The following is a 61019-nucleotide window of genomic DNA, read 5'->3' as shown; positions in this document are numbered from 1 at the left end:
TCTGGAGATGATCACAGATTATTTGGGTATCAAGCTTCAGTGAGCATTATCATAGCGTATAGGATAGTCACGTGGATTGGACTAATCACGAGGTAGTTATACACGAGTAACAACCCATCAGTTTGTAAATGGGTTGGCTAGCATCCGAAACGGATCTGGGGTTCGGCAGCGGTTGATGCAGGACCCAAGAACACAGCGAGTAGTTCAATAGCTGTTCGCGAATCTGTAGACAGTACCACGGGCGAGCTGGTGGCACCGGTCTAAACCCATGGAATGAGATTGGCAGGTGAAAACGAAGAGGACTGCTGGAGTCCACAAGCTGGCATGGCCCAGTGAGATAACAGTGGCATGACACAAGGGTGAATATCAGCAGCAGTCTCAGTAGACCAGTGTGCTACTGTCACCACATGCTCTGTCAGTGTGTCGAAATATAGATAACTCGGGTGTGTTTACTGGTGGCTGATCAGATGACCGTAGAGACGTTCACCGAGTTTGGCAGTTGGCTTGCAAACGTTTCGTTCCCAGTCGAGGAGACATCGTCAGTGCGCAGTTGAGTGTGGGCCTGGCTGTGTTTATATGGTTTCTGAAGAGTGTCTAATATCCTGTCATGTTGGTTAATTGGTATATATCTTGGTTAATTGGTATATACCTTTCCTGTGGTATTATTGGCCCGATTGTGATCTGTGATGCGTTGTGGTCCGTATGTTTTTTGTCCCATCAGCTGGGTGGATGGCTGCTTTGGGGTTTTTCAGGTGCGTTTCCTATTGGTTCTTTCCCGGTCCGCGTTGCGTTGTGGTCTTTCTCCCTTCAAATTGCTTGGTTGTGATGGTGACTTTTTTCTTGGTAATTTCCTTACTTAAGCCTGATTAGCCGCTTGTACTTCCACGCTTGATGTAGGTTTTTCTTCTCGTATTGGATAATTTGGTTGCAGTTGGATGCTCAATTTGTTGAGTTGATTGTTGTCCTTTTCCAGTTTGTCGGTTCAATGGTGTTCCGGGAAAGGGAATTGAGCCCCTCAATTTTTCGTTATTTATTTTAGTCTTTCCTTCTCTGCATTGTCTAGTTCTGTAATTCTTCTGCTTGAAATGGTCGATGGACTTGGTCGATTTCGATGTGTTTTATGGGGTACCATGCTTCAATGAATTGACATCCCTTCTTTGTTATCGTCTGAGCCAATACGTAACCATTACTCCAGTCAAGTTTGTGTCCATCTTGACCTTCGTGCACGAAGATGAGTAGAAGTTGGTCGTGCATCTTGGTTGCAGGTTTGTGTCCATGTATTCTGGTTGGGCGCTTCTTTCCTGTTCGTACCACGTAGCATTTATCACAATCTCCGCACTCATTTTTGTGCATGACTTTGCTCCTCAACATTGTGTTCAGTTGTCACTTTGGGTTTGATTGTGTTCTCCGTAGGGCGCTTGCAGGTTTGTAGGATACTGTTGTGTTACAATGCAGCGCGGTCATTTCCGATATATTCCTGGTATATGGAAATGTGATCCGTTCGAGCTCTCTTTGAGCTGTTGGGCTGACCAAACTGGGCTTTCTGAGAGTCTGTCAGATGAAGTTTCTAGGTTGTGTTTGGTGATCTTGTGATGAGAACCACAGGAACGCCAGTTTTCCCATCCGTTTCTTCTCCCATTGTCAAGTCGATATCATCAAGAAGGCTGTTTATTGGTTGACTTGTTCATCGAAGGTCACTCCATTTGCTGATGACATGTGTTCCCGACATAGCGGATTCATATCTTTGGATTTATGTCCAATAGCACGAGTTGTTCCAGTTTTTGCATAACAGATTTTGCAATAAATCCAAAAATCAGGGATTCCATCATTGCTCCCAGTAGTTGTTTGTAGTACTCACCGTTAAACTCAAAATATGTGGTCAGGCACGGGCTAAGCAATTCACAGTGGTCCGCATTTTTCAGGGATCCATTGTGATTTCCCATGTCTGCTCAATAGTTCGGTGACAGTGTCCAGGTCTACTGATATGAAATGCGTGTTTACATCAAAGTAAACCATTATTTTATCCTCTTCGACACTCATGTTTATTAGTTTTTCCAAGAATTGCCCTGCGTTGTTGACTGAGTGCTGTGACCCACTGATGAGATATTTCAATCTCTTCCACAGGTCCTTCGACAAGTTATGGGTTGAAGTCCCCGGGAGTGTTATGATTGGCCGTGGTAGTGTTGGTTCTTTACACACTTTCGGAGGTCCGTAGAAGCGTGGAATGCCCGAGGACTTAGCGCTCATTCTCCAGTACTCCTCTCTTGTGATCCCTTAAGGCCATTGGTGTTTCTTCGGCTTTCTGTTGAACATGTTTGCAGGTTATTTCCTTTGGTAATTATTGACGCGGTGATTGGTAGACGTGTCGTTCAATAGAGCTTCTGCTTCGTCCGGCTGTCGTCCGGCTTGTCCATGATTATTCTCGCGCGTCCCTTGTCAGTCGGTAGAATGATGCTTGCGTCGTCATTTTAGCTTGTTCATTGCTTTTTTCTTTGCTTGACAGGGTACTGAACGCTATGTTGCGTGTAATGGCCTGGAGTGCGGTTTGGCGGAGATGTCTCTGAGTGTCTTCATAACTTCCTCTAGACTGGCTAGTTACTTTAGGTTTGCGGTGTCTTTGATGTTGAAATCGAGTCTTCCGATCAAAACATTCTGTTTTGCTTCCANGTTGAAATCGAGTCTTCCGCTCAAAACATTCTGTTTTGCTTCCATGAAGTGTCTGTTGGAGAGGTCCTCTATCTAAGTATTGTTGTTGATTTTCTCTTTTCGTATACCAACTAACCCAGTGAACTTTTCAAGTCGTTTTCTTGTTTTCGGCGCCGGATCTGACTGTTAGTTCTACTGCAATGCTGAGATATTGCGTAATTTTGTGTCACAATATCTCCAGGCAGGCTGCCTAATGTTCGCTGACTGCGCTCTCGATTATCTGCATCTGTAATCATTAGCCTGACCACTGACTTACCATTCTCTCCGGACGACATCCAAGCTTAAGGATGATTCAGTGGTTGTCGACAGGTTACGCTAAAAGGAAAGAAACATTTTCTCATACATTCATCGAAGAGGCGCAGTTGTTATCTTGTGGAGACTTGATGGAAGGCAAAAGTCTCCCATCCGTGATCTGTTTTCAGAGTACAACACCCGAATTAGTTGTCAGTGCGTCGGAACATAGGTAGCTCGGGTGTGTTTACTTGTTGTCGATCAGATGGTCGTTGCTCCACTTGCCGAGTTTGACCACTGACTTGGAAACGTTCTAAATAAACAAAACGAAAAATTGAGGGGCTCAATTCCCTTTCCCGGAACACCATTGAACCGACAAACTGGAAAAGGACAACAATCAACTCAACAAATTGAGCATCCAACTGCAACCAAATTATCCAATACGAGAAGAAAAACCTACATCAAGCGTGGAAGTACAAGCGGCTAATCAGGTTTAAGTAAGGAAATTACCAAGAAAAAAGTCACCATCACAACCAAGCAATTTGAAGGGAGAAAGACCACAACGCAACGCGGACCGGGAAAGAACCAATAGGAAACGCACCTGAAAAACCCCAAAGCAGCCATCCACCCAGCTGATGGGACAAAAAACATACGGACCACAACGCATCACAGATCACAATCGGGCCAATAATACCACAGGAAAGGTATATACCAATTAACCAAGATATATACCAATTAACCAACATGACAGGATATTAGACACTCTTCAGAAACCATATAAACACAGCCAGGCCCACACTCAACTGCGCACTGACGATGTCTCCTCGACTGGGAACGAAACGTTTGCAAGCCAACTGCCAAACTCGGTGAACGTCTCTACGGTCATCTGATCAGCCACCAGTAAACACACCCGAGTTATCTATATTTCGACACACTGACAGAGCATGTGGTGACAGTAGCACACTGGTCTACTGAGACTGCTGCTGATATTCACCCTTGTGTCATGCCACTGTTATCTCACTGGGCCATGCCAGCTTGTGGACTCCAGCAGTCCTCTTAGTTTTCACCTGCCAATCTCATTCCATGGGTTTAGACCGGTGCCACCAACTCGGCCGTGGTACTGTCTACAGATTCGCGAACAGCTATTGAACTACTCGCTGTGTTCTTGGGTCCTGCATCAACCGCTGCCGAACCCCAGATCCGTTTCGGATGCTAGCCAACCCATTTACAAACTGATGGGTTGTTACTCGTGTATAACTACCTCGTGATTAGTCCAATCCACGTGACTATCCTATACGCTATGATAATGCTCACTGAAGCTTGATACCCAAATAATCTGTGATCATCTCCAGATCTCTTCTTATGTACTGTTAATGCAAAGTCTTCTGTTAGTGCGTAAAAAACTAACCCCTTCTCAGTAATACCCATAGGGTAATTGTGTATGACTTTTCTCTGATGCGTTTATCTGTCATTCTCGTCTATGGTTGTCCCTGCTTGGTTCATCTCTGGTTTATCTGGTCTACCGTATTCTGCTGAACGCCTGTACATCAGAGTAAATAAAGCGTGAGCGGTACATACTGTCCACGTTCTTCCTCAGGAACCCTTAGCTTTCACCTGATATACGATAGCCACCCTGGTTCTCTACATAACCCATTTTTACCGTTGTTAATAACATTGGTGTTTGCTGATATTTGATGAACCATAGTAAAACATTCTCAAACCAGTTTTTTTCGCATGATAATGAAAAATTTCTTGGCATTTGAGTTATGCGGTTTGAAAGCACTGGAAAATGTACTACATACTTAGGATGTCAGTTAACTTGTTTGCAGATAATATCCCTCTGATTGCCGTTGTTCTGCTTTTATTTAAGCCGCAACATTTACTCAGATAAAAATTTGTGCTGGCTTGGATGATGTTTACCTTAGAAAAACTAACAGAACAACTAACAAATCAACCTCTTTGAGATACCACATAAGCAAAGGGTCAGAGGAATTGCTGCGTGATGCAGTAATCATGCCTGTTCAGATCTCTTGAAATGAAGTGATAACCAAAAACAAAATGTTTGCTATCCAGAAATCAACCTCAAAATTGGGAGTGCGCACTGATTGATGTACGTAATACTATTTACGCATTCATCCAATTCAACATTACAAACGTGAGCTTCACCTTCAACATGCATTTTTGTGGTCCTCTTAATAGTTGACGCTGACACTACGACTACTACTACCATAAAAAATTATTATGCGTGAATGCTAGCCTACGTCTACTCTGAAATCTACTGCAGTTATGTGGTAGCGTGCGCACGCGCACCTCTGACTGAACGAACCAAAGCAGTGTTCTTGAAATTATTGAAATTTTATGAGCACTTCTGCACTCTCACCAGTTGGTGAATCACAATAGTAGTAGTAGTAGCAGCGGCAGCAGATCCGTGACAAGCGCAGATCGATCAGGCTGGCAGTGACAACAATCCCTCATACAGCATGTGTACATCAAGATGTGCACGTATGTGTGTGTGTGTGCAAGCACACCTCGCTGAGTCTGCAACTTAGTGCATTCAACTTTGTATAGTACTGTTGGTAGTTATTGGTATACTACTCAAGTGTAGCAATCTGCACGCACAGAAAGTGTAATGTTGTGCTGGCGTGCGGGTATGTTGGATATTCACATACATGTGAGTGCACACACACCAGACTCCGGCTCCAATCTTCTTGGTCGGTTGATCGCTTCGTTCTTGGCATTCTTCTGAATACACACCATACCTCAGGCAGTAATCATCAACCATACACTCTCATTCTCGTTTGGTGTAAACAAACACCACAATTCCGTTTATGAGTGCAGCACGCGCGCTGGATTGTTGATACTGCTCAAAATATACAAGTCAACTGAGCATTCGGGTGACCTGTGCAAATCGATTAACTATCCCACCGGGGAATGTGCCGCACTTCCACAGTGTGCTCCTCTACACTGGTATACTCTCTAATGTGACATTAGAAGGAACGCGTCGGCGTCACAATACTATTCGAACTATTCGCGGTAAGTACTGGTGTTAGTAGACCAGCTAGTTAGCCCCGTATTCGCCACGGTGAACTTTGGTCCCTCAGGAATGAAGAGGTAGACAAATCAGTTGGTGAACGACTGCATGGAGAGGAGTGCGTGATCTAATTCTAAACAGCCACCAAAAATGACTTGAAAAATTCGTGGAATTTTTTATCCACACTTACAAGGTTAAATTTTTTTGCGAAGGCATTCACGTGCCCTTGCATGTGTCTATGTTGTGGTATGTTGACTGGGCGGCGCTGGTTGCACAAGTGGGACTGTGTGCATGATTATTCCAAGCTGTGTCCCAAGGGGGATTTACGACAGTCTTGACTGGGTTGTCGAATGTATGGATGAATAACCATTGTGCTGTGTTGGAAAATGAGCGAAAATAGAGTCGTTGAGTTGCAATGCAGTACTTTTTTTAGTAAACCTAGCAACCTCTGAGCCTTCGTGGTCCATAAATTGATGAATTTTAGTGAACAAAAGTCGTTTTTTAGCACAGAGGTGAATTCCACTTTCGCGAATATAGACGGTGCTTACATCTTGTTGTTTGACTCCCAGTGCTTAACCGCTTTTGAGGATTTGGCCCTCAATATTCAACAGCCAAGTTTTTCAATTTTATTCACATTTTTATGGTTTCTTTAAGGGCACTTCCGCTTCAAGTAAAACACAGTTTTACTCTCTACAAGTATGCCGAATAACGGGACATGTCCAACTGATGACATGTGGGTTCATATCAGTGAAAGAAATTTACAGATAAACCGATTCTGTTCGTCTTTGTTAGTGGTAAAAGCTTAGACTCCTGCCCTACTTGCTATCCAGGAATGGCATAGATATACTTTGTTTATATTGCAATTCCTGCTCTTTTCTTTTACATGAGTTTTAAGTCTCATTACATATAAACCTGGCTGAGTGCAGTTATTCAAGCTGCATGTTTCCATGAAGTTAAAATCTATATGAAGCGCTGTATTCATCGATTGCTTCTAAGATAAATTTGCTTTGCCAAGTTCTCATGACTTTAGTGCAAATTGATACAAGCTAATGGACATGAGTGAAAGTGCCACGACACTCTCTCCATAAGAAGTACTTACGGGAATAGCGTGCTTCGGTCAGCCCAAACTGACTCATCCTATGAGTGCTTGGTTGACTCTACTTCGCTAGGCGTTACTGCGATTTATTTTCTTGCCTCAATCGCAGTATAGTCAGACATCGAAAACACCGTCCAACTATAAAATGAGACACTTTTTTACCAAAACGTTTTTGCTTGTTTTCTTTGTGATGCACCTATCACAAAGGTTACGGATAAAGTGTACATAGGTACACTGAAATTCTTTACCTTTTGCCCACAAATGCAAACATTTAGTGTAAGAATCTCTGAATAGTGAAATTTTGGCAAGCTGTTCAACCACTTTTGTTAGCTGAAAGATGTTCACTGTCTGTAAAGTAGTTGTTTGTTGAATTTCTTCTCGGAACACGTTTGTCAGACATTTGAACTTGAACTTACGTAAGACGTTATTGGTGGGTTGGCCCGTCTTCCTAATATGCCTGCCACAACGAACCTTCCGCGAACAATAGTCGCAGTCACGTGAGCTTTGTCACGAGCCACTAGCAAGGCGTGGTGTAAACCGGAATGAATAAGACCGTGGGCTGAGCAGCCTGGAATGTCCAGCTGACAGCCCATAAGTGTCAGTCGAGAACTTTAGGAAATGCAGACAGTATCCTGAAGACCCAGATCACTCAACCAAGGTACAGACCGCGCTAGCCAATATTAGATGAAAATCAACATGTTCTGCACAACGATGGTCACAGTCACTTTTAGCATCGCTGTAAGCTCCGGAAGACCCACTGTAATAAAGCGGGTCATTTGTGTTTTGCCACAAGAGACAGCGTAGAACGAAGCATCACACAGTAATGTAGTTCCGCATAAAAAACTAGGACATGATACAATACAATAAAACGGCATGCAAACAAAAACGTGGACATCCGCGGCAGCCCAAACCTTGGGGTTTGTGTGGTGACCTACATAGGCCTTTCCTGTTCTGAGGACTAATCCGAGCAACAGCGTACGTAGTGGTGACAATATCCCAAATGACAATTCAATGTTCATGCACTACTCCTGCTAGCCTTGGAGCTTGTTACTCAAAAAATGTCCCCAAAACTTTAATCGAGCGGAGGAGTTCAACTGGCTGTCAAGCATGCGGTCTAGCACCGATCGTCAGTGCGTCATTATTGCGTTTGAGGTCGTCCTCAATTCATCACAATGAATGTCATGTGCTTAACCCAACACAAATGCAACCAGTACTCGTCACTCAGGAGTGGTTGACGTCTCCAAACTCGTACATTTGCGGACGCTTCCCCTTTTCAAGTTTGGTATACCATTACAGACTGTAAAATCTGCATGGAATTGTAGTTGTATCCCTACCGATGGCAGCACCGCCGGTGAAGTGAGTGCTATTGTCTTCAAAGCCTGTTCTACGTTCATTCAACAACCGTCCTCAGCCATATTAGCTCTCATCAATAGCTAGACAAAATTATCCCCCGATTACCTCTGAAACCTTCAGTCCATCAGTTGCTCTGTACTTATCATATTGACCTATCGGTGTCTTAAGCAACATATGTCACCAAGCGGTCTACTGTAGGAAAAATTAACCAAACAGATGAAGTTTGTTCATATACAAGTCATACTGTTGTTAAATCGAAGTTCAGCTGAAATGTCCACTTAGGAGTCTCCTGTTGGCACCAGTGTATTTTAGAATGTGTATCGTCAGTTATGTGCAATCCGACTTACGTGCAAAACAAAAGTTTGTCTGAAAAATTTGGAAGAACTTTCGCCTTTTGAGCTTGAACAAGATCGTAACAGGACGGAGATGAAACGAGTACGTTCAACCTAATGGCCCATCCCAGAAGTATGTTTCACAATCGACAATCTCCATTTCAGTTTGGTTGTTAGAAGTGTTGAGCCGTCTTGTCGCACATTCTGTGCCAATTTATTTGGAACATATTTCAAAATCTTTTAAGAAAGACGTTGATATAGGAATTACTGCAACTGGGAGTGAACTTATTGATGACATGTGAAAGAGAATGATTCCTCAAGTCATCGCAACTGCCTCGAAACATGATCACTCGCGTATGCGGAACAGGGTGCACTAAACTGTCCTTCGAGTGTGATTGAGGTGGTTTGGTGGTTGATGTTACTTGATATGCGATCGCTTTTTAATTATATACACATCGCTGTCGTCCTTCTAACTGTGGACTATAGATTTAATGGAGGCCTTGGTCGCCTAATTGAAGTAAGGAAATTTCTGAATGGCCACTGTCTAATGGATTTCTCTTCAGCAAGTCTGCTTCACGGCTCATGAAGGATTAGAAGAAAGAGGAACTTAAACTGGGTGAATTTTCAGGTTAGTGTTAGCCGAACTACGTCGGATAAATTTGAAAAGGTCCGCGCTTTAGTTACTGACTCAGTCATCCAGGATTCAAAGAACGTCGGAGGTTGTTAGTCCGATTGCTCCGCCTGGTTCCTTTGTCCGCAAGCATGTGAACAACCGACGATACCTTGAGAGGATTGATGACAAAACGACAAAACGGTGAAAGTGGTCTAACCGCTTTGTTGGCATTCTACAGGAGGTACATAAACGTGTCGGCTGTTTAAGAAGCCTTCATTCAAGCAATGGTTGTCAGTACTGTGGAGAGATCAGTGGGCTTCACAAGACCAGGACTCTGCCAAATATCAGTCCCATACACTTAAATTTAGCCAAGCGAGCCCATCACGCACGAAAACTGTGATTCTTAAGCCATGAAAAATTTTGTCAGAATTTTCAATACCAATCGCCCAGAAGGCTGAGTTCTGAAGATTATTCGGTATCTGTCTTACCGGCAAATATTCTAGGACCAAATGATTGACACGGTGGAGATTACATGATAATCCTGAGAAACCGAAAGGTATTTGTGCGCGCTAGTAAACATATTATTGGCCAGTTTCAAGTCCCGTAGACCTAAGGAGCTGCCCAACATAGAAGCTGATTCTGAGGCACCATTCTGGAGCGAACTAGAGAGAAGATATTATCACTTTAAAAAGCTATGAAAGCTCCAACTGATTTGGAGAATATGATCACAAATTGCATTTGATAGGGACGAATTTATCTCTTTTCGGCGTAATAAGGAGCACTCAGAAAAAGAAGTTGTTAATTCTAGTTGAACTAGGGGCAAAGGGGTGAATGAGTGACTGATAATAGATATTGGATTTAAGCAAACACCTAACTATAGGTTGAACGTAGAATGTAATTTAGGGAATGGGTTTGTATGGATTTACTGCATTCTCTTTTTGACTAGAAATAAAAATCGGCCAACAACGGTTGACCGAGACACTACTCAGGTTGAGTTCATGCAGTCCGCTAATCAACTTCTCAGTTTCAGGATTTCTACCAAGTAAGCCTACAATAATTTGTTTTTGTAGATGGACGTTTTGCCATCCAGCACTCAGCAGTCTCAGGAAGTGGTGTTTTGGCACGAGTAACCCGGAGATAATTAAGAATCGCACAAATTGCCGAACACTGTTATTCAACGCTGCTATTACCCCAAAACTGAAATGTGAGACTACATTTCTGTAGATCTGATTCAGTCGGTCGCATTTTGGATAATATTGCCCACAACCTGCTTGCCGATTGAATGAAATGACCCAAGAGTGTAGTCTGCTTAACCTATTTCGCGGCAGTACTGTTTGATTACCTGAAACCCTAGACATACTTGGTTGCGGAAGGCAAATCATCCTTATGACTGGCGAGTCAGGTAGTCTGCTTAACCTATTTTGCGTCAGTAATGTTTGATTACCTGAAACCCTAGACACACTTGGTTGCGGAAAGCAAATCATCCTTAAGACTGGCGAGTCCCCTCAGGCAGAGTTAGGGTTAGGCACTGCAACATCGCGTTGCGGACGATGGGTTACGTAAGTGAAACTCAGTAAGGTACACAACGACTGTTTTTCTTTCCACATTTAGTTAGTTGGTCTAAGTTTTCAGTTAACTTACTGAAACCAGTAAACAAAAGATGATGTGAATAACTCATTTTATCACCAACTAGAAAATTACAATAAAGGCAGAATTGTCTGCTACAAAAGGCAGAGTTGCTTTCATTTGAAACATCGTAGACCATTAACATTGTTCAGGCAAAGGCCTGGTTAAATAATGATGGAATAACACAACTCGAGTCTGCGGAGATTGACCGTTTGGCGTCTCGGCAACCGCGAATGGCTATTCCACACCTGATGTTGATCACCCGCAGGAAACTTCGGTACATCACTGTTGTTTGATCCCATCATAATCCAACCAGACTCTTGTGGATCTCACATCAAATAATCGCCAAAGTATGGGCATAGAATTATTTCATATGTCGTTATCTAAATATTCCGATAAATTGTGGATTCCGTCGCCTTTTCCTGCTTACAGTGATTTGATACATAACTATGCTCTATTTTCAGGCGAACTACTACTTTCTACTCCTTTAGAACAAATAATATTCCTAAACGCTCGGTCATCAACTCGAAGGTCCTAGATTTCCGCATGCTTCCAATATGACATATGCAGATGTACATGTTTGTCCACTCACATTTACCAACCATAAACTATGATTTTAGTGTAATCATTATCCAGATGTCAGCGATAAGCCTATCAAAACAACACTGTGTCGAAACACCCTAGTACATCTGGCTGAAAAGAAAGTTTTATGTGAGTGAACATTATAATTGTTCAGACCAACTACAGTGCTGCTCTTCCTAGGAGGTTCTCATTGGGCGGCCACTTGTTGGTATAACAATCGAATCCAAATAAATCCGCTATATTTGCACTCCGAGGACATCTTTTCTATAATTTCGCCACGTTTTCACAAACCTTTTTGATTAGAATAAGACTTCTGCGAAGCTTTTCGCAATATCGACATCACTTTCGTTCCCTTCGCCAATATTGTGTAATGTTCTTCCCGGAAGTCATACTGTTGCTTAACGGCTTTCGCTGATAAATTAAAATCATCCACGGCATAAGGTCATGAAAAGATCTCAGCATGGCAAGACTAAAGTAGTTTTCATGTTTACTATATTTCTAGTCACATGATTCAAGTAGATAAGAATGATTCTCCTAATAACTTTGCGTGTAGATCAAGTGCCCAATCGCCACTCAATATTGAGTGGAACAACCCTTGAATTCCTATACATTGGGTGCTCAGAGAGATCAAAACATAAGCAGGCCTGATGCCTTAAGCTGTCAGTTGTTCGTCAGGCTTGACAAGTGCAACAAAGTGCTACGCTTAGCGAACAACAAGAGCGTCATGTCAACAACCGGAACTACCAACATACTCTTCATTCTCAAAGGTAGAATTAGGAAGCCTTACTGCAAGGATGGAAGTGGAGTCAACAATTCCTGCTAAATAGCAACCGAATTGGGGTACAACCATATTGTATACTATGAAGTGTTCACGTCTTTACTCACGAATGTTACATTCTGTGGTCCAACCAATGTCAGTGGGCACCATTTACATAGGTGTATCTAATAACAGGTATTAAAACACAGAGCATTCAACAATTTACGGTCAATCCCTTACTCAAAACAGCTTTTATTATCATGTTCCTCATTGCTTTTCGAGACTTGGAGGAGAGAATGCATGCTGAGCCACTGTATCTGGTTACCTAGTTAGTTTGACTCATGAAAGGGGCTTTTCATCACTCAGAAGATCAAACAGAGTAAGGTCTGTTATAACTAGCCTCCCGGTCGGTAGTCGTCACTCAGTTAGGCCATCCGAAGCCTTGGTAGCCACTTTTTGTCACAGTTGTCGTTTTGTTGAGGTACAATTCGAGTAACCTGTAGCATTATTTGCCTTTCTTTTAATTTACCACAGCAAATTCACCAATTTTGATTATACACTTAAACGTATAAATCTATCTTGTTCAAGTTACGCATTCATTTGCTACTGGGAGTGATTTCTTTGGTCGAACAAAATGATAATTATATGAAAGTTGTTCGCGTACACTTCTATAAACTAAAAGCTGGTGCTTTTCCGACCACACCTAAATTAACTTCTTTATTCACAATAATTGGCATATCTTACGTTCCTCAGCTTCCGTAAGATCTGTGACCGCGTACACTTCTATAAACTAAAAGCTGGTACTTTTCCAACCACGCCTAAATTAACTTCTTTATTCACAATGCTTGGCATATCTTACGTTCCTCAGCTTCCTTAAGATCTGTGATTTGTCCATCCAAAATGAAATAGAAAATGATAGACCTGAAAGAGGCGATTCATGAACTTAGTTTTCCTCACCACTGTCACAAGTAGTCTGTAATCTGTAGCGAAACTAGGAGCTTAAGCCTGGGCACCCAACATGCAATTTGAAATACTTGTGTCGACCTGTTGCTAACGTTGGCGGAGTCAACCGTTCCAAGTGTTTCTTCGCCTCAGCGTCTCGGAAACTCTAATTGTCAACTACAACACATGAGTGATGGACCAATCTTACGCCATGTTGAAATCAACAGGATCAAAGCAAAGCCTTAGCAAAGGGCATCTAAATATTCTATTTCATCACATCTAGATAGGTATCATACAGAAGATGGGCCAAATAATTCTACTTTAGTCTGATAAAAGTATTATCCTCACAACGCAGATAAAATTTAACTGGGGATTTTTTCAACCCGAATAGAATGACGAAGGGTAAACCTAAATTCAGTCAAACATTTGGGTCCATGGAAGATAACCCGAATGGAGAGTTCACATCCGGTTTATTCCAGTAGATACTTATTGGACTTCAAATATGCGCAGTGCAACCAGGATATATAGTGAGCAAAAATGGTTTAAAACGCCCTGGGTTAGTACGCTCAACAAAACAACAAAACTCAACAAACTAAAATCAAACGATTTCAATTTCGCATAACGTTTCCTGAATGACAACCAGGCTTCTCCGAAGATTTGACAAAGCTCCGCTGAATCTCGCAACAAATCTTTATTTAAAAATGAGCCAAAATGAATTGCTTAAAGCAAATCAGCTTATGTAGGGCATGTTATCGGTAGACCTAGAGGAGGAAATACATAAGTAACTCTTGAGCACTCGATATTTTGTATAATTAGGCAAGCGCTGTTTAAGGCGAAAGGCATGCATGCTAACTTTCATGGAGTTTGCCATGCTTCATCAAAACAGTTTGCTCTATTCCTAACTGTATGGCACACAACCTTAGCGGGAAACCGAATACCAATGCTTACCACAAACTAACAGTTATTGTTGTCACATAAAAGTACACATCGGTCCATTATAAGACAGTTTTACCAGGAAATATTTAGTATAGTTGGATTCCCCTTCAGCAGATGCTTGGTCAAAATTGTATTGAAAAGTCCTCTCCTTGCCAAGAATCTATTCAGAAAGACGTTGATTTTCCTAAGCAGAATGGTATAGGCTGAACTATACATAACGTCATCACACGCAGCACAGAGAGCATCCCTCTTATCTCACATATCAGTCTCAGGGGGGGGCGTCTGAAGCAGCTTGAGGGGTACGAAAAGTGATGGTCATGAAAGGAGGATTTCAGGACAGAACATTGTGATCGGCTCTGACCCAGTCAAAATTATTGATTCGGTAAATGGTACCGAATCGGTCTGCACAAAATCATCCGCAAAAAGTTCGGTAGGCGACACATCCCAAAATGCCATTCTTTGGCTTTGGAAGAATGCAGGTGAATGCCGCAAGTTCCAGACACTTGTGGACCAATCAATGGTTACATTTTCAAAGTAGCTGATTGATGGATCTCGTCAGTACCGAAGCAGTTAATGGTGTAGTCCTCAGTCCTTGGCCGAACTTCATGTGCGGATAGGAGTAAGGTATTTTGGATGTGCGTAATGGCGAGGGTTTTAAATCTGCCGAGTTCTTTATTTTTTCATTGTCTGTCTGCCAAAAAACTGAAGCCATATACCGGTAGCATTCCTGCAGAGTTCCTACCCTCTTACCTGTCATAATGCACCAGCATGAGTTGTAATAAAATTACCTTGAAAGTTCCACCCTAGTACTAAAGTCGTTCACTCTCTCAATGATCGCTTTTTGCGATGTTTACTGTGGCCTCTCCAAAAATTTCATTATTCGGTTGACCAGATCAAAATACGGCGCTGCAATAGTGAAGTCATAAATCATTCCCATATGATAAAATTCACCGTGTGAAGGAAGCGTACACCGATGGCGACGATACGTCTCAACTTTCAGTTGACCAAAACTTAGCCAAATTAAAGTATACATGAAAATGATACCGAACATAATTTCCGTCCCCTGGCTTCGACAAAGACGATTGGGATGAAGTGAATAAAGCTACGTGGAACATGCACGACGTTTTGTCCGACGTCAGTAATCCAATAGTTATTATTTCTTGGACGACCAATGAAAGTATATTAATGCTATTCGCACTGCGGAAACACAGCTGCAAAAGTGAATGTCATACCCAGTCCACCGGCAAACTAGAGTTTAATGAGTAATAGATCCCATTTGAAAATTTTACTAATGACGATTTCAGACATAATGACGTCCTGTTAGTTTTTGTCGTTGTTGCGAGAAAAAACCAATCAAGGCTCAAAATGCAGCCACTGCGCACGTTGTTCTCGATGGGATTTCATGAATAAAATATCATTGTGTCATTGGAGTCCAATCAAGGCTCAAAATGCAGCCACTGCGTACGTTGTTCTCGATGGGATTTCATGTGTCATTGGAGCATTCAGGATAATAGGGTTTCGTTGATAAGCCTTGGTATTCTGCTCAAGTGTGAACCATTCATCTAGTTTAAAGGTAGAGAGTCAGAGGTCTTTTGTAATGACCAGCTTGGAGTCAAGTTGTTTAAAGTCAGTACTTCGAGGTTACATTTTCCTGATAGAATCATGTCCTCTTGGAGTAGTCCAGATTAAAGAAGAGTCAACGACCGATCGGAGAGTGCGGGAACTCATCCAAATTAGCCTAAAATTTTGCTAAAATCAAACCAGAAGTTACGTAATAAATAAACTTGATGAGGCAGAAAAACAACATAACTAGGCCTACAACATACTGCGTCACCATGATGATGAACTGAGTGCGTGTTTTATCAATGTGTACTGTTGCGCGTTACAAAAGGACTGACATGCCCGGAACCAGTTCTCGCTTACAAACATATTCACCAGTTGAAGGTGCACTCTCACACTCAGTCAGTTCACATTCGTAATGATAGCACATGGTTTTGCATCGCTTGGTTATAAGGCAGACAAGTGGATTCTGCCAGTCGCTATCAGTGAAGAAAACGCACACGTTCAGTAAGCATTGCTTGAAAATGCATGACATTCACGTGTGTGACGCATTTCACAAAACAAGTTATCGTGGTTCATGATCGTTATGGTTTGGACAGCTGGTTAGAGCCAGCAATGTTAAGCCCCCTCCCGGCTATCTGGTTCCCTCTGGTTTACTGACGGTAGTATCACCATGGGCCTTCTGCATACCGCTTGAATTTTGACTCATGGGCAAAGTCATCATTATTCTGGAGATCTGTTTCGGATTCAAGCCAATCCTATTGTCGCTCATCCTCCCAAAGGACATCGTGAGGGGTATCCCCAAAAGATTTGTCCAAACTTCCTCAGTTTTTCTTCCGAAAGTATTTATCATTCGAGACTAACGTAAGCTGTTTCCCATTTAGTAAAAACAGCCTTTTGGCCCCTCAGCATAGATCAACGTTTCTCCACAGGAGGAAGTCCAAACTGTGCATGGCCTTTCTAGACGTGTGCAAATTTTGGCTATTCTTTTGTTAAACTGCCAGTCCATGTGAATATTATACAAACTTGTGGTTCCTCGAAGCTAGCCAGATGGCTTAACTTATCGACCGGGGCTTATTCAGAGCAAAACTTATAGTCGAAGTATGCTGACTAGCCGGCAGGAAACATGAGTGGCGTACAAAAAAATTATGGGTCAGATTATCCGATACCTGTCGTCACCGACATCTGTCTCAATACATCAAAGTCTATTTCTCCCATACCGGTGCCTATGAAATCAATAATCAAGCAGTCCAAACTTCAAAACTACTTGGGTTCGCCAAATACTTTCAAAGAAACTACCTACCGTCGATGTGAATAATACTATAGAAACGATATTGAAGTGCTTTGAACTTTTTTGGGGGTTTGGAAGATCATGGTTGATTCAGAATTTTCGGAACATTTTGGCGAGAGCCATTGTCACTACTCTAGTCCACAGCTTAATTTTTCCACCTTGTCGTGAGCTCTGTCCGACTATTCACCCGATTGAAAAGTGCTCCCACTAGGTTTAGTCTCATACGATAGGTTCAAGGTCACAGTCTGTTGACATTATCCCTTCTAAAGTACATTTGCACGCTACGGAGTGATCCGATCAGGTTCCCCGACTATCTTCTTGACATAGGTGCAATTTTCGGTCGCCCCTCCTCCTAGTACGTTTCAGTCTATATAGTATGTGATCACACATGTATGATCCGAGAAGGTCGTGATACGTGAAAGCCAAAACACTGCGATAATCTTACTGCTGTGATACAGAACCGGGTTTGTGGCTCTAAGTGAGGGAGTGTGTGAAGCCACATTCCAGTCTTCAGTTGCTTTGGGAGAGGGTTTATGAACTTCCCCCACATTATATGCAGTGTGCTACCATTCTATCAATATCCGTCATTCTTCACCTGTTCAGGTTCACTCTGCATCGCCGAGTGCTTCACTGTAAAAATAGGCGTATTTTAGCAGTGACACCTTCCTTGTTGATTGTCTTCTTGCATAGTACGTGGCTAACATGGCGCCTGTGTTGTTGTTTGCTCAACGGCTGGTCAGCTAGAAAGCTGCATCTATTTCTCAAAACGCCCTGGCTTTTCTTTGCCATTCGAAACATGTATATCAACTCCGAGAAACCTCTAAGGATTCATACCGGTATGGATACTATTGCAGCCTGGTTGTTCAGCGTTGTTGAGGGGAAAACACTGGTTTCTCTCAGCTTGTAACTTGGTTGTTCATCATACAGCATATGGCTTTCCCTCAACTAATAGGAAGTTCCATCAAAACTGCACTGACCCACCAAACCAACATTATGGAATTCGAGCCTTAAGCCTTCCCAGGCCAAAAGCCGTTCCTCGGACTACTCTACCCGAATGTGTCTTTCCATCTACGTCTATCTCTGTTGTTGTCCTTTACTGTAAGGATGTTAATCTCATAAATCCAATTTGGCGAGAGTTAACGCAGTCGGTGGTAGGACGTGGATGTACTGGTTTTCATTTTAAGAGATTCACCTTGTCAAAGAAATTGTCACAGACTACGGTTGCATGCAGCATGCGGGGCAGCAAATGTTCTTTCCGTCTGAAATTTATGTTTAAAAACGATCCTCACGGGCGTCAAGTTAGGACCATTTAATTATGTTATGATTAGTAATGTGTTACAACTGAGTACATTGATTATCTTCAATAAGCATGTTCTAGTCCGGCGCAGCGACAAGGAATGAAAGCTATTTTCCCTATCTATTCTGTCTTCCAAGTTATATTATGGGAACTCTTCCGAAGTTCCGTGAATTTGAAGGGTTTAAATCATTAATTTCTATACATTGTCATAATCCGAAAGCTAAGTTCCATATCCGCATGTGCGTATTTTCATCTTTATCCGGTAATTCATGCGACTTTGTGCGTGTCAACACGAGGAATCTCAAACGGTCTTATTTGAATAACCTTGGCACGTTTGACATATCTGTAACATGCGACAATACCTCATCCAAAGGAGGGCAGTCTGGATGAACTTTACACGAGTTTACGCCAACACATCAAGAAGCATGCTCCGTAAATGCTTAAAACATACACATAAAAGAAGGCAGCGCGCCTAGTGAGACCTTTAAGTAGTTGATAACCACGGGCTAAATGCTCGAACAGTCACAGTCTATGTGACTGAACCTTGGATAACACAGTACTGCAGGTGAAATACACTAATTTGCAAATCAATTTGGCTTTCACGAGAGACTCAACTGAATCTCTCGTTTATGATATTCTACAACTAAATGTGTTGCACACAGGTCGCCTCATGATTCAGTTGGCACGATATTCGAGATATCGCAGTATATTATCATAAAGGAAACTACTCACAAGGTTGCTGAAAACTGTTCGACAGCACACGGCCGGTTTCGCCCTTGTTCAAGTAGAACATAAGGTTGACGAAAACTCGAGGACTGCGCCTACCTGATGAGTCCCAACAAAGGCGAAACTGGTCGTGGTCTGTCGAAGAGTTTTCAGCAAACTTGTGAGAAGTCTCCTTTATGAAAAAGTACTGTAGGTGCCTTCTATCGACAAATAATTGTCTAACGTGTAGACCAATGCAGGTGGCTGAATACCAAGTCACGGTTGTAATATTCGTAATCACGGACTTTTGATTCAAAAGATAACTCTTACGAAGCGGTAAACAGAGTGAATTGACGTAATATATTGCCCATAAAGTTGTTGGAACCTCATCGACAGTTCACAACCGCCTTCGCCCTTCTCAGCTGGGCACAGCCACAGAGCTTCCGTTACCCTGAAGTTCTACTTGCTAAGAACACTTGACTTGGCCTGATGAAGCTTTTGTGTCGAAAGCGAAACGTTGCCCAAATAAAAACTTCCGATTGTTTAGCGAACTCTTCTGAAACTTTAAATTACCTTTTGGAGTGAGGCAGGCTCTACCATTACCAGCTTGAACTTCATCAGTTTACTAGAGGCTCGTCACCATGCGAACGCGGCAATCGCTTTCAGACGTGCCAGGTATCATCAAGTTGTTGACGTCTATTGGAATAATCGCTCTGGCCACCATATAGTAAATCGCGATAAGGTTTCATCACTCAGACTGGTGTTCAAAAGTGATTCGCACAGGCACCAGTGCACACGTGGTCAGCTAGTCAACTGATAGAACCACGTGACTCTCGTATGATGTGATGGTATTTTTAACAAGATACAACCTGAGTTTGGACAGTTGAGTTCCATCCTGATTCAGATTGCGTTGTATTTTGTCTTTTTAATATTGTGTCCGAGTGTGACCAAAAGCAGTCACAAAGTTACCCTCTATCGTTCCAGTTCTACCCTCCGTCGTTCTAGTTTATGGTTTCGTCCACGTATCAGTCTTTTTGAAATCATGTCCTATTGAGTGTGATTTCCGTTTTTGGTGACTGGTGATCGATGCTCTGACTCATTAAAACTCAATGTTACGGCATACATTGCACCAATATTTTCAATTTCGTCTGATGGACGTCCACTGGAACGTGATGTTGTGATAGCGCCAGGCCTTTAAAATTGTAGTTCTCGTTAAAAACTCGAGTTTATGTTTTCCAGACACCCCTGAATGGATTTTCACGTGCCTTCAGCCTTTCGCTAACCAGACACAACCAATCATTCACGTCTGAACTTGTCTTGTTCATATAGATTGGTTGTTCGCTTGACCACACACTTAATGTAGATCACAAGCTTCAAAATGAACGATGAAAACAAGACAATAACGCAGTCTAACCCCCTGTATACACTGGAAACAGATACACCATAAGTTGAAAACCTTTGGTCCTCGCTTCTATCATTCAAGCTAATTGGTTATCCCTCCAGTCTCAGCTATTATCAGGGATTTGTCATCAGTATGTTGTCCTCTCCCAGCATTGCTGAGATGGATGAACTCATTTGTGCACATCATGTGGATATCTGTCTTAACTCTTCTTGCACATAACAGTGTGGACTGTCTTCGGATACCTCATTCAACTTTCAACTAAACCACTCAATCCGCCTTGGAAATTTGTCGTTCATTATCAGCGTCGCCTGCTTTGTTAGTTAACTATTATTCCCGATATGTCACACTGGAATCACCAAGACCCTTTCGTGATCTACATTCCAACTCTCGATCATGCACACTGGGGTGGACAGAAGGGTAGTGGTGAACAGTCGTGTGGGAGAAGAGCAAATGAAAAATATGACTGACCTTTGATCAAATTCCCGGTCCCCTATTATCAAACCACATAGCCAACTCCGATACATTCAGACTGATGTGCGCTTTTTGACTGTGGGCGTTCCTTGAAAGGTTATCCGACATCAGTTATCCAATCCGAATGAGACATGTTGTCACGACCTCTTCCGGGGTTGCACTGATTAATCCCATTTGCGTCGTACTTGATTTAAAGGCTAGGACGCAATGTGAATAGCTGCATTTTGAACTTCTAACTCAAACAAATTTTTCTCATTTATTTCAGTGGTTAGTGACGGCTGTATCCCTTTCTGGAAGTAGCAGCTGTGGCTTTATCGTCAACAAGTGCTCTTCATGGAAATATTTAAACAAGAACCCGTTTATAAAAGCTCCGGATTGACCAATACAGAAACCTGCCAGCTCAAATCACATGGTCTCTCACTTCAGACCAACGAATTACCCAATTGTAAATCCGCTTTGAAGCATGAGAACGAGTTAGCTCTGAGACGTGCTGTCTACCTGAGCGATACAGAACTTGTGAACTCATCAAGGCCGGTCAGTCTGCAAATCTCCCCAACATTGTACGATACAACTAGCCTGCAAGCGCTGAAAGTCTCTCCAATGAATTTCCCTTCCGCACAAAACAACGGCAGTAATAATAACAGCGTTCAGGCGACTTCACTAACAAATGGACTATTGCAACTGCCTGTAACCACATCCAGTATGGGAGTACCCTTGAGGACTGGAAAACGACCTGCTCCTTCAACACCACCTTCTCGATTATCGGATTGTCAGTTTGGAGATGATGTCAGTAATTCAGGTTCGGATGGGGAAGGACAGGATAATTCGAGTACAGCGGACGTAGAGGGAGTGTGGTCCATGGATATAGAACAATGTTTCCAAGAAGCTTTGGCTATCTATCCTCCCTGTGGTCGCAGGAAAATCATCCTATCAGAAGAAGGCAAGATGTATGGTAAGTTGTTGTATGTGTAAGCTTTGAGTCGAGTGCAAATGCATTTCGTTTCAATTCAGATTGTGATATTCCCAAAACTACCCGGTGACTTACGATACAGCTTTTTCACGGAAGGTACAGCTTCGTGCATTAGCCAACGAAAACCATGAATCAACTACACCACCAACAGTTTCTATGCTAATTTGCTTGTTTATCCTCAGCCGTCTAAATGCATCAGTCATCTGTCCTCAGAAGGTATGGATGCATCGAAGTAATACATAGCTGTGCACAGTAGTCAGNCAAAACTTTCGTTTTCACTTGATCACAATCGCTCTGTTCAGTTGCAAAGGAGTAGCTAATTATGTGGCACTGTCGCCCTCGGTTTGACATCACACGTAACCTTTAACCGATAAGCAACAGCATTGCATTCCTCCTGCTGTTGGCTAGTTTCAAATAAAACGTGATGGACTGGTGGACGTATCTCCCCATCGCTCCGTCGTCATTCGTACCTCACTGCCCAGGATAATTTGGATGATATCAAGTGGTTTCTTATACAAGCATAGAAGGGACTGGTAATTAAACTATTTGAAAGTATAGGAGAAGCGGGTTCCTGAAAATCCTCCACTGAAGTAGTACACTTTGTTGCTTAACACAATAAGTTAGGTATCACACAGTTTGCTGTGATACAACTCAAGATAAAATCGTTTCCATCAGGAGCAAAAACGACACTGGCAAGAACAGTCACGGGAGCTCTTGCTGAGCTATTAAGCACCATCTGTAAGAATAACTGTGGATACAAGCGTAAAAATATTATAAGCCTGTTTTGAGGCAGTTCCAAGCAGCTCAGTTTCCTTCCGGTTGACCAGTTTCTGCTTTCTGGTATGTTTAACAAGTTTCCTTGTAAAACGTTTGCGAACAGAAGCTGTAACGTATCATACACTAGACTCCTTCAAATCGTTCATTTAGGTAGGCGTGCAAAGTGCCAGATAAACCGTGTTTTTGTATCGGCTAGAATTCCCAGGGAGCAGGTGACGTGTTTTTTACAGGTCGCGTCCACACCGATGTAGAATCCACCGGGATTTTTCTTTGATAGAGGGCCGTTGTATTGACCCAGACCCTGTTCGCCAATGAGTAACTTCAAAAAGTAGCAACAGATTATTTTGTCTGAACAAAGCTGCTGATGAATAAACCGCTTCGTGGTTCATTATGGCTGTTTCCCATGGAAGGGTGGAGTGGGTCCAGGAGTGTTAAATAATGAAACCAACTATTCTCAGTGATCGGCAGCATTGTCGTCAGCAATGGCAACTGCGTTTTGTACCCATTACTAAAAACCTGGCCGGCAATAAGTTTAGATTTTTTTATAAATAATACGCTATTTCGGGGCGAAGAATGCTATTCTCATCTGCAGGAAAATCAATTCTTCCAAAAAGCATTAGTTCCTCACTGATATCACTGATTAGGTGCCAACATTTTGATTGCATGCATAAGAGGCAGGTCTTGTCATTGTAAAAGGGATTTGTTGACGCTCGCCACTTTTTGGATTATTTTCAACAAGAAACGAGGGTCGACACTCCTTTTTGCTCCCAGTGTCAAGGTAGATGAATACTGTGTGATAAACAGGCACCGTGTACAATGATATACGTACAATCAATAAAATATACTGTATTGTGCTTCTAATTTAAGTAGGACAGCTTTTCTATGTATAGTTTTCTCTTATTGACCCTGTGATACAGAAATAAAAATAGGCCTATTAGAGATTTTGCTTCATGTTGTTGGTAGAAAATTAGATGAACTCAGAACTGCTATACCCACGTAGCCACGTCTTCTACCACAACCAGTTGTCTGGACTGCTCAATCTCAGAGGCTTGAATAACCTGTTCTCTCACATTCTTCATCCATGAAGTATTTTGTTCTCTAGTCAAACAATCAGTGACCCACGAGACCATGTACAGAGCTCATGACATTAAAATAAGTTGCTTTTTTTTCGTAAAAATTTGTCTACTGTGACCATCGATGGCCATCGACGGAAGCTTATAGGTTGTGCGAAAGGATCTGAAGTCTTGATGCCCCCTTTGCGCTCACAAATTTGGCGGTTCTATTTGATTTTTTTTCAAATCGCACAGTCATTTGCAGTGACTTTTGATAGTTGATCGGTCTCCCTCATCCATGCGTAACATAATGTCCGGTTTGTAGTCTAAATTCAGCGCTTGCATCGGTATGCGTGTATTAAGGGGTTATTGTCTCCTTCGAAGTTGCAGTCAAGCAATGGGTGAAAATCTTATCCGAATAACGTCAGTATAATAGTACGCACACTACGGTAGGACAGCCTCATGAAATAGAGATTTGTGTGGGTCCCAGGTGAATCAGATTCACAGTTGGATGGGTGCATAAGTCAAAACACGGTGCGGCTTGACTTTGTTTGGACACCCATTAGTACGCACAATTTTTCAGGTTTGCCACTAACGTTCTTCTACGTAAGAGATTATCGAATTCACAATATCTGTCGCATGAAGAAAACAAAACATCTTATAACACTACTTCCTAGATAACGAGTTTTGGCACAATCTTGTCATTTCGTCACTGTGATTATTTTCAGGGCGGAATGAGCTCATTGCTCGATACATCTATCAGCATACGGGGAAGATTCGCAGTCGGAAGCAAGTGTCCAGTCATATCCAAGTACTTGCTCGACGGCGTTCAAAAGAGTTGCAGGCACAGATCAAAGATCCTGACACTAAACAAAGAGCTATTATGCACCTCTCCATGCTAAGCTCTGCGCAGATAGTTTCTGCTGGTGTGCTCGGAACCAAGATGCTTCCGGTTACGACTTCCACCAACACGGGTCCAAAGACCTCCCCACCGACAAGCATGCTCACCAGCCCAACTGGGATTAGTTCAACTCGCACAACAGCGAATGGTAAGCATGAAGATCTGACCACAGACCATGATCACTTGATGGCATTCAACACGCAGTCTCGCTGTCTAACCACAACTAGCAATGTCCAACTGGATCAGATCTTCCGACAAACTAATGGGTCTTACAAGGACGCCGAACTGAAGCGGCACCTACCAACTATGTCTAACGGTATGGATCCCCAGAAGTCAGTTTCAGGTAAGCAGGTAATCAGTACTTTGATCACCGTCAGGAAAATGACAAGATGTACTTCTATGTACCCAAAAAGGTACTCCAAGGTGTGCTCCATAGTTAAAGTTGAGATTAGCCGTTCCTAACCTAACTGTTGACTCATGACAGAAGTCGAAATCCCAAAAAACAAATCCACAAAATGTATGTGTCAACTACTGACTTTGCCAGGACGTCCCCAGGAGCACTTACTCACCCTAATCTTCAGACAGATCAGACTGAGGTCAGATGCATCAGACCACACAGCGGTACATTTATAACCGAGCAGACTGGGTTGGTTTGGCGCAGGCAATTCATAAACTCGGGGACCGCGCCTACCTGATGACCCCAAGAAGAGTGAAATTGGCTGTGGGTAGTCGGAGAGTAGTATGGGTAGTGTGCTACTTCTAGAAATATTCGAATAGTGTTCACAATGAATAGACTAAAGTGCTTAATGTTTGTAAATCGCTCCTCAATAGTAAAGCAGTGTTGAGGAATTTTCCCATTGATATCCTCATATCATTGAAATGGAACTTACAGAACTTATTATCACGACGTCTGAAACTAAAAGTTATTCATATCCACAAGTGCTTAATGTTTGTAAATCGCTCCTCAGTAGTAAAGCAGTGTCGAGGAATTTTCCGATTGATATCCTCATATCATTGAAACGGAACTTACAGAACTTATTATCACGACGTTTGAAACTAAAAGTTATTCATATCCATTATCATGGTGGTAAGTGATCGTCCACAAGAAAATTCCGAAACTGCGGGAGCGACAGCGGAGTTTCTTTCGCACTTAGCACTAGTTGGAAGTTCAGACTGGCATTAACCGAGTGATGCAAATCGCGCTGGTATTTTGTCAAACGTTAACTGGCATTCGAATGTTTTTACGTGTTCTTTAGATAGGGCTTAAAAATGTCATCAGATGAGGCACATTCCTGAGAGTGAAAAAGACCTCATTCATCATTTCCCGTCCCTCGGCACAAAATGTTATTCAAGATTTATGTATTGATTCAGTGCTCCTTTCACAGTAGACCTTGTGTAGAGGCATTTTGATGACGTTGCCCCTAAGTAGGGTCAACTTCCCATATACTTCCCACCTTCGTGAGTTTTTGTATAGCTTTCCGCTCCATTGTTTAATTTTTACACGTCATTGGTCTATCAGGTCTTGCCCACCTTCTCCCAACAAACTCGGCATGCCTTGAGAACAACAACAACGATGGCTGCACGGCGATAAGGAAGGCTAACCACAATGGTCAGCTGAGTCAGCAACAGACCCCTGAAAATTTGTCAAACCCCTATGGAGCACTTTTGGCATTACGTTCAAAACATCCTCCCTTTGCAGTGAATGGAGCCAATCCGAACCACAGTACCTTTGAAAACAAGCACCAGCTGGCATTCAATCTTCAAGTGGATTCGCGTTCAGTTCAACTCTTAGACAATTACGATACAACATCCAACCCAAATAGCAATAACTCCTCCAAAATGCGGAATGAAAATCCACCTTCGTCTAACAATGGTTTCGTTTTGGTCAGCACCTCTCTAGGGCAACTATTTTGCTGCTCCCCAAGTCAGGTTGGTGTGCTTAGTGGGACAAAGTCGACCTCATCCACAACGATGCCAACTGCCACTCCTCTAGATGCACTTACATCCCATCCGGTACTATCCAATTCATCTCCCCTGTGTTCATTTCCCCCCGTGCCTCTGAGAGGAGCGTGCTCAATTGCTAATATTGGTTCTTTCAATGGCGGATCAGCAACTGCTATGGCTATGGCAGCTGCTCAGGTCGCAGCGGCCGCGGCTTATGGTAATCCAACAGGGGGTCCTGTTCCCCTTTGGCCAAAAGCAGCCCTCCTTACCCCCACCGATCTTACAATGACATCTGGAGCTCCTTTTACTTTAGGTGTTCCGGAGCATACAGATGCGCAAAAGATTCCATCTAATGTCACTTCAAATAGAGGATCAGCTGGACAAGTTTCCCCCGGACCGGTGACCATTTCTAACAGAAATTCCCTCACCAATGGTCCGACCAGAGAGGAACCTCCTGAGCATCCTTACGGATCCCTGCAGCTCTTACCACAAGATTCACCGTCAGATCGTACGAATATGAACGCCCCTAGCACTGCACACCAAGTCTTCCCCGACAGTGTTACCTACCGCGCCACAACCACCACCAGTAACATTACAAAACCACAGCTGAACAACGGTCCGCAGCTTGTCAACTTATCGGATGTGCACCCTAATTACCAGGATCTTTCAATGGCAACAATGGCCAGATTTTTGCCAAACCAGCTCAATAACCCACTGTGGACAGAACGTGCGATCACAGCGCCCAAGATGAGACTAGTTGAACTCAGTGCATTCATGTTGCAAAAGGAAACTGATACAGATTCAAATGTGAGTGTAATTCTTTTGTCTCCAGAAAACCCAGTGTTTTGTCCCATTAGTTTACGCTGTTTACAAAAGGCTAGCATAAATAATGTGCAGACGAATTAACCATCTGGCAAATTCCCAAAGTGGTTGGTGTTTTTTTTCACATTATGCAGATTCTCGTCAACGGCACATTTTCTGGCTTTCTAGCACATTGGCCTGATTTCTGATGAAATTTAGCATGCGTTGGAAACTCCAGTCATGTAGGACAAATTTTCTGGAACACCGTTTGAACTGATTACGGACTTGTAGGAATTACTTGTAGGGCGCTTTTTAGGAGCAAAAATGTTTTCTGGCATTTTGACCAAAAATGGCTTTAAAGCTTGGGAGTCTGAAGTTCAGGCTGAGTGACAGGATAAGGAGTTTAGCCTGTTGACACCCGACAAGAGCTGATTTCAACAACCTCAGAGGACCCGTTGAGGTGATTTCTCTTGTAAAACATGTAACAGATTAATTATAAAATCTGATGACGACAGAGCAGCGATGAAATTAATACAGAGCCAGGCAGGCATCATCATGGTGACTACAAGAACAGAGTGTGATTCCTCATAATAATAAAAATAACCGGAACCGCTCATACTTGAGCTTGGACACCTCATCGGCACTTAAAAGCCAGCATCAGAGCACTCTTCCCAATTGAATTCAACCATAAGTTCTCCAGGTAGCCGGCTTGCAGGTGCATCACGCACACGTCCTGATTAGAACACAGCAGTTGAGTATAGCAATTTTAATTTCGCTGCAGAACGACGGTGGATATGGCCGAATAGATTCTGAACATTACTCAGTGTATTCCAGCCTAATAAGTGTTGGTACGTCCTAATAGGAGATTGATGGGATAGGTCTGGGAGTTCTTTTTGGAATCCAGGAGACAACTATTCCCGCATTATGGAGCTTAGACCTTTATCTACCTGTTTTATTCCCCCAGTTACATCTGAATCAAAGGTACCTATATGTCGACGTCTATTGGTTGAATGTGACAACAATGTGCCGGCTGGGATGTCATGTCATCTCTACAAGAAATGTGATGTTTATTACCAAAATTCTCTCTAGGAGTCACCAAGCCGTTTCTTCATCAATGCCAACTTCAGTAGTATCATAATTGTTGTGTTGGTCTGCCATTTCCTTATTCCGTTTGAGGACAATCAATGGTTAATCGCTGCTCTTCGGTCAATACATCTAATACACAGCCAAATATACAGATTCGCCAGGTTCTTAGGGTGGTCGCAACAATCACATTACATTGAAAATTTTGTGTTTTCACTTACTGACTGATACTGCACTACAAGAATCAACAATGCACCCTTCTTCAAATTCATGATCATCTTCCAGACTCACATATTAACTTTGGTGCTGTGTACCAGAAAAAAACGCTAACCTCACAGGCTCAACAAGTTGGGGAAAGTTAAGTGTGTGATATCAACAGTGGTAGTTTCTTTTAAACTCTCAGTGATGCCGAAACCCCGAAGACAATATCTCGGCCAAGTGAACCACTAAAACTATGGACTGAGACTTAAAAGTGCGAACTGCCATCGTTGAGCCACCATCTGCATTTCAGCGATGAAGCGCTAATTTACGTTTTTATCTACCACAACCCACGAACAGCCTTCCGGTATTAATTATGACGTTCTTCACCGTAATGGCTGCAATCTGACTGGGATTGTCAGTCGGATCGCGATTGCTTCAGCCGCATAATGCCCACAAACAGCTTTCTCCATTGTCATCATCATTATCTGGCATTTCCAGCTGTCGTTTTCAAATCATGTTAACCACACAGAAGGCTACGGGCGTCATGCGCACGCATGCGTGTGTGTAAGCAACCAATCGGACAAACACCAACATACCTTAGTCCCTAGCCGGGCACTCCTTAGGTACGTTCAGTTGTGTACGCTTGTTTCACGTGTGCGCTAGTGTGCCGAACCGGTCTAGCCCCTGACGGGACTAGATGACCAGGGCTTGAAACGGCAGTCTTGGGATGGTTACTGTCCGCCGCGTTGCCCGACCTTGCATGATGATCGATCGATGGATCGACTCGCGGATTTGTGTGGCCTAATTTCGCGCCAGGTGGTGGGCAGCTGGTCACGACTGCACCCGATCCGTTCTAAACGAGGACTGGGTAAGGATGCAAGAAAATGCCCAGCTTCCCAGTCTATTTGCCAGGTTAGTTTAGGAAAGCAGACAAAAAATCAGCCAAGCCTGGTGTTATACTAGTCCAAGTTCTGAGTAGCTGACCATGTGCTGTTACCAATTTTACTCCCCTAATCGAAAATTCACTCAACTGGAAGACAAAAATTGGTGCCGGACCTTCGGCAACTTATGTAGGTTGGGTGTCTTGGATGCCTACTTACTCACGCCGTCATTGGAGTAGAGTTACGGAACAGTTTATGAACCCTGTCGTGGTGCTCCTCTGCAGTCCGCTGGTCCACCAGCATCATTGCCCTTTGGTACAACATACTGTCTATATAGTCTAAGTGTATAATCCAAGTGCTACCGGTAATTCCGAAACTGGCTTTCCTCTTTGTTAGTGTGATAGGACAAACCACGCCTGCTGAGAAGCGTCAATAAACTAATCCACTAGTCTACTAGTTCACTTTCGATACCACCTGGTTTAGCCCGTCCGTAAACTGAACAGGATTATTTTGGGAAGTACTCATGGGGGCGTACGTGTGACCTGAAAAGCACCAGAGTACAGCCTTGGTTCCATCCTTACTTTCCTAAAATTTCGACTGGCCGACTCCCGGAAGTGACTTTGTCCTTAGTTGCAACTGTATGATCACGTCTCAAGCTCAGTGAATCATCCATTTCGTTTCATTATCATCAACGTCATCAACGGCGGCACAAAATCAGTGCTCGCTTCCTCGCTGCCATATCTTTTAATTTGTAGCGCAGCTAAAATATTCAGATAAACGTTGATGCAAAGGGTGCATAAGTTATACATTTGATACATTACAGACGTGCATATTTTTTGCGGTTTGCATCACATTGCAGGAAAACTAGGATCTCTGTGACACAGTGCACTGGAAAAAGTGATTGGTATGACCATTTAGGGGGCGACAGTATAAAATTCCGTGACCCATATAGGTAGTGCGGACTCCATAAATCTTAACTCTATGCAGTAAGTTGTGAGGAATCCAGTTTATGTTATATTTGACTCACGGAACTGGTTTCGTTCTAGCGAACTTGGTGAAATAATTTCCATGTTTACATTCGCATCTGATCTTCAAACCGTCTGTCCAGTAGCCATCAAATCGATCACGAACCGCCAGCTCAGTAGAGTAAACATAAAAAACAACATGCGGATCACAGCTGATCAGTTGCCGTTGGACACAAAATGGTCGACTGGCCTGAGGCCAATGTTTTGTTACTTTTTATTGACGCTTGTCAGTGGAAAATGTGTGTTTTTGTTTTGTCGCACGTGCCAACGGTCATAATAACGCGTGCTTTGTTGATGATCGTTTGTGGCCATCTGGGATTATCGTTACACTCAACTTTGTGCGCATTTCTACGGGGTTAGGCGTATAAAAAAACTATCACGGTTACGTTTTGGGTGCTCGTCTTCATGTTGCTTCCACAAGTACGATTTAGCTGGAACAACAATTAGCCCTCATTAATCCCAAGAATGAATCTATTCATCCTAGCATACCTAATATTTCCACTCGCTGAGTTACCGGCATACATGAGGCTTGAAATACATTGCTTTTCCAAGCTGTTTGACAGACGCTGGAACTTTAAGTGGCAACTTCTGTTGAGTGTTAAACCGCCGTCCACCAGTTTGTCTCTCTCAATTGAAGTCGGACATTACTGACGAACTACATGTCAATTTTGTTGTCTTTCGTTGTTGTACACCTCGGTTTAAAGCATTCATGGAAGTAATATTTCGGAGGAACCAGACACCTGCTAATTTCTGATCGGTGAGGATGGTTTCCAAATAGTTAAGAGTCAAATCGAATTACTTGATATCGCTGGCCACAAAATACCCATTTTTATACACCGGACGCAAGTAAACCTGGAGGCCTCGCGAAAATTTGGTACGGCTCACAGTTTTTGTGGAGCAACCGTTTTTCTGAAAAATAACCTATCAAGAGGGAGGCTCAAATAGAAAAGCCTACTCTTAGAAGTAAAGGTGACAAGTTCCAATAGCGGAACGTTGTGATGGATACACGTCAGGTGCACTCTAGTGTTCTGCACCGTATTTGTGAGCAAATGTTACTGTCTGAATAAGGGATGTGCTATCAGTTTTGGTGTTGGATTAATCGAGCGAAAAGGAATCTGATTTTGGATAACTGTGATTGGCTACAGGTAAAGCATTTATAATGATTGACATTACTGAAGTACACACATCCTTGATTATTGCTGATTGCATTCCTTCTCTGCATATGACGACCCACTGCCAGAATTACTGACAACTATTTTATCCAACTCCCGACGTACCGTTGAACCGGGATCAATAAGTCCCTTTTACCTACCTCCAATCACCGAGGCAGTTAGGAAGCCAGAATCATAGGACTTCGATCCCAAGTTATGTCTATCCTTCATTTTCCTCATGGGCTAATTCACCTGATAATGTGAAAATCACCTTACTTACGCGGTACCTGATTCAGATGAATCAGCCTACTAGTTTGCCGAATATATTGGCGGATTGTGAACATAATTCACACAACATCAACCGCACTGATTCAGTGACCCAAGACATCTTCGCAATAACCTGAATGAGATTGTGGTTCATTAGTTAAGGGACCGCCCTGACTTATCACAATAAATCCTTCTGCACACGTTTTCTAAGGAAGCAGCTGACATGATTCTGCATAGCGACTGGGTCATAAAATTTAATAACCGATAATGAAGCAAAACATGTTTGTCAACAATTTTGTAAGTCTACATTATCCTAATGAAGAAATCTGATTGGGTAGTAATAGCGTCCCAGAAGTGCGAAACGAAAAGTGGTGTTTATTTGTCTACTGCGCGTGCAGCCGAATTCAAGTGGATAAACAATGATCAGTTGACGGGTGTCAAAGAGATTTCTGAGGAAGTTGATCTTTGCACTAACTTTTTCCATGATGTTTTGGAAGCAGTGTGTTACAATGGTGGAAGCTCACAGTAGGTGGAGAGCACTAGCAGAAAACTCATGTGCTGATTCATTTGCCTGTCACCTTTAAGCAACACTCCAGTTTAGTGACACTTGATTCTGTCAGTGCACACCCTCTAATAACCAAGTGCACAAACTTCTTGCGATATTTCATGTGGCGCTATCTGATTCATTGCGAAATCCGAAAAATTTTTGGGTGAAGCTCAATCTACCACCTTATCACTTTTCGATATGTTTCACCTATCTTATCCATTACTTCTCTTTAGTTATTTCAAAACTATCTCTATCGATATGCCGTCAGCGTAGAGAAGCTAACAACCAGCCAGGAGGTATAAACCCACCATTAAGTAAATAGGGCTGGAATGCGGTGGCGACATGTGACGCTGTTCACTGCGTAAGCTCCAGGACATGACGCTCTGGGTATCTTGGATGCTAAAAAAGACGAATTTTTCGAAGGTCGAGTAAAATTCATTCGCCTTCAGGTAATTTTAAAACTTCACGAACACACTGAAAATATGCAGTCTACAACAGTCGCTGGTTTTAATTGCAGTCAGTCAGTAATCCGTAACAGTAAGCGCAAAACCTAAACTAACGGAAGGTCTCTGCATTCATTCCCGTAAGAATTTCAGTAAAGGGCCTTTTCTAGTATAAGGTGGTGTGGAATTTTCCGGAACATCTGTCAACAAGATGATATACTCTGAAAAGAACCTTATGTCCCGTTAGGAATCTAAATTTTATTTGATGCCGAGTTTAAATGCCTTAAGAAGAAGGCAAGTCGTGCCGTAGGCCTTTTGGGGCCCTCGTAGGTGGACAGTGGAGCAATTTCAGATTACGACCGGGTTATATTGAGAATTTTATCGGCAACTAGACACGAAGAATGTAAGGATAAATTACAGTGTACTAACAAAGTCAACTCGCAAAATCTGGTGTCTGTTGGCCGCTTGGTTGTTCGTTGTTGTATGACATGCTCAGTTCACTAAGTGATCAGTCACCAAGTTATGACTGGAGGAAGAACTTCTCCTGTAGGTAACAATCTTCAAGCTGTGTCTATCGAATTTTACTTCACGTCGTACGGCGGTCTGTTTCTTATCATCATACTAGGAAGGAATTCATCTCATCACAAGCCCATATTCATCACTAATTAACGGCTCAATAATTTTCTCCCGCTTTTTAGCAGAATCTCAACAACGACCCATTTGAAAGTACTCGGCAGCACATTTTTGTGCATATTGGGCCTTCCAAGTCGATCTATTCCGATCCGCCTTTGGAGGAAGTGGATGCGAGTCAGATATGGGACAAGTTTCCTGAGGATAGCCTAAAAGAACTGATGGAACGTGGACCAGCCAGCACATTCTTCCTTGTCAAGTTTTGGGTAAGCGATTGTTTGCTCAGGTGCTCAAGATAGTTCCTCAGGTTGTGAGATAAGTTAGGGGGTGTCTTAAGGACTGGCACCGGAAGTTCGCTGTAATCAAACTTGGAGGAAGTAAACACGTGTAAGTTATGACTAGTGCCAGGTGGAACAGAAATGGTGGCTTATTGGAAATCGGTCTTTCACATCGACTCAGTTCGTCAATTTTGTGGAAATTCTCCCAACTTTAATGCCCTTTTGAGAAGTCGGAGTGATATGTTAGGTGGTCCATCTTCTTACGACGTGATAGTGGTGTCAGACTGTATTTCCATGTTTCGTTTTCAGGTTTTCTTTATGTATATTCCTGCTTCGAAATAGGGATATGTAGATCTTGTAAATGAAAATCTGGTCGCGAAATCTGGCTATACCCTTGCAGAATTTAGCCCCTTGAAAGTGAGCTCTTGAGTAACACCACTAAATAGCTTATCGCCTCTCTGCCATAGTGCATTCTGCACAAATGGTCTCCAGGAATGGGTACTCTTGTTCATTCCTTAGTGGTTCTACTTGTAAACCATTTGCAAGAGATTCACTGCTTCGTGGCGCAAATAAACCTCAGCACGTGCATTCAGCTGGTTTCCTCTTGATCAGTGATATCTGGACTGATATTCATACAAGCCCCGATAACTAATCTGAAGTAAATCCCATAGGCTGGAAATTTACTTAACAATAGACCTCATTTTGACTTATGATGGATTTGGATAAACCAGACTGCGGCCTGTTCAACAAACCTTACCTCATACTACCGTATTGTATGTGGAGGTAACCTCAAATCCATGTTCCCCTACTGTTTGAAATGTGTGAAACGTTACTTCATCAGCACACTTCATTGGAGCTTACTACTGCTGGCAGGTGCGTAGGCTCCTTGAATATGGAAAGCTCACAACTGACGGAAGATATTTGTAGACGGTGACCCAGATTTGTTGCCAGATTCTGGCACACAGAGAATGCGTCCCATATGGTCGTTGATTTTGAGGCGGATTTGATGGCTCATTTTGGGTAGTGCACGTTCTGGACTTCCTGAGTTTTCAGCTGGGAAAACGGACCTCGGCTTTTTTCAGGTTAGATATCCAGATATCTGTAGTAATTTGCAGGAGGTATCTTCCGAGAGATGTATCTATTATTCAGTTACAAGCGTAGTTAAGCAGGACCAGATCTAAGATGTTCTCTACCGTAGCCTGGCATGACGGCCGATGGTCAAGCTTGACGAGCAAATAAAAAACAACATGACCATCAACCAAGTCAGAATTTCAACATGTTTGGACATAGTTGCATGAATCTTTATTATACTGCGGAATTGTGGCCTTGGTTGAAAGGGAGACACCAGGTGTTCACTAGTCCAACCAACCTGATACCTCGTAAAAAACTAGCTAGTGATATATATTCGCTCTGATCAGGAAAGACGTAGTCAGAGTTCTAGCTAGTTAGGGATAAGAGAGCTTCTGCCTCCACTGGAATCACTCGCTTTTGATGTACACTATTTAAAATCTGACAGTCTACTAACAGCAATCTGAAGTTGGTTTCACTTCGTGTCTTAGTGCCATAAATTCTTGAACGCTTACTGGCTGTAAACAATGTACCCAACGGGCAGTAAGCAGCTCAAGAAATCAATTGAAACAAACCACAGAGATGGTTGCATTCGCGAGCAATCAGCTGCCTTACAACCGTCAGCGGTCGGTCGTTTGTGATCCAAAAACTGGAATACTTTCAACGGAGTGCCGAAGACAGGTTAGCAGTCGTAAATGATTGCCACTCCGTGTTGTTTCAGCAAGATTATGGGGCCTTGTTCATTCCATATTTTGTGTGCCAGCCGCCAATATTTTGAGCAGTCCATATTTTCCGTTCACTATCATCATTCAGTCAGTGGTGAAAACAAATGAATGCGGACTCATTGTGTGCTGTTATTTCAAGACAACTAATTTAGTTGTGTTATGAGTGAATTTAGATCTATGGAGAGCTTCGAGTAAATTTTGTCCACTGTGATTTGCTTCCGTTCAGCGGTGCAGCTAGAATCCTTTGTGATACGTAGTTAATGATTTGGCCCCCTTGTTAAAACTACCATTAGTTTGTACCTGATCTTCTTACTCGTATCGCTATCCACAATTAGCCGTACAGCTGCAAAACCCCACAGCCTTGCATTTCATACAGTTTACGGCCTAATCCACGTTTGGTCAAAAAGGTCATGACCTGAATGCCCTAACCGGAACCAAATTTAGGCCTTTCAAACGAGGGTGGTGCGGACGAATCAGTTCGGCAGAGATTATATCATTTGAGTTAAATCGCACTCGATACTTACAGCGTATTTTTACTGGTTCGCAGGTCAGCATAATCGCGCGACAGTGCAACAGATGTGCAGCAGTCGCTGTAGCCAACTCATCTTATAATATGACTTATACCGAAGAGTTTAGGAGGACCTTCAATGACTAGCCATTCATAACTAAGCTGTCTCTGAGCATTTTCTAAAGCTACAGTCGAGTCAGAAAGTTTGATATTTCACTAGGCTGAATGAGCGCTTTTTGTTTGGCTATGTAACCGTTTGAAATTTGATTTTCCTACCTCAAGGTACTAGTAGGCCGCGATCGCTCATTTAAATATAGCATGAAAGGACAGGTAAAACGTTACGTTATTTATAGAACCGAAATTTGTCATGGAAGTCTAAAATGTACAACACCAAGGTTGCTAATATTTATGCAAAAATATACTTAGTTATTTAAGGAGGATGATTTCTCTGTAACTGAAAGCTTAGATGAAGAATGTCGCTAAAAGCAATAAGCCACTGGAAATCTTAGTTAGGTAATGCCCTCGGACCGCCAGCTGCTTTTAGTGCTCTGAAGGAGGACATAGTCACAAAGGCTAGCCAGTGCAGCGCCTTACGATCGTGGGTGTGATCGCGCACTGCTGATGGGCTCTAATAGGAGTGAATCTCGAGTCCACTGCTTCCCCTTGTTGATGTAAACTCACTGGAATAAGTACATCGGAACAGGGGAGGATGTGAATTTTACAAATCTCGAAAACATCCACAACCAAATAATTAACTGGATTAGTCGGAATATCAGAGGAAGATCATGCTTGATGCGCTTGTAAAAAATATGATTTCCAGGGTCAAGGAACCACCGTTCACGTTCCCCACTGTATATCAACATCTACCTTAAATTAGCTAACACAGCAAGTCAATAAAAAAATACATTGATGTCATTGATAACAAAGTCCTATTCGTGGTTACTGCTCTGTTACGTTCTAATAGTAAAAACTTTGTTGCTTTGCTCGGGTAATCTCACATTACCGAATAGGCTTGCAACTCCTTGTTTACGTGTCTATCTGCTTACCCACAGGTATCTCACTTCGAGGACAATAAGTGGCAAACCACGTCCATGATTGCCTAGTGTTAGTGGATAATTTTTTGCTTTCACTGTTGTGTTAGACTGTTGTGATTTGATGTTGTCATTCACCTTGTTACATTGTTGTAGCCATTCACAAATTATCACACCTTCTTCCGACTTCGTATTTCCGTCTCGCTGACTATATCTAACTGATTTTCCTTCGTCTTTCATTCTCAGGCGGACGTTGATGTTCAAGTGGAACCGGAGTCCACATTTGCTGTTTCTGCCGTGTGAGTGATTTGATGTGAATAATAATTGACTTTCAGTTTCCACTATGTAAAAGCCCGGTCTTGTGGTTCAAGTTCATTTACATCAATTTGATTTCCGACCACTGTATATCCTTTATATTCTGCGCAATTTGAAGTACAGCCGGCGACTTTTCGATGCGGAGAACTTGAGTTTGACTACGTATAAGATCTAAATCCATCCAGGCTACAGGATGTTGTTGGCACAGCAGTTTAAAAACCCTTCATATGTGCCCAGCGTTTTATCACCTCTCGATTGTTGCCGATCTTTTGCGATGCTCCTAATAGAAATAAATGGGAATTTCCTTCATAGTCTAATGAATTTAGAGACCACCAGCCTTTAATGTGCGTGACTTTTCTACCACATTCCAATAGACAAACATAATAGTTAGAATTTAGCGTAAATGCATTTTTGCGTTTTCGGTACACGCTTTGGTCAACACGTTAACATGGGTCAGATTTCACTGTTTAACGAACCGTAGATGTCTGTATGGGTGACCAGGTTTAGCAGTCGTGTGAGACCAATGTATTTGTGCCGCTTCTGAATTGAGATGTGCAATGAAATCAACCCATCACATTGCACAGTTTTCCGTGGAGCACTCACCACTGTGAGATAAGTTACATACTGCCATATACCTCAAAAGAAACGAAAAAATCAATGTACAATGGAGTGGTTCACTACATCCCGGATGAAATCAATTTGCGCAGATGCAGACTAAATGTCCCCACGGTTAAAAAAGCAACTAACGGTCAACTCTGGTCACGAAAAGGTCATGCTAGATGAAACAGAATCACAAATACAGAAATGATAGCATTTGGCAGGATTCTGGCATCAAAGTTCAACGTTCTATCAAAAAGCCGCTGTGATGTTGATCCAAGGGCTAAGAAACATTAAATATATTCACAATGATTATTTGTTTTATCCGCTGTCCAGATTCATCGACTCATGATCAGTTTGCACCCGTGTATTTTCACTTTCTCCACTTTGTTCTGTGGAGTGCATTTCTTAAAATATTGTGTACTTTCTGGAGCGGCGACTGAATAGCCTCCAATCAAAACCAATATATGCTGTCCCCCTGATGACTCCTGTAATCGTCACATCCTTCCAAGGAGGGATCACGAAGACTTTGCTTCCAGTGATCTTATTCTGGATGGAAGCAGCCCAATTTTATCAAGTTTTATTAAGTGAGGCCAATGATCTATATCTCCTACGATTTTGATAAAAGAGGGTTCGAATTTCCTTTGCATGTTATTTCAGTTTCGATGGCATTGAAGACGTTCCACTCAGTCTGTCCACCAAAGTCTGTTCCTTCGGAAAGCAAGTCGTGGAAAAAATTGAGGTCAGTGAATGAAATGAGCTGGTGCTTTGCCCATACCTATCCCGATCTTGATGGGTTAGCCCTATTATCAACAACAATCGGCAGCGTCTGGCTATTCTTTATCACTTCCCAGTAAATCGAATGCTGAATGTAGATAAATTAGGAAAATAACAAAATCTACCCAACAATATAAAGTTCATTTTATGGTTCCAAATGGGTTCCTTTAGGTTATCGATTTCTCCGAAGGTTTAAAGGAGCACATTTTCATGCTTCAGCATACGCATCATGAAAAATTATGGAGGTTCACCTCTCTGACCCCGGTAAGGTCACCTATCAGTGTCAAGGAGATCAAGCGTCCCCCTTAAATCAGTTTGTGGAGCGTCTGTCCAGTGGACTGGAGGTCATTGTCTCCATCGAGAAATGTGTTTAATTTCATGCTTCGTGTGGTTTCGCCATAAGCAAACTGCGAGCCTTCAATCAGTCAACGACAGTACTCACCAAATTTATTTGATGCTTAACTTCCACCGTGCTGAATATGTTTGGTACTCGAGAAGTTCACGTCAACTGATATCCGAAACCCTCGGATGCAATATTCATCAAGTTAATAATTTAAACGGGATACAATGATGAGAATATGTTTAAATACACCTAAATTAGTGAAAACCTCCAAAACATTCCACCAAAAACCGGGTGGCGAACCTAAAGTGGAACCACGGCGAAAAATGACGTTGAATCTCAGATTTTGAGTAAGTACCGAGAGATAAAGGTTGTAGTCAAGTCAATTCGGATGCCAACCTTGAGTTCAAACACTCCCTTTGAGGTAAAACCCTCAGAGAGTGTCTCTGACGATCCACCTCACAACTAAATGTTTTTGGGCTTAGTTCAAGTCCTTAAAGTTCTTTGTGCCTTTCTATCCCGTTTCGGTACTGCTGCATACCACCATCCCTCAAGATGGTGATTTTCTGATAAATTACTTATATTTACAGTCGTCTAACTGTTCACATCTCATTTCATCTCCTATTCTCTTCAGCAGGAAGAGCAACCTCGAGGGGAGCATGGGCGATACGTGTACCGCTTTTTACGCAGTCCAATGTGTGACTATATGAAAAGCTTTATAGTCAAGCTGCTGAAGTTGCCCAACCGGGGAATGATGAACCAGGTTTTGGAGAACTTCACCATACTGCATGTAAGCTACCGTAACCGCTTGTTTTCACTATCTCTGGTCAGCGATTTTGGTTGGTTTGAAAACAAATACAATATTTTCAAGTCTCCTGCAAACGGTCGCCTGGAAATAGCGCTCCAGAATTCAGTAACTATTTCAATAAAAAGTGTTCATGAACAGTTTCCACGATTGCCAGGCAAAATACGTGATGCACCTGAAATGGCTACTTTCAGCTTATCACGTTGAGCGTCATCAAGTTCTGCGTAGTTCTTAAGTAGCGTCCATCCCGACGATAACGATGAGATGCAACAAATCCTTATCTGAATGACGCAAGCACGCACGGATTGCATGTGAATCATGAGTGTCAAATTCTCCAGGTCTATCAAAACGTACCCGTAAAAATAGTAACTGATTCACTAACATAGACCTTCTTGAGTGAGCAAGTGTATGTGAGTTAAATAGTATATAAATAATACATTAAAGTACCATTTCTCAACGCGTTCTACTGCGTACAGGGTACGAAGATAAGCAAAACAAAGTCTGTATTCTGGTTCTCAATCTATCCTTCCATGATGATGGTGAATGCGCGCCCAAGTAGTTACATGATACTGCGCTTCAAGTTGCACTTGTGTTGCGTGATGGCAGCTGCTCTCTATTGGTCGCCAATTTCCAGCCTGCACTTCAAAAACACAAGTCCAAATCCATCACAGTGCGAATCAATAATCAGCTCACCTTCACTTGTGTATTAAATGAAAATTCTTTTTATCACACTCTGCTTGCAGTTTTTCATCAACTGCTGATTTCAGACTGCGTGAAACAGGATATTCCCCACTCCAGTATGGAGAAAATGAAGCAAACAAACAACTGTCAACAGCGACTAGTTCGAAATACTACCCATAACTGCTAGTTAGGGAACTAAATCCACCCTTGAAGTTGGCGTGCAAAAGCATTTCGGCTGGACGGAATATCTGCGAAATCTTCATCTATTTCACAGGTTGAGTTGGCCGAGTAACGCCATTCGTGGCGCTGACTGAAGGTAGTATGGGGAATGAGTCTCCTGTAATTCGCAGCTGCTGAATAAGTGGGGAGGCCGTCTACAACGGTGCTCTCTTTAATCATAAACATCCAAATCTGTTGATATTCCTACACGTACACTCACTTCCATACCGTCGTGGTTTTCACCAGAGACTCACTTGAATTCCAGTTAAACTCTCGTATTCTTCCTCAAATTAATGTGTGGTACAAACATTGTTGACAGTTCTTTACATCAGGACAAGTGAAGAATTTACCACCCTAAATTTTGGAATCAAATTCAGCGATTTTTTCTTAGCACGGAGTCCCCCGAAAGCCTCTGAAGCTACATATCATTGGAACTGACAGATGAGATTTTCCAAGATATCTTAATACTTCCTTTACTGTTTCTAGTTGTGGATTTAAGAAATGATTACCACATATCTAGAGGAAGAGAAAAGGTGGTGGACAGGTATCTATTGTTTGATTTATGTATGTCACCTGGTCGATGTCGGGTGATTCTGTTCACTTCCTCGGGACCTGTTTAATTCGATAGACAAGGCTTTGCTTTTCGACAAAAGTTTGGTTTCGTTATGGTCAACGACCTCTGAAATTAAATGACCAGGTCACTCGGGTGAGCAGTATCTAACAGATAGGAGTATAGGCTACTAGTTTACCCTAAAGACTTCCGGACCACACGCTTTAGAATGTGTTCTGCACACGGAATGTGTTCTGAGTATCCTACTATACATTTTTCTGTTCGGCTAACTGAGACGTCTCTGTAACTGCAGAACTCGTAGAATACACGAAAGGCAATTCAGGTCAACGTTTACATGTTCTTCTACATCAGACGAAGTTGGGATGTAGTATAAACGTCCACCAAAGGTGTGATATGTTTGCATTTTATATTGATTTATTCAAGTAGAAGTCATTGTGAATTTCTCCTTAGTTGAATTAACCGGAGTTAACTGTGTTGTTCGTACTCTGCCTACTTTGCATCTGAATTAATCACTTGAGTAGCCTCTAGCGAGGCTGTCTCCTAAAATTCCTCGTCTCACCTTAGCTGACCAAGGCTGCATATTCCTCTCGACCTGTAGAATAGATTCCATACTAACCCGCTGCTGGAGTTAAAACACGTATGTAGGAACCAGTCCACGTGCCCTTATGATAAGTAGAATATTACACGGGCCCATTGGTACGTTTACAAACAGATATTTCAAAAAGGTTAAACTAACATGTAACACGTAATTTAGGGTTGGTAGAATAAACACTGTCTAAGGGGGACTGGAACTACATAGGTTAAACAGAGATGAGTATAGGGGATGCAGCAATACTGAGTATATCGTTTCGCTCAATCGGGTAACTGGTAATGTATAGCTCCGTTAAGCACCGGAAATTGCATGTTACATAATTACAGGAAATGTGGGTACAATACAGAATTTCGAATACCCTCATGAGTAGATCATCTGCAGCGAAATCGTTCATTACATACATCCCTCACAGTCATTCCACTATTATTGAATGTTATTGATGGTAGGCTTACAGTAAAAGTTCAAACCGCTACGTGTGCAAATGCAGTCCAAAATTCATGTGTACTGAAAACAAGCATCTATTTAAAAATGATGCCAGAAAAACAAATGATCAAAAGTACCTAAAGATAATGTTTGTCATTTACGCACAACGTGCCATTTGCAACATAACTTGGTGATACCACCAACAACAACCGGTGTTTTTGAAGCAGACTGTGACACTGACCATATATCCAGTATTTGTAGTGAATCCCGAATCCCGGTTTGGAATTTTCCATCTTCTGTGTTAGCATGCATGAAGTCTTGAGATGCAGCAATATAGAGAACCGAAATTCTGCCAACTTGCTCGGACTTTCGTCCATCAGACAGAGATGACGACAGGGTCACTAAAATGTACTTTGAACGTGCGGAATCACCTTTGATACGGCCACTATACGCACGTATTTCATGGTACTTAACCGCCAAAATGTTCCACGATACTAAAGTGTCCCCGTAGACCTGGCCATCAAGAATGCAGTCCCCGACACTGAGTAGAACAAGACTGATCGCAGCCGATCAACTGCAGTTATTCTCAATGCATTTTAGCCAAAGGACATGGGCTGCTACTCATACCAACCGGAATTTTTAACTAACCTTCAAAGTTGGCCATAATATTTCGAGGTGTTTAAAAATTCCGCTTGTGATGATGTACGGACACTGCACTTGATGAATGAGTGCTAAATTGTGTTGGATCAGAAAATATAGCCATTACTTGTGTTGGTACTGTTTTTTTACTTGATCTTGTGCCTGAAGATCACAGTAAACAGGGATGAGATTTGGTGCACACTTCACAAATATTTTACAACGACAAGTTAATAACTACTTCAACCCCACTTATAAGACCTTGGGGACCCCTGAATGGAACTACTGTTTTTAGTCATAAATGATCGAATGATTGGTGAAGTTAAAAACTGAATCCTTTCACCTAACGACACTTGCAGCTAATCGGGAAGTAAAGAGAAGCTTCGGCCAGAAGCAGTCCTTCGGCAGTTTTCTTCTACGCTTGTAGGGATTTTACGGCCTTATTGATGTGGCTGGCTAAATAACTGGTTGTCTCACTATTGTTACCTTTCTAGCTGTTCTGATGGTATTGGACAGATTGCTTTTAAAGCGGGAATTTCCTTCGGTCATGGCCATCATATACGAGTTTATGAAGCCTGAGAGAAAACCACACGCATAAGGAACACAGCCAACATTATTCTAAGTTTCACTCAAAATGATGCATAACTGTTTGCGTGCAGCTATCTTCACATATTTATTCAAACCCAATTATTTTTCGGTTGATTATTGTATTGCATAAGGTTTCTCCACTGAAACCGCACTGTTTTTTCTGTATAGCTAACCAGACTTCTTTCCGGCTTTGTTATTTAAACAGATTCTAACAAACAAACTGACCAACGAACTACTGCTGTGTATAGCTTACGTGTTGGAAGTGGCACAAGAGGGTTGTGGCCCACAACACCATATCTACAAACTTACTCGTTGCACCTGAGTTTGGGACAGCTACCGGTCTTCCGCCTTATTCCCAGTGTTCACAACCCGGTCATTCAGTTTGCACTGTCCCTGGCTTGTACAACCCCATTGCCCACAACCAGAAACCCATTGGTCTGCTAGCCAACTAGCATCTTGCTTCGTACATAGATGCAATAACTTACCGCCAATGCAAGAAAACCAGATATCAGTTTCTCTTATCTCTCCCTGCAAATGCCCGTCTTGTTTTTCTATTGTCGAGATTTTTATGTGATATTCCTTTGGGCAGACATATCTGCTACGGGAACAGCAACAATGCCATGAGCCAAAGTCAGCTGCATTCGGTCAAGTTTGATTTTGTTACTCTTCGAAACGGTCAGTCACTTCCATTTCCTACAAACGCCATTACTAATCCTTCTTAATGCCTTCTTTTCATTCTGTCATCCTCCTTCACGTTTTGTTTCTTTTTTTTATCCGGTGTATGTGCGTACGCGTGCTGATGTGCATGCGTGCAGACCAGGTTTGATCAACTGGGTGCACCGAGAGTAACTGAGGATTTTAACCCGACAGATTTGTTACGTACTTTTTCTGCACGCATAATCTTGTCCGTTTCCGGACGAGGCTGCAAGGTTTACGAATGAACTTCCAAAATCACTTCTTTGAGTTGGTACCAGCTGAAATATCAGTGGTTGGTTGTTCCAAACAAGCAACTGCAAACCCTGCAATTTTTTAACAACATTTACTTTGAGGCAGTACTGTAAGTATGGTCTTCCTGAAAGACGTCCATCTTTTTTCACATAATCTGTCCAATTCTACATCTTCGGGACGCTAATGCCTTTGGCCTGACTTCCTCTATGTCCCGCCCAGACCTGTAACCCTCAGCTGACCCGTCACCATGACAACTAACCTATTGCATTCCGCGTACCTTACACAACCTCTGATTTGCACCCGTGAAGTACATGCTGTAAATTTTCAGTGAAACGCGCTTCTCGTGAGTCACAATGCCATAACTGCAGCAGAATTTCGTCCCAATCGCGTTCGCCCCCCTGTGGTCTGGTTAGCTGAATGCCATCCAGTTTACTCTACACACATTGCCCCATTTTGGGAGATTTCACCGGTTCTCTTCCACTTCATTGGCGCCGTCTCTGCCTCTCTTCAATTTTATGCACTCACTTGTTTGTACCTCTTTACTTTTCGGGCGCGTAGAGTTTTTCGTCACACGCCAGCGCCTGTACTTGTGCGTGCGTACGTGCACGATGGACTGCTTACTCTCATTCTCTTCCTAACTCTGTACATAATTACTGTCTTTCCTAACGAGTCCAAGCAATGCGGATATTTGTTGACTTTCTCAAGCCTAAGAAACAGTGAGCAGTTACAAATGCAATTTATTTGACTAAGCGTTTGCATCTTCTCAGCTTTGTATCGACTTGATGGAGATGAATACTATAGTTTGTACATTCGGTAGGACAGTTACTAAGGCATTGTCGTTTGCCGTATGCAAGTGAACTTCACCCAATCAGACAGTAGCTTTTATGCTACTGAAAGGGTGCTTGATGACTGGGTTAAGCAATGAATGAAAGCGCCATAAAGGCACTGACATAACTCTGTGGTGTTTGGTCCCTAAAGACCTTACCACCAAACCCGCTCACCTTAAGGCTTCTAAGGTGTATGAATGGGGACAACGGGACATGACACATCAAAAGGATATCAACAATGGAATACACAGCCCAGCTTAGTGGTCAATAATGACCTTGTAACAAAGTTGTCACGCTCAGAACGAAGTAAGTGGCAAAAATCAAAATTAAATACCCTACATATATAGCCGCTAACTGCTGGCTATAACCAACGCTCTCTATAACGAACCAGTAAAAATCATCACCCTTATCACCGACAAACAGACCAAATCCAGAGAGTTATCTCTCCAGAGGTCATCTCTAATAAATGATTGTGAGCCAATTTGTCTACATATCCTCCGCTACATTACCGCAACAGAACAGATCAAGTGCATTTTTTTAAAAGTGGAACTTGCACACCGTCCTTAAACACAGCTGCGAAAAAGAAACTACGACTGCGATTTTACTCCTCATATTTTTTCCGGGAAATGAGGGAACTTGAAGTGATGCTGATGAATTTGTTTCATGAGATTACGATTGGTCCATTTGAACCACAGATAGCTTTATTAAGAAGCTGAATTCTAGCTACAAGAAAGACAAACTCACATCATCACTGAAAAACACAAAGTACCTGACCATAGATGAAAGTATGAAGCATACTTGCATGCCCGTTGCTTATATTTAGAAAGGAAAGCTAGTGTAAAAAATCACAGGAAATTGTGGCTCTGGGATTATTTGAAATATTAGCTACTCTTCCTAGAGGGCAGGCGTATTTACACTCAAAATAGCCATTGAGTTGGGATAGTTATCGTATCCAATGATTAATCTTTTCATCGCTGTTGATTCAGTGTCGGTTTTCAGTCCCCCTGACCGTATTGAAGCGTAAGCTGTGGAAGTGCTAGAACATTCCGCAAACCGTCCAGTGAAACTTTTCAAATCCACAAGGATTAGACAATAGGAGGGATTACAGGATGCTGCCAGAAAAGGTGATCTTACCCCCCGCTACTTTAGCACAATACGCTGACCAAATTAAGTTCTGCCTCTGGGCAGACGTTTGAACAACCAGAAAATAGACTAGGGTAACGTTGCTTTATGTTCAAATAAAAGTCATCGAAACAGCATCACCTGAATAAGCTGATTTTATCGCTTATTTGGTTTTGCGAGCTAAAACTCAGAAAGTGACACTGGAGAAGTACTCTGGTGCACAAATTTCGAGGTTATACATCAGCTTAAATAATACTCTGAAAGGTAGGTTTATGTTTTAGATGATTAGCAAAGCTAAGGATTTGCCAAACCCTGCCTGATGAAAAGGCACTGAAGTTGAAGTAGCCAAGACGGTAATTTGTAAGCCTTATAATGATGCCTCGGCAGAACTGTTACTGGATGACTTCAACACCCCCAAATTTAACGTTCGGGACATACTAAACCGCACACGGAAGTTTCAGAGATACAGAAGCCAACTATGTAGAAATAAGATACATAGGTAATTAAACAACCAATGAAACGGTGACTGAGTTGTTGGAACCAGCAACACATCAAATAATTCCTGGACCATTTTGACCTTGGTAAGTCTCATGCTCGAAATGATCCAATGTGACCGATAATTACGGCCAGTTTAAATGAGTCACCGCCCAGAAATGATGGTTTGACTGGCATGGATAGGGCTTGCCATCGTTGCAGTAGCATTTCTCTCCACATTTTATCTTCTCTTCGGTTAACTCGAAGTTAGATGGGTTTCATTTTTTGTGCGGAAATTCAGATCACCACAAACAACCTCAGGATTGTCCGGTTGCACTTCCAGGGTAAGTTAATAAAAATACACATTGTTCGCAATCATGATTCAGACACGGCTTATCGATTTTTCTCACCCAGCGGTAGCACTCCAAGTTCTGCAATACTCCATTTGGAATCTAAGGATTAAATTGCAGTAGGCTTCCAGTGTTTTGATTATGTTCTTTGTAGACTATGACGTTCACAGAGAACCTATCAACTTCTCCCAGTTTTGATAATTCCTCTAATTCTGGTTCTCTTAGTACAAACGCGTTGTTGCGTGACTTTGGAAAATACAGCCAAACGGACTGTACACTGACCGAAAATATATGAATACAATTACACTAGTCGGTACCATACCTACCACCATAGGCCCCAACAGAGAGTTCGAAAATACTACTTTATAATGGAAACACAGGTGAGTCTCATTGGCTAAACAGGATAAGGTCAAAGCAACAGGGTAAGATTCGAATAGTACCGGAATTATTAATCCCATTTTCATTGATATTTAGTAAATCCATTCATAGACTGGGCTAGTTTAGCCGCAATTAATATGACCTTTTAATCCTAGACGCCTTGATGACCTCATTTTCCGGAGTTTGTTCAAGCCACTGGAGTTAAACCTTTACAACTTAGCGCGTACAACTACTGGTAAGGGTGTTTCTGTTTTACGTTCCAAGCAGGAATCAGTAAGCTGTCAGTTGAAAAAACTGAGGAATTCCAGGAAAGCGTGACTTCCAGCAACTCACTCACAAGCATAAACGCCGTTCCAGTACTGCACTCAGGTATCATTTCTCCAAGCATGTTAAGTCGTTTTGTTCTACTTGTCCTTTTGCTTATACAGTACTCCATCTTCCCACAAAAAAGGTCACCACCAATGCTGTCTCCAAATTTAGTTTCTTCCACACGAAAATAATACTCAGAACGAGACCAGAAGATAATGAGAACATGAAGACTTTGTTCTTCAGCCACCACTGGGATATACACAGATAGACATCGACATATTTTTGGGCAGGATGGTAAATTCAAAGTGTAGTAGTATTCCAGAAATATTGGGATATGCAGAGCAGCTAGAGTTTTGTCACAGATTCAACAAACCACTATCAGATGATGCCCTCTAGTTTCTAGAAAACTCACAATTTGCATGATGTATCTTCATTCGGTTACTTGAGTCATTATCCAATAAGTTCCTTATGCATTCCATGCTCTGAATGGTTTGCCGTACCTGACAGTAGCTGGCGAATTGTGTCTTTGCAACTTTTCAGTTGTTATCCCCTAGTTCGCTAAAACCTTGCTCTTTCCAGGGGGGAACAAACTGTTCTGTGTAGAAGACGTCGCTGTGTATAATCTGTCATCATTTTGCTACTGACACACCAAACTTACCAATAAATTGAAATCACTTACCATGTCCTGGTTTGTTTCATCTTTGCGAAACGCGGTCTATTTTGCTGTATTCAAGTGAAATAAGTCAGAGTAACGCTGGCGAATTGTGTCTTTGCAACTTTTCAGTTGTTATCCCCTAGTTCGCTAAAACCTTGCTCTTTCCAGGGGGGAACAAACTGTTCTGTGTAGAAGACGTCGCTGTGTATAATCTGTCATCATTTTGCTACTGACACACCAAACTTACCAATAAATTGAAATCACTTACCATGTCCTGGTTTGTTTCATCTTTGCGAAACGCGGTCTATTTTGCTGTATTCATCAAGTGAAATAAGGTCAGAGTAACAGATGAAAATATCGACCACTTCCGGGGTGTTCGTGCTCAGATGTTATGCCTTGGATTGGAAGGAAGATTTTTGTTGGCATAAAGGACACTATGCCGGGAAAAGGTTGAGTCACATCACTCCCATTAGTGGTTCTTAGGTAGTTGTCTCCTAAACATGGATTCTTTTTCCACCATGTAAAATCTGAGAGTCATCGCAATCTCCCTATTCTTTGATGTGTTGCCCGGATACAACATTTCTGTAAGGAGGCCGTCTCATACATCTTGAGTGACCTGGCTTGCGGCAAGGCGTTTAACTAGATTTTCTGTCTGTTGCAGGTCCTGGTAGTTCACGTGCTTGTATCTTACTAATGGCTAACAAATGGAAGCCGCTTATACTCACTGCAGCTTCTCGCTCTATTGTCAGATTATGGGTGAGGCAAATGGTAACCTACAAAGTTATTTCAGCTTCTAGCCCGCAATATCCGGGTATATAAACCTGAAGTTTACTCGAGAACCGTGCCACATAAAACCTATTGTCTAACTCTCTCTACCACAGCACGAAATGAAGATTTTGTAGCCATTTTCCCTGACATTCACATTACTGTGTTTATTTCGGTACTACCTTACGGTTATTTTCCTAAGAAACGAGCGTTCCGAAAAGGTAACAAGCAAAAAGTGTATGCAGTTGCTTCTTCCTTGATGTAGCCTAATCAAACGTGGTGTACGTGCTTGATAACTAGCACCTCCGCCAAGTTGTATTCAATTAAACTCGATCAATAGGGTGCGTGTATGGAAGACTGAATAGGTGACCGGTCTCCTGCCCTAGGAGATAAACACTACTGGTGACTATTTACTCCACTGTATTGAGCCCATACTCCTGCTTCATTTCTAAACCTATTCACTCCGTATAAAAAGTTGACCAATAGTTTTGTCCAGATTGCATCAATGAGACTTTTTAGACCGACGATTTTGTCAACTTTAGAGGTGCGCGCCACACAAGCACAGCTCAGTCAGATATACATTTTAACTGGAGTCCCCTCAAGACAACACAAGTTAGGGTGTAACTTAAACCATCATAGGAGTAGTCCTGCCTAAATGGTTGCAATTCCGTACGGTTCTCTCCACAAGGTATAACTGGATCTCATCATACAAGATTTTTCGCAGTTACTCTCGTGCTCTCATGCTCAACAATGATTCCCGATAACTGAAGAAGAAATAGTCCTCTATTTTGAAAAAGCTTCGTATATGCTCACTTTGTTCAGCATACGGTGAGACAGATCTTTACATAAGATTTATGCGTCCCGACGTAAAAGTTACCCTGGGCTCGCGATTGCGACTGACGAGTATTATGAAGTAATGTCTAAAAAATTACTCACATCACAGACCATCACACGTGATTTGCGATGCAGTTGAATAGGTTTAAGCCCTGAACACGACGATGCCCCCTGATTGTCATAATGTTCACACTGGCGGTTCGTGGACACGTGACATGGCGACAAACACAAACATCTGTTATCGATCCACATCAATATCTGCCTGCGTTTCACTGCTCCATACTCGCCAGCAAAAGTATTGGAACCACACAAGTGTGTTCTGTCCTTTCAGAGTGGCATCAGAGTACACCACTATGTGACAGTGGTTGGAATACATACTGATTTGTCTTGTAGGCTGAGTTAATATTTCATGAGTCAAATTTAACTTACACCTGTTGGAATCTTTAGTTCTGAGGTGGGATTTTTCAGAAAGAGACCCCTTCTGAGAAGCTTATGACCTTTTAAAATCTTCATAAGTCTCTTACGTTCGGTGGTGTTTCAACAACAGCCATTTTACACGAAGTGAGATTCCAGCTAAATTCCATACCCGCAAGCGCATTTTAAATTACCACTGTACCTCATGTAACGTAGGGGAACAATTCAACTAATATATACATATATATACCCATCTGTCTACCTGGGTATCTATTTGTTTTTCTACTTTGTTATTTATTTATCTTATCAAACTTTGTAGGTAAATTGACGGGATCCTGTTCCCACACGCGTCTCTTTTCCTTCCTTAGAATTGTCACTACTGGATATGTTTGGAATACATTTGCTACAATTTGGATAAGTTCATTAAGTTTCCAGGTGCTCTTACGCCTTATTGGGGAGGCGATTTATGGAATTAATTTACCGATGAATGAAAAGTCCCCCATTTATCCTGACAAAATATAAAAAATGTAGTCTTTGACCAGCCAACCGTAGCCTACTCAGCTCATCAATTAGTTTGATGCAGTGAACTGAACGTTTTATCTATATGATAGCCATTGTTGCTTTAGCTGAATTTTTTAATGTAACGCTAATTCAATCCAGATAGTCGATATATTAGCGGCATTGTCAACATGTATGTTTTATTTTATTAGGATCAACTTGGGGAAACGTCTTCGTTGTGAACATGCAAAATCCAAAGCGGAGCCTTTGGATAACATTCAAGCCTCACTACCTGGGTTACCTCGGATGACGCCCCCCCATCGCACGTGTTCAAGCGTGACGAAACAATAAAGTAGATGGGGAGGAATGAAAATTGATTTTGTCTATGACTGCGACTTCAACGTCCCCCGTAAGGAAAACAATTCCGGCATTTCATTGTTCGATTCACCAGCAAACTTAGAATTACATAAAATACACGTAGCTTGCTCTAAGTCACTTCCTCCTCACAAATCTTATGACTACAAAAATTATTCTTCACGAAAGTAGGTGGCGCCAGTAATTGCCGCGAGGTTGGAACTCACACGCCGTAGGTGAATCATCGCCACAGAGGCTGCATAACCTAGAACATGTCTAGACAAAATCTTGAGATAACCTAACTTCGCAATTGGGCAGTCTTATTTCAGCCCACTTAAGCTGGGATCAGACAGTCGATTACCGTGATGGTTGAATATGCTACCAGTTGGACCGAAGCCGTCTAGTTTGATTTCAATTTGAGCCGTGCATCAGGTGTTAAAATAGTATGTGTGAAATGGAATAAACAATTGTTCCCCGTTTTCGAAAAAGTTTGGTGCCAATCAGTTCCCTTTGCATGGTCTGCTGTGTTCGGAAGAAAACATTTTCGGACAACCAACTACGCAATTTTGGCTCTCACTTAACATTCCTGAAAATTAAGAATCCACATAGATTTTCTCGAGGTGATGTCTTCTTTCTTACGCGGCCGTTCTGCGTCTTTGTCGTGGCTGGTACATCTCCCCCTGAAAGATGGTCCATTCCGCTTACTGACAACTGTGTTTTTCCCATGCACTGTGGCATGTGTCCTTCAATCTACTCCACTGTCCTATCGTCTAAGTCTGATATTCAAGAAAGGAAGATAATTAACACCCTTATAAACATCCCCACCAGTGGGTGCGATCCAATGTTTCTTATACTAGCCTTTACACTGAGAAAAATGAACTTTGTTGCCAGCTGTGCAGTCATCTTGCTTGATTTTGATTAGTCTATGTCTAAAGTGGATCGGTTAATTCTTTCCAAAACTGAATGTCTACTCCCTCATCAAATTAACATCTGCAATCTTGACACCAAGGTAACACACAACTGTAATCCATTTACAACAAGCACTTTTACAAGTACTATGCGTACAATGCATACAAACGTTTCTGATACATCCCTTAGATAATTAGTGCATTTTCCAGCTAAGGTAAGCAGCGTAAACCTGGAAACTTTATTCAAGAAAGTGAAAAAAGTGCGAGAATTAAAAGTGCAACTCACTATCTCATCATCAAAATGATTTGCATGACCAATCTGTTTGTTTACAAACCTTGTCTCACTGTGTTTGGATCATAACATTGATCGTTAGGATACTGAGGATTTAAATTTTGCTATTTTTTTAAAGATAACTTGCCCTTTCTGTCCTACAGACTATCTCACATCTTCACAGTGTAACGAGGACTTACAGCCTAGGAATTTATGGTAGACGCCCTATCTTATATCACAGAATCCAAGCCTACGATATCTAAAAACACGTGAATGTTATTGGGTAGATATTACACAATAGGACTTTAGTTCGCGCACGGCCCTAGCTCACTTCCGCATTCCTAACACTGATTCAACTAGGCGGTACTTGGTTTCATTTTAAGTGATGTCGTTACGGAGTTGCGGTAATAATGACCATTGTTATAATTGGTGCTCTGCTGGACACATTTGACGTGAAGCTTGCACACCGGAGGATGTTGGATTACCGGGCAGCAGTTTCACCAGTCGCGTTGTTAAACCAGTGATGGCTTTTACTTAAATACTATAGTTTACTTTGTTGCATCAACCATTCGACCCTACTGGTCCCTTGGAACAGGCTTGCGACAGGATGAAGAATGTGTCATCATCATCATCGTCAGCTATAATGACCGTGTACTCATCGTACAGTGGTTGTAGCTGCCGCAGTTTCGTTCACCGATGATTTGGGAGGAGGCGGATGTAGCTGCGCATTGCAGGCGGTAGCTGAGAAATTGGTGCATAAATCCAGTACTGTCACTGGGCTGTTAACTGGGGGGAGGGTTGGAAAAGGAGCTATGCATTGAAGGCAATAGCTTGGATGCGCCAGCGCCATTAAGGGCGCGACTGGGCCATATCTGAAAATGTCTCTAGCCGTTATTGTGGCCCGTCTCGGGGTCCCCATTCAAGAAGACGACAGTGACCAGCGCAGCTGAGTTTGCTGGTAAGGGCTTTCATACTTCGCTACCAAGTCAGTGTTTGGCCGCCTCTGGCTCTCTTCCACCCTTCACGTGGTTGTGCGAAAAGAGCCCTTCGAGAAAGTCGGTCGACTGGCATCGCGACACGTGGCCAAGCCAGCGCAACCTGTGCAGTGTGATCAGTTCATCTATCGAGGGTGAGTTATTTCTCCCGAATACCATTCGACGTACTTCAGAATTGCTGATCCGGTGTTCCCACCAGATTCGGGCGATGCTCCGAAGACATCGATGGTCATAGTGCCATAGTGCTTGGCGGTCCACAGAGTCGAAGGCAGCTTTCAGATCAAGAAACGCAACCATTGTTGGTTGCTAGAAGCAGTGTCGCTGTTCCAGAATCTGTCGGAGGGTGAAGATATGATCGATGCAACCTCTTGAAGGACGGAACCAAGCTTGGTTTTCACGGATCTGCCTCTCTCTCTGTTCGGGCACTTTCTCTTCGTCCCATATAGCACCAATAAGCTTTGTCAGGTGGGTCACCAGAGATTTTCCGCCTTCTTTGAAGAGGGCTGGATACAGACCGTCAGGTCCTCGTGCCTTCTCACGTTTCAGTGCGGCTATTTCGTACCTTATTTGTTCTTCTGAAGGGCAATCAAGGTTTACATTCCATTCGCCCGTATGCATTATCTCTAGCGGCTGTGTTGCAGGGGGCCAGCTGAACTAATCTTCGAAGTGGTCGGTCCATTCTCCAGTCGACGTTTTTTCAAGTGAATTATTGAGCCGTCTTTTTCGCTTATCCTTTCGCTGACCTTTGCTTTTCTAGAGCGAGTCGATCGTATCAGTTGATAAAGGGCACGTAGCAAAAGCCTTCTCCATCTCCCGAGCTTTCGATGTCCACCAGAGCTCTCGGTCTTTTCTTAGACTCTTCACTGTTTGGCGTTTGAGGGATTTGCGTGCACCGTCGTACTCGTTGCCTGCTGGTATGGCTTTCCTGGCATCAATGATAGAAAACGACCTCGACGACATCCAGTGGGCTTCTGGTCGAATTGGAAAAGTCGGGCAGGCAGCACTGAACGCCGCTAGTATAGCTCGTTTCACATTTTGCCACGCTTCATCCACACGTTCCCTGCCACCACATTACTGTTTGTTGGGCTAGCTCAGATCGATACTGTTGAGCTACAATCGTTCTCCGAAGACAGCGGATTGGCATGCTTCTTTCCGACTTGCGAGGACTTGAAGGGAAACGAACTGTCAGGTGTGCACACACCATGGCGTGATCGGAATCAAGTGGTGTGCCACAGAAGGAACGGCAGTTTTGAATTGTGGCTCTCCACCGGTAGCTGATGGCCACATGGTCCAACTGGGTCCACGGTTGATTTGCAGTTGGTGGCCGCCAGGTTACGCGGTGCGAACATCTATGTTGAAAGTTCGTATTTGCCAGAAACAGTTCGTGATCAGCACACAACTGAAGGAGTCCATCTCCGTTGTCTGTGCGGCGAGCATCGACTCCGAATCGACCACCCAAATGTGATTCCAAGGAGCTCAGACGACCTACTTGAGCATTCAAATCGCCTGCGAGGATCACAATGTCGGTGCTTTTGCCTGACGAATGAGCCCGGATAGCTCTCGATAGAAAGTATCCTTCTCCGCATCAGAACTACAGTCCGTTGGGGCACAAGCCGACACGACAAACAGGCACCGCTTTTTATGCCGGGAAGCATTAAACTTGATTGAACTGGATAACCGGACGGCGCAGAGACGACTGTTCACCGGGATCCAATCCAGCAAAGCGTGTTCAGCTCTGGGACTGAGTGCAACTCCCATGCCATATATCCCACGAGTCATCGCTTCTGGGTCACCGCACACACGGAGGGATAGGTGTGACAGAGCTGAGTTCGTTCTTGGCGTTTTGAGATGCAGAACCACGCTCGGGTCTCGTATGCGTGTTTCGCAGACACAGCATACATCGACTTTAAGGGAGTACAAGGTTTCAGTGAGCACTGTCTGTTTGCCAATTTGACATAGAGTACGGACGTTAAAAGCTCCTATATAGAAAGGATCTCGTGGATTTAGAAAGGTGTTATTTTGTTTAATGTTTGTAGGCAGTGAGGAGCATAAAGCCCTTCGGTCAGATGACTGACAGTCAAATGGCCCAGCGACGTTTGCTTAGGCGGTTGGAAGGGGTTGGGAAGGGACATCGGTGGACGCTGAACTTCGCGGGCAAATGATACTTCCCGGTTGCCCAGGCCGAGGAAGGGCGTTTGGTTGAGGTACCCCAACTTGAGCCTTCGACTTAACAGTCTGACCCACAATGCAGTGGGATGACGTAGGGTTTTGTTCGGGGACCCTGACCCTAGCCCCTGACTCAAAAGTCTGACCCACGAGGCAGTGGGAGAATGTAGGTTTTTACTTTGGGGACCCTACCCGGGGTCGACGACTCAACAGTCTGACCTGCTCGGCCCTCGGCCTAACCCGAGGGCCCATGGAATAAGGCATTACTGTCTCATTCCTAATGCGGCTGCGCAATGCGTGTGCCTTTTGAACAGCACTGGGCTTTTTGGCTTTAAAGGTATTTCGACCGTATTGGATAATGCGCCGGTGGTCACGGTCAACCGTTGGGCGACCGGAGTGTGCGGATTTTGGGGCCGACCTTTTCTAACCCGTCCATCTTCGGGGGAAGGCAGCATCGCTGCTTCCATAAATAGGGATATGCTGGTCTCCTAGGGGAAACGCCTTACTGCCTTCACACTCCTGCCGCAGAGGACGGCACGAGTTTACCCCCAGACCGCCTCGTAGTACGGTTACTCGTAGTGCGTGGTCTCGCTTCTCTTGGTCTGGTTGCTCCCCTTTGGCCTTCCTGGCATGGTTGTACCTTGCGGAACGAAGTTCCAGTCAGTGTAGCCCGTGGGACCATTGCAGCACTCAAGCCCGACCACCACGTTAAGGTGGCAGCTTTAGGTCGGGTGAAGAATGTGTTCAGGAACGCAGATTTACCATCCACCAAAATACTTCACCTTAACCTCTCGAATAGGATGTTGACATTTGTTTTACTGTGGATTATTGCACACATTTTTCACCAATTGCGTCATTGAAAAATGTTTTGCATCCGAGTGGATATAAAGTCATCATCCACTGCATTGTTCTGTTAATGCACATCGACGATTAGAGCTACATGACAGTGGATAAAAACAATCTGGTAAGTAACTAATGAAACAGTAAGTGTTTTAGTCAATCTCAAAAAATGTTGACATTGTTTGGGGGAGGATAGCAAGAAGGCGCTGCACCTTCAGTGAACACTTGCTGGCATCATATCTGAAGAAGGCCATATTAGCTGGATGAACCCTTCATCCGCGAAAGACCTTACCCAATATAAACCCGGTGTACAGTGACAAACATAGGTAAGCATCCGAGGGATATGAATGCATGCTGGCCAGTGGTATCTGTTGCATGCCAAATCCTGTAGGGTTCCCAGCCTCTTCCAATAATGATCCTGTGATGTGCCGAATTTGAAGTCTAACACTTTTGTCCCAGGATAAAGTTGAATACGGGCGGACATTCTATTGAAGATGCTTCAAAAAACTATTTCAAAATAAGCAGACGAATGCAGATTAATTCAACACACCCTACGAAGACCGCTGAGTTACTCAGCAGTTTAACTTTAAATTAAGCCAAAACAGTTCTTTACCCTCTTGAATACTCAGTCCAGAAGGCAAACTCCATCGAACGCTTGTGGTTGTTTTGCGTGAAAGGTCAAATTCGAAAGCCCACGATTTTCGCAATTTCTTCATTAGCATAAATAATGATAGTGAATCGGGTATGTCACTACTAAAAGAGACTGTAAAGCTGATGCCAGACTGGTAGCACTATTTTGGGGGGTAGTGTTTTCACTGACAATGACAAGTACGACCTCCAAGTGAGAAGAGTTGTTTGGTCTTTAGATGGAACTTAGGAGTAAACAGCCCAAAACCGTTGGTTTGCATTGCTCTTGACTGACAAACATTATCTTTTGATGTGGCTTAACTAATCGGTCCACATAGCAAATGAGCTTGGAAAGATTCACATACTTCTCCGTACTTTGGAAAACTAGAGCATGAAGCCACAAAAAAAGAATAATCGTACGCTGTCAAAGAGTTTTCAGCAACCTTGTGAGTAGTTTCCTTTATGAAAATCGTACGACAGCTTCAGCTATCCTTGCATACAACTGGTAAGTCTTGGGCTAGAATCAGGGTCCGTTCCACTTAACAGCTCGAAGGCGAGGAATGAATGTAACCGTACTCTTGTTTTCAATGTACCCATGTCCTTTCAACAACATCGCTAAGAACAGTGATTACGCTGATATCCTTACTATTACCCAAATGGGCGGCGCCAGTGGAAGTTTCCTCATCACTAGCGTCATCAGGACACCCATTCTCTTCACTATCATCAAACTGACTGTCACGAAGGCCAGAAATACAAAAAATATGTCGACCTCCAGAATGGTTATCTGAGACAATCAAATGAAAGTGTTCCTCTCTGTCGGTTTTTCTTTTCATATTAGTAACTGCTCAATAGATAAGGTCGGTCTCTCTCTGAAGAGTGCATTTCTGCTACTAAGCCATTCATTTCAACCCTAGATGTCAACCCATAAAGCTATAAAATTTCGAGTGAAATTTTCCAGCTACTCAGAAGCGATGTTTGAAAGTATCTATCTAAAATGAGGTAATACTTACATGTCGGTAGTAGTAATTATATAAGTGGTGTAGACGCCCTGAATCAGTGCAGCTATGACACGATACACACACTACCATACCACCCAAACATAGTTGACAGAGTACACTATTCAACGGTGTCAACCTGCGTTATTGTTTGTCTTAGTGGCTCCATTTTATCCACATCACCAGTGTGATTAACTAATACACAAACTATTGCATTTGGCACCCACTGTTCCGCCTCTCTCGAAGTAGACCTTTGAAGTCCCAAACTGAGGTAATCAACCAAATGCTGACAAGTTGCCGCTAATGCTGAATAAAATTATGAATCACAAGAGGATACCGACAACATTTGTCATTGCCCCTTCATTTCAAAACCTGCACATCCAAACAAGAATGACCACAAATATCTTAGATGTCCTCTGGGAGATGTGCCCATCACAGTTGCTAGCTATATTCATGAGTGCATGGATTTTTGGGTCTAGAGGTGGTCCATCGCTGTTAACGTTTAAAATGAAACTCCATGGGGTTTTGGAATGACAACTCAATTGAACTGGTGAATAACGACTCTACACACTTGTCTGCTTTGACTATCTACATGTCCTCCTAGTATATGACTAATGACTGAAGTGGGATACAAATTCAGAGTCCAGTAACAATTCAGGTGATTGATGCAATTTTACTTTGAAGATATTATGGAATCCTAACAACACCAAGTCAGACGGCCGACTCGGGCATAATAGCCATGAAATAGTTGACAGCTGGAGACCGTTTAATGGGTTTCCATACTATTACATTAATAATTCTTGTCTGAGCTAATATAACGACCTGTACAGCCACAACTTTTCCTTCACTGACTTTAGGTCATCTCACTGTACTTTGAAATCAGACCAGTGGTTTGGTTGCTATGATCTGGATTTTTACACCTATGAGCCAGACCACACTGGATTTTGAACTCCGTCCACTGTTAGGACAAAGAATGTACCAGGACACGTCACCTCTGAAGCAAAGAGAGCACTGGGACAAAGTGAGTGAGGAAAGTATAAGCTGATCCTGGCTGCAATAAAGTTGTCACGAGCACACCTGAATTATGAAGTTATCTGCTTTGCTTATCCCAGAAACATCTGATGAGGACGGGGCCAGTAAAATATATGCACACCGTGTACCGTAATGATGTGCGGAAGTCTGGAATGGAGGATATGAATGTGTATCTGATCGTCCACTTTATTTGAATTTTTCGGTGTAGACCTGCTTTCTAAAGACTCAGAAGTGTTTGGAATTTTAATTTAGGGGTTTTGGAATTCAGCACTGCAGGTTCATCATGTGCTTCGACAATCGTCCTGAGGTTATCGTGCTTTGCCGTCGTGCCGCTGCAACTTGCTCGTTTGACCTGCCCAACATGGAACAACCAGGTTACACCCGCCCACTCATTTCTGTGGGGATATGGAAAGGAGTGACTAACAATCACCATCAAATTCCCGCACATCGTAGCAGCAAGCACCCCAAAATGAGAACACAGGACGATACAGGTTATATGAGGCTGAAAAGCTCGGCTAACCATTACCAAAAACATGGATTCGTACACCCAATCAACCGATTGTCAGCTTGCCACCAGCGTGATCGGCTTGTTTTCAAACATACAGACTGTTAGACAGCCTGTGTGTTCTGCATCCCGAGTGAGGGAATGAGAAAAAATGCCACACCGGAAAAAAAGAATAAGCGCCCTATTTCCGATGAGTGACATTAAACCGCAGGATTTGTCTTGTGGATTTGCGTTCACGAACTTTCTAGTTCGTTCTAATGCTAAATCAGGGGATGTCCTGTTTGGATGTGACGACCAGAGCCAGAAAATCTGTTCTGAGTCTCGGACTCACTCAGCGTTTTAGGTTGTTTATACCTTGTTTACTAATGGCATACATTCGCCTATCTACAACATGACTACACAATTGGCATTTTTATTTATTTTATCAGGGTGCCTCGCATCCAATTTTACTAGCTTTCATGATCTTCTATTTAGATATCATTTTCCGTATGTAATCCTTTGTCGAACCGGCATCCCACAGTATACCTCATTTAATGTGCTCGTTGAAATGAACTGCTCATTGAGAAACAGTATTTGACTTCAATTTTTACCACAGTTGTTTGATACTAATCTGCTCGCTGAATGAGAGTCTCACATCGTTGGATTTATCAGATTTGATGTACCTCTTTCGTACTTTACAGTAGAAGCACATTGATCCGCTGGTCTATAAACTCAGTCGTACTATTCGGGCCAATTTGGATTGACCGACTGAAAGCTGACCAGCACCAATGAACCTACCGTGATTGCAGTTCGGATCAAGTGATGCGATAAGGAAAATTCCAGTTTATTGTAGAGGAAAATGTTGGTAGCTCAGGTAGCGTAGATGGTCGTTGGCTTGTTGGCCGAGTTGGGCAATCTGATTGCAAAAGCTTCATCACCAATCGAGGTGGCAAAATCAGTGGTGGTTGTGCTACCAACCACCAAGTCATCGATACGCACCACTACGCCCCCTAAC

At 42.7% G+C, this 61019-nt stretch overlaps 2 protein-coding genes across 2 annotated transcripts; one reads left to right on the top strand and one right to left on the bottom strand.

The window, feature by feature from the left end:
- Positions 1 to 3143: 3143 nt before the first annotated feature.
- T265_00231 (hypothetical protein) lies at positions 3144 to 54093 on the bottom strand (the record flags this gene model as incomplete). Its single annotated transcript, XM_009163939.1, has 3 exons — positions 3144 to 3250; positions 13187 to 13248; positions 54029 to 54093. The coding sequence occupies 3 exons, from the start codon at positions 54091 to 54093 to the stop codon at positions 3144 to 3146; spliced, it is 234 nt and encodes a 77-aa protein (XP_009162203.1).
- Positions 5588 to 45441, top strand: T265_00232 (hypothetical protein; the record flags this gene model as incomplete). The annotated part of the gene is made up of 9 exons (XM_009163940.1): positions 5588 to 5608; positions 21232 to 21883; positions 24459 to 24974; positions 26151 to 27382; positions 33673 to 33870; positions 37461 to 37513; positions 38787 to 38868; positions 39878 to 40033; positions 43964 to 45441. 9 exons carry the CDS (start codon positions 5588 to 5590, stop codon positions 44078 to 44080), a joined length of 3027 nt encoding a protein of 1008 aa, XP_009162204.1.
- Positions 54094 to 61019: the final 6926 nt, after the last annotated feature.

The sequence above is a fragment of the Opisthorchis viverrini genome (assembly GCF_000715545.1).
Source record: "Opisthorchis viverrini unplaced genomic scaffold opera_v5_2, whole genome shotgun sequence".
NCBI classification, from domain to species: Eukaryota; Metazoa; Platyhelminthes; class Trematoda; order Opisthorchiida; family Opisthorchiidae; genus Opisthorchis; species Opisthorchis viverrini.
The sequence above is the reverse complement of the archived record's forward strand: the minus strand, read 5'-3'. Positions and strand labels throughout refer to the sequence as shown.